Source organism: Peromyscus californicus, unplaced genomic scaffold, assembly GCF_007827085.1.
Source record: "Peromyscus californicus insignis strain IS unplaced genomic scaffold, ASM782708v3 Scaffold_18__1_contigs__length_77618521, whole genome shotgun sequence".
NCBI lineage: Eukaryota > Metazoa > Chordata > Mammalia > Rodentia > Cricetidae > Peromyscus > Peromyscus californicus.
The window spans coordinates 85,033-140,623 of NW_026294480.1; the positions used below are offsets into that span (position 1 = coordinate 85,033).

A 55,591-nucleotide genomic window follows, 5' to 3' on the forward strand; every position below is an offset into this window, starting at 1 on the left:
TAAACAGAAATAGAGAAAGGTAAAATCCCAGAGGCAAAAGGTAGAAACAAGCCAAGCTAAGGCTGGGCATTCATAAGAATGAATAAACCTCATGTGATTTATTTGAGAACTGGGTGGCAGGACCCCCAAAGAGCAAAGCATAAAGAGCAAAAAAGAACCAACAACAACCAAGACTGGGGACAGGGGTGTGGGGCGTTTACCCAACCACCCCCACAGTTCCCCAGAGTTTTCTTGAGTGCGAGCAGCAGGAAATATTAGATAGAAGGATTTATTGCGGAGAATATCGCAGAGATAAACAGATAGAAAATAAAGGATAGCCTCAAGAGGGCCTGGAACCTATTCCAACGGGCCCTGACTGTCTCTGCCCCAGGGTTTTTATAGAGATGCCAAGGGGTGGAGCAAAAGACCTCCTCCCCCAGCACAGCCAAGTGCAGACCATCCCAGACACCTGCACTTAGGCCCGTGGTCTAATCATCCTCTATGCGGACCTGCTGGGTAAAGCCACGAGGAACCCAAGAACGGGCTCCCACAGGTCCCCCTTTCTTAATATATAAAAAAAATAACTATTAATGGCTTACAGCAATCTCCATAGCTGTTACATCTCCCAGTATGGGAGTAGAGGATGATAAAGATGGCATTTCTCTTTTGAATTAGGTCCAAGGTGACTATAAACTTAAAGAATCCCTTAGCTTCATCATTACCATTAACAGGTTAACATAAATATTGCTATACATAGTCACAATTCTCTCAATCTTACAACTCAAAGTAAACTCTTAACAGAACCATTTGAATTAGCATATATGGTGCTAAATATAGTTAACAATTTTCTCCGTCTTACAACTTTAACTCAATCATTTGAATTTTCTTGCTAACAGAACATAGGAAAAACTTCAATGTATTCACATCAAACTTAAATATTTCCTTAACTCCCCAAAACCAGGGTGCATTAATATCAATAGGGTAAATATAATTTCTGCAAACATATAATTCAACCTCATAACTCCTCCTTTTCTTTATAATTTTTTAAGCAAAATCTCAAACCTAGTTAGAAGAACCCAAACTCATACAATTCCTACAAACCCATATTGAAAAGCAATCTTCTCAATCTAACCATTAACACTTTGAAAACTTAGCAAAACATCCAAAAGCAGTTTCTTAATAAAACTCTTTACACTTTAAAAGTAGTCTCTTAATATACCCCATTTGCATTTCTTACTAACAAAAACATGACATTAATCCACTCAAACAACTTTTGAAATTAGACTAAGGAATATTAACTCTCCCCCTTTTCTTTATAATTTTTTAAGCAAAATCTCAAACCTAGTTAGAAAACCCAAACTTTTCCATTTAAACAGTTCCATTTGTAACACAAAACCAGTTCTGTAAGTAATTTCATTTTTACATAAATAGTTCCATAAAACAATTCATGAATCACCAGTTAATAAAGCATATATGCATACACAAAACTGCATCTTGATTCTAGGTAGAAATAATGAATTTCTTCATTTAAACAGTTCCATTATTAACCCAATTCCAGAAAACAGTTCCTAGGTCATTACTATAAGTAAACTCAAAATTGTCCCATTGCAATGAAATCTCTACTGTTCATTTCATTTCTTAAGTCCCAAAATTCAAATGATAAATTCTGGTACAAGCCTTCCAAATATGAAGAAATCCATAACCAAAACCTTTTTGTAGTTTTATCTCATTTTAAGTTCAAAAGGTTCAAACAAGAGATAAATTCTGGTATTAGGCTTTCACTTCAAAATATGGAGAGACGTTTTACAACCAAAACTTTTTGCAGTTAATTTTTGTTCAAACAAGCGTCTCTGAACTTATTCTCAAGCCAGAGACCTTTTTAGGTACAGTAGTATTCTAAACCGCACTGTTTTTGATGTTAGCTCAGGTTTTTCTGTGTTGAGTGGATTTTCCACAGATCTCAGCTGCGGATGACTTGTTGTGCTGGTTCTGGCATTCGCCATTTTTAGCTTCTTAGCGGCTTCTGGAACTTTTGAAAACCACTCAGACTGCCTGCTTTGCAGTCTGCTAGGACACTACCTTCTGTATCTCAGGTTCTTTTCATCATATACATTAAGCATAGACTCACACTTAACATTTACACTTTTTCACAAACTCACATATAACATTTTTTGCCTTGCAAAGCATTTAGACTCACATTCAACATTTACATTTTACAAACGCATAACATTAACATCTACTTATTTATACTCCTTAAGGAAACTATAGAACTACTTTAGCAAATATATTTCTTATTACTTCTTATATATTTCTTATATTCATTCCATCTTATTCTTATTTAAACTTACATTTACAACTAGCATCTTTACTTCTTACAAGCTTATTACTACATGTCTTAAGACTACCTTAGATACTTCTTGCAAGCTTATATTCTTAAAGGAACTCTATAGATCTATTTTACAAACTTATATAGGGCTACCATTAGCGTATATTTAACTTAGCAAACACCTAAAGATTTCTTAACACAGAGATCTAACAAGAGAATTTTTACAAACCCACATATCTTATTTTCATCTTTTTCTATTTCTTACTCTTAATTATTATCACTATCTCTATTAGAAAGATTCTCTTAACTAGACAGGAAGTACTTACATCATTTCTAAAGTTTAGAGTTTATAGTCAGCTTTGTTATAAAGCACTGGGATTTAGTGAGTGTTGTTGTTATAGAATTGTGATAGTTGTTGCTAGGAGACTGTAACCTTCCCAGGATGGCGCCACACTCCAAAGTTGCCAGTTCTCTCAGCCGTTCCGGACTGGCAGAGATGCACTGTCAGCGGTAAACGGTTTTTAACTAGAGGCTGTCCCTTCACCCAAATTCATAATAGTCTCCTAAGTGCTTCAATTCAGACAAACGTTACTATTACAGTAGTACTTTTGGTTTGTTCTACCGAAAAACTTCACTTTATGCTGACGGTGAAATTACCATATTTAGCTGCTGTAAAGCTCTTTGCCAAATACTGCACAGCTATTAGGTGATATAAAGTATTTTTCTAAAGGAGCTAGTAAAGCCACAAGTGGCACAGCTCCGAACTGTATTTAGTATTTTCACCTCTTTAGCTTTAACTCCTGATGTTATTAGCAGCTGTAATATTTAGCATTGATTTCTTATAAGGAACTTTCAGGTGAAGCAACTCTTGTAAGACAGCTAGATTTTTTGAAGTTTGTTTCCCATCTATAAAGTAGTCATTTCTTTTTGAATGCCTGTTTCTTACCCCTTAATTAGATTTGTACAGGAATCATTCATTGCAGGCTGTTTGTTCAAGAGGTAAATAATTTTTTTAATTTCAACATAAGTTTCTTCATATCTAAGACAATGTTCAGTGTATAAACTGCTCTCTTGCTTTCTTAAGGGTTTTAAAGTGGCTTGTTTGCTCTTAAAGGTAGCTTTTTGTCATCCAACTACCGTAAACTTTGCACAGCTGGGTAAATAAGGCATTTTACCAACGGAGCCCCAAACCGCGAAGCACCCAGTTCCGTATCCTTTCAATTTTTCATTGGAACTGACACTTAAACTCTTAGATGATTTTCCTCCTTATTCTTTTAAAAGCTGTATTTTAAGTTTACCATGAACATATTTTCGAGCTGACAAACGTGTTTCAGGGCAATGTCGCCATCTTTAGCGGAAAAACTACCTTTCCCAGAATGCATTTCCCTTATATCAGTCCATAATAATATCAGTCCCTTAAATCAGTCCTTTATATCATTTCCCTTATATCAGTCATTTCCCATAGTTCTTTTTGGGTCTGAGAGTCAACTGGTTCTCTTTTACCAGACTTGCTTACAAATTCTTGCCCGGGAGGTTTGAACAAAGTTTTTTGCTTTTGCAATGGGAGATTTGAACAAGCATTTTACATTTTCAGCTTTGGCACGTTGGGAGATTTCTATTCTCTCCTCAACTGGCTTTAACAGGTGTTTCGCCTTCATCAGACACTGGCCCCCAAATTAGAACTGCACCTGCCTCGTTAGTGCGCATTGAGGCTGGCATTTCTGATAGCAACTTTCCTCGGGGCTTGTGTTTGCCTTAGCCAGTCAGTGAAAAACAAGATCATGTACAACAGCTTTTCCATAGCTCCTTCAGAGAGATTTTCTCCCACTAATTTTATTCTCATTTTGCTTGTTCCATCCCCCCCAGATTCAGAGCTTCAGGTATCTGTCTACGGATCTGTACCTCTGCTAGCTGCCTTTGGAAGTAGGGGCTTTCTTCCTCCCCCCCGAATCTGCCTCAAATTCTAGCAGCTTTTTCAGGTCACATATTTTCTGGGGAGGATTATGTCCCTTCTGTTTCTTCGGAGTCTTTTTCCCCAGACAGTTCCCAGTTTGGTCTCAGTTTGTCCCCTCTACCCCAGAAACAGTTTCCGACACTACAGTGGCGGCTTTCCCTGATACTGAAGGTAGGTGTTTTTTGTCCATTTGTTTTCTGGGTCTGTGTGGTTTGCATACAGACTGAAAATCTAACAAGGGAGGTTTTTGCCACTTCTAAACTCCCATTAGGACAGGCGTTTTGCCTCATCAGGCCTTCACCTGGCCCAGTGCCCCAGTGGGTTGTGTTTGCTTGAGGACAGAGCTTATGCCAGAGGCAATCACCCCTCAGGGCTACACTCCCTCATCTCACCGGGAGTCAGTTAAAAACAAAGCTTTTCTCAAAGAGATGCTTTTTCTGACAGAAAAAGCAAGCTTTACTCCTGGATAGTTCTGTTCTGTCCTGGCTGGGCTCTTTCCCCAGACAGCGTTCTGACTCAGCAGCACAACTGCTTCAGACACAGTTCAGCTTTACTGTTGTCCCAGAAAGGTCCTTACTCTGAAAGGAAACCTTTTTCTCAGTTTTTTTTTTTCAGCTGTGGACCTATCAAACCGGGACTTGTAGGAAAGTGGACAACTGTGACATTCCCACTGGCTTTAGCTTTGTTCATTGGCAATCTTCCCCTGGGTCCTGCACCTTCCTGCCTCAGCTCTGTGCTCCTGGAAGTTTACAACTGCAGGAATCCTAGTATCCATGAAATGCACTCCAACTCAGAGATGCTGGCCAGTCACCTCTGGGTTGTTGGTCAGAAGCGAGGATACAATGCTAACAGTTTGCATTGCTTCAGGGGATCTTTGCATTAGTACGATTAGGAACACCTTTTCATTCTGAAACGCTCAAACAAAACCCTTGTTGCCTCAGCTCGGCTGTAACTGAAAAGCTTGGCTTTTTTGCTTTTCCCAGTAGAGTTTCCCGCCCTTTTGGGCTCTCTGTAGCTCTTTACCCACACTCTCCCAAGCGTTTCCCTCAGGGTACTCTGACCCACTGTCTTTTACTAGTTTGAAGAGACATCTTAGAAGAGGTTTTTAGGAACTTGTCCCTGCCTCCTGCATTGCAGGGAGGATTTTTAAAGCTTGAAAGAACTTGGAGAGGTTTTGCTGTCTTAAGAGGTTTGTTGTTTTCCCTTTGAGCTAATCACAGGTGGTCCCCATACTGATATCTTCAGGTGATTCTAATTTTTGTCCTTCTGAAAGTTAAAGGCTTTAGTTTTTAAGTTTAAGAGCTTTTGAGAAAGATGAAGGCTTTAGAGTTTTTTCCCTCCAAATTTTCCAAGAAAAGCTTTATAGTTTAAGAGAAAGATTTTTCCCCCCAGGAGAAAGACCAACTTTTCCCAAAACTTCCCAACTTTAAACTTTGGCTTTTTACACCCCCATTTTTGCCTCAGGGAGAAATCACTTTCTCCTGCTGCTTGGACTTAGCATTTCAGCTGTCCCCAGGTCAAAAGCTTCCATAGGAGCCGGGCGGTGGTGGCGCACGCCTTTAATCCCAGCACTCGGGAGGCAGAGCCAGGCGGATCTCTGAGTTCGAGGCCAGCCTGGACTACCAAGTGAGTCCCAGGAAAGGCGCAAAGCTACACAGAGAAACCCTGTCTCGAAAAACCAAAAAAAAAAAAAAAAAAAAAAAAAAAAGCTTCCATAGGAAACTTTTTCTTCCCCATAAGCTCAAAGAAGAGCTTTTTTACTACCCGTAAAGCCCAAAGAAAGATTTTTTCCCCCAGTTTGCATTCATAGCCCCCAAAGTTAGAAAATTGAAGAGTTTTTCTGTCTAGTTGCCTTATTTTTTCCTACACAATCTTACACTTTTAAGTTTTTCCTACACTATTTTACTACCCTATGCCTTATACTTATTTTTCACAGATAGAAATTGAGAAAGGGATACAAGATAGAAAATTTTGACAGAAGAGAATTTCGCTGCAGCATCGGACATCCTTCCAGTCCGCTTCCTTTTCTCTCGAGGATAAAACCCCTGCCTGTAATAATACATATAAATATATATATATATATATTTTCCATAACACCGGCATGCCTTTCCACTGGCAGGGCTGACTCAGCACTTTCACCAAAAACTCTGTAATAAAACTATTATTTTCCTTTATCTTTAGTCCCTATTACTTTGTCTTTAGTCCCTGTTCATTTGTCTTTAGTCCCCCCTTTTTTTCAGTCCCCCCTTTTTTTTAGTCCTTTTTTTTTCTTTTTTCTTTAGTCCCTGTTCATGGCGCCATTCTGTGGGGCGTTTACCCAACCACCCCCACAGTTCCCCAGAGTTTTCTTGAGTGCGAGCAGCAGGAAATATTAGATAGAAGGATTTATTGCGGAGAATATCGCAGAGATAAACAGATAGAAAATAAAGGATAGCCTCGAGAGGGCCTGGAACCTATTCCAACGGGCCCTGACTGTCTCTGCCCCAGGGTTTTTATAGAGATGCCAAGGGGTGGAGCAAAAGACCTCCTCCCCCAGCACAGCCAAGTGCAGACCATCTCAGACACCTGCACTCAGGCCCGTGGTCTAATCATCCTCTATGTGGACCTGCTGGGTAAAGCCACGAGGAACCCGAGAACGGGCTCCCACACAGGGGCAAGTGATGAAATCAGGGCAAAGTCGTGTCAAGGATTACCTTCCATAGAAATCCTGCCCACCTGGCAGTGCCTGGTGCTCCACCATGATAGCATATTCCCATCTCTGTCCATGGCAAAGTCTTTGGGAGAGATAAAGCTCTAGATCAGGAGGAGGAAGTCAAAGATAACACAGTGAAATTGGGGTGCACCTGAGGTCAGCACTCTCACCTGGATTGGCCTCTGTCTGCCTCCTGTTCTCCCTCTCCCTCTCTTTCTCTACTATGACCCTCCTGCCACAGCTGGCACCATGGGAACCTATGAGCCAGGATGTGCTGCCCAACTGCAGATGATGGGGATGATGAGCAGGCAGATCTAATCATTTAACAGTTATTCAACACATACCTATGCTAGGGTTGAAAACCCACAGCCTACAGGTACCTGCATTTATTTTCTGCATCACCTGCTTCACTAGTCTGTATCTGTTCTGCAGGGAAACTATTTCTCCCTCTTGTGCAAAGAAGGACCTTGGGGATAAGAGATGGTGAAGCTTCATGGGCCAGTATTCTTAAAATTTGAAGAGTTGTCTGAGATATCCACCCCACAATCCTGGCCCTTGCACCTCTGACTCCTAGTTATAAGGAAAAGAAGGACTTTAACCAAAGACCACTGTCTCAACCACCCAAATGCAGCTCAGGATCTAGCTTCACTCAGATCTTTTGACTGGGATGGGCAGAGTATCCATCTGTATTGTAAGCCTTAGGCTATTTGCACAAGTACCTTGAGCTCAGCCTCTTATTGGCCCCACATTGGGCAACAAAGCCAAGCAGCTCACATTTCACCAGCAGGATGCCATGAAACAGACAGATACCTCCACAATCATGGCCAAACTAGTATCCAAGGACCAAAATAGCAGTCAGATGACCACAAGGGCCAGTTTACCACTTTCTGTCCAGAGCCCAGAAGCAGCAGCAGCAGCTAAAAATAGGCACAAAACCCACACGCTTTGGGAGGAACAGCAGGGACAGCACCATCCTGACCAGGGACACAATGAGGTCGCTCCGTTTTATTTCTGCCAAAGCCTTGGTGTCCCACCCCAAGCTGGCCGAGGAGAGCCTGGACCATATAGCCTACAACCTCTACCCACTCCTATTCAAGGCCAGTTACCTGCTAGAGCAGGCAGAAGTAACCCGTGCTGTGCTGAGTCACTGGCCCCTAGAGGAGTTCCGGCTGGCTGTGCTGCTGGGGCCAAACACTGACCACCCTGAAGACCTGCGTGATCGTGCCTGCAAGGCCTGCCTGGAGGCCTGTATGCAGGGCCTCGCTGACCATGTGCTGCAAAGTGGGAGCGACCGACTTCGGGTAGCTGATTTCACAGGCATTCAGGATGTACAGGTGCAGCAATGTCCTTGTGGGAGGGCACTAGGAAGGTGGGGCCGTACTAAGGTGCTGGCCAGGACCTGCTGCCAGCTCCAAGGACAGTCCTGTACAGCTAGGTACCCCATTGAAGTCTTTGCTGACCTCTTTGTCACAGAAGGTAACTTTGACATGGTGGTGCAGGCCCTGAAGCCAGCAGGCCCAGCCCCTCTGCAGGTCTGCTGCCCTTCACTCCGGGCAGATAGCCTGAGCCCTGGGCAGCTCCTACAAGTGCTTGGCCTAGCTGGGCCAAGCAAGCTAAGAAAGTTGGAGGTAGTACACAATGTACGGTTGCATGCTGGCCATGTACAGCAGTTACTGGCCCAGGTGGGCTTCCCTCAACTGACCTCACTCACCTTACCCACTAAGGCCTTCGATGCACCCCCCACCTATGCCCTAACTCCAGAGGGTGAGGATCCCCTCCTCACCTCTATTGCCTGGGAGCTCAGTCGGATGAACCAGCTCACCGAGCTAAGTGTAGCTTTCTCTACACTGACTGGGAAGATCCAAACATTGCTTAGGTAAGTCTCAGATAACTGGGCACAAGCTGGGTGGAGTAGGGCTGGAGTCAGTGAGATATAGGGATAGAGATGGGACCTGCTTACACAGTGTTCTCTGGGGATGTGTTGGCCAGAGCCACAGGAGTTAAGAGGAAAGAACCTGAGCACTGAGCCAACTTGGAAGACTCCTTTCAATTAACAAAAGCTAGGCATGGGGGCTTGCCCATTATCCCAGCACTCAGGAGGCATAGGCAGTAGCACTGTAAGTTTGAAGCCAACTACAAAGTGTAGCTAGGGTTTTCCTGCTTGGTCCACAGTCAGGACAAATCTCTGTCACCTGCCAGTCCCACAGCCACTCAGACCCGACCAAGTAAACACAGAGACTTATATATTGGTTACAAACTGTATGGCCGTGGCAGGCTTCTTGCTAACTGTTCTTATATCTTAAATTAATCCATTTCTATAAATCTATACCTTGCCACGTGGCTCGTGGCTTACCGGCATCTTCACATGCTGCTAGTCATGGCGGTGGCTGGCAGTGTCTCCCTCAGCCTTCCGCTTCCCAGAATTCTCCTCTCTCCTTGTCCCGCCTATACTTCCTGCCTGGCCACTGGCCAATCAGTGTTGTATTTATACAGAACGATATCCATAGCAACAAAGAGACGTCTTATCTCAACAAACAAAAACAAAAACAAGGGCTGAGCATATAGGGTAGTTTAGTAATAAAGCAGTAGCAGGATCCTAGTTTTAATTCCCAGCATCAGAGGAGGGAAGAGGAGGAAGGAAGGTATTAATTAGAAAGTAAACAATGCAGAAGGCACAACTAGATCTTCTACTGACTATTGTTGTATAACAAATTACCCAATATTTAGTGTCTTAAAGCATTTTCCCAGGTCAGGAATGGGAATTGTAGCTCAGCATAGTGAGAAAGTTGTGTGAGCTATCAGGTGAACTATTGTCTCATCTGAAATCCTGGCTCTCCTCCTCAGCAACTGCTATGAAGAAGGGCAGGAGGGCAGCTGCCAGGTAGTGATAAAGTCAGGGTGGCTTTATGTGGAGAGTATTGTCCTAGTAGTAGGTTGTCATGTGGGACCATGTGTGGGCAGGCCATGGGGAGGCAGCAAGAACAGGGTAGTAGGGACAGAGAACAAGACCCCAATACATACTGCCTTACTTAACAAGAGCAGTGATGGGGATATTCCCAGAAAATGTATATGAGATAGCCTGAAAATGTATTTTCTCATGAATCCTGGGTGGGGATGTTGTTCCAGAGACACACCGCCCCCAGCTGATATAGGATGCCTAGTGAATTCAGGATATGGAGCCCTTCCCAGCCCTGAAATTGTATTGGTTCTATTTCAGCGTGACAGTACCTTCTTTCAAGCTAATTCTGTCTTTTGCTGTCCCCAGTCAACATTCTGACTATTCTGAGATCACGTGCCTAACTTCCCTACCTAATTTGAAAGATGTGTTGGTCGATTTTAGGTTCAATTATTGACTGTTCAGCAGGACCAGCAGCCATACACTGTCAGAAGAAACATGTGACTTTCATGTCACAAATTATTTTGATTTTTTTTTCAATTGCTTAAAAATAGCAGTCATTCTTAACTCAGAAGCCATGTAAAATGAAGTGTCAGCTGGAGTTCCTGGCAGGCTGTAGTCTGTGGTCCCTAAGATAGAAAAGTGGATGGATTGTCTACCTGGTCCTCACCTGGGACCCTTATAACATTTGTGATGTTTTTGTCTACCTCACAGTCCCTTGAAGACCCCACTAAGAGTGCTGGACCTAGCCAACTGTGCCCTTAATCATGAAGACATATCCTTCTTAGCAGATTGTAAGCACACTGCCCACTTGGAGGTGCTGGACCTTAGTGGACACAACCTGGTACATCTGTACCCTTCTACCTTCTTCAGGCTGCTGAGCCAGGCTGCCCAAACACTGAGAGTACTCACCCTAGAGGAGTGCAATATCACAGACAACCATGTTGGAATGATGATTCTGGGCCTCAGCCCTTGCAACCAGCTCCAGGAGTTCAAGTTCTTTGGAAACCCACTGTCAGCCAGTGCTCTCCAGCGCCTTTTTGCTGCACTCTGTGAACTCCCTAGGCTGCATCACATTGAGTTCCCAGTGCCAAAGGACTGCTACCCTGAGGGTGCTACCTACCCCCAGGATGAGCTGTCAGTGTCCAAATTTGACCAACAGAAATATGACATGATTGCAGAGGACCTGCGAGCAGTACTGCTTCGAGCTAACCGGGAGGACATCCAGGCCTCCACCCCTCTTTTTGGAAGTTTTGACCCAGACATTCATGAAACCAGCAATGAACTTGGTACTTTTTTGCTGCAAGCTTTCAAAACTGCTTTGGAAAACTTTTCCAGAGCACTAGAACAAATGGAGTAGGTGCTAGAACCATGCTATAAGAGGCTGTGCATTTCAACTAGCATGGTGCCCTGAGGTCAGTCCTGGATCAGATCAGGCTCCGCCATTTGTCACCAGCAACATCACTGCCACAGAATTCCTTAGTGAAAACTACAGGCATACTAATCACATGCTCTAAGAGGAGCCCAGATATATAAATGTGTGTGTGTCAGCACGGCAGGATCCAAACCGCCTAGAGTGAAGGACCTACCACCAAGGTAGAAGGTGGAGGAGAATGTGGACACCAGGGAAGGTTGTAGTGGAAGTAGGGTCAACTTGGCTCTGATGCAGTGAGGGGGTGGAAATGAGAAAACTCATGACAGAAAATGTATAGAAGCAGCAGCCCATAAAAAATAACCAGAGAAAGACACTGAAAATAAATGAACCTAACCTCTGAGTCTAGCAGAAACTTAGCTATGTTCTATCTGCTGTACTATTTACCATATGACATCTGCCTACACAGAAAGGTGGGGGATGCGGATGGAGATCAATTTTCTGTCCGTAGCTATCTTTGTTTCTAATCTTGGCAGGGTTGCACCATCTTTTGGTGAATGAGAACATCTAGCTGCTGAAATATGCCCAGTATTTCTTGGAATATTCTGACCCTGTTTTCTGCTCTGTGTCCAACCTGAACAGTATATGCAGCCACAAGTGTCAGAGGATAGCTATGAACAAAATTATAAACTTACTTAAGACATGGATTATTTTTATGAATTTTTTTTTTTTCGAGACAGGGTTTCTCCATGCAGCTTTGTGCCTTTCCTAGAACTCAACTCACTCTGTAGCCCAGGTGGGCCTCGAACTCACAGAGATCCACCTGCCTCTGCCTCCCAAGTGCTGGGATTAAAGGCATGTGCCACCACCGCCCAGCTTATTTTTATGAAATTTGTTGTGACTCAATTATACAGTTTTCAAGCACAAACTTTATAGATGACAACAACATGCCTATAATGCCCTCAAATCACTGCTCCTCAGAATGGCTGAGGCCTGGCGCTTTGCAACTCCTTTAAGGAACAAATCACCACATGAGGAAGACCTGTTTGGACTTCATTTCCAGTATCTGCTTTGCAAAAGTATTAGTGTAATTAAATGCTAATAAAATAGTAGTGTGGCTTAACTTATGTACAGTTTATTTCATTAATATTCTGAATTTTAAAATATGACAATTTTCTTGTGACAGAAGTAAAAGCTTAGCTTCATAACCACCCATGTGCCAGCAAAGGGTCTACCATGCTATCTCCTCCCCCAAGTAAGTCCCCATACCTGGGTACTTCCATTTGACCCCTGAACAGCAATAAAAATATGCCACTAACAATTTCAGTTTAAAAAAACAGAAAGCAGACTTAGGAAAGTGGTCATGTCACAAACAGTTGATGTGATTCTCATGGAAAATGTGTCATTTTAAAAGATAAACCTTAGAGAAAGCCATGAAGTGGCCTGTCCAAGATCACATGACTGACCAGTGGTAACAGATACTAGAGCCTATGTGGCTTCCTTCAAGAATCTAATGTATTAGGAAACAATCTGAGAAAACTGTTTTAGATGTACTACAACTAATAACTTCTCAGAGATAGTGCTGGTAATACAGAAAAAAGGCATGGTAAGTATCCATTGAGAAGCTGGAATCAGCTGGCTTAAGCTGAGGGAGCCTGCTGCCAATTCTGCAAAGATGATTCTGAGAACTTAATGTGGAATAAAACATGAGCACCAGTGCTCCTCAATCATTCCATAACTGAAACGTTTTCTATATAAGTACTTTCAAGTTTGTCATATTTCTGTTGTTTTTTGAGATAGGGTTTCTCTGTGTAGCTTTAGAGCCTGTACTAGAACTCACTCTGTAGACCAGGCTGGCCTTGAACTCACAGAGGTCTACCTGCCTCTGCCTCCTGAGTGCTGGGATTAAAGGCGTGCGCCACCGCCGCCGCCGCCGCCGCCACCTGGCATGTTTGTCATATTTCTATTCAGAAAGATATGCACAGGGTAGACTATAGGATCTGAACACAAACTACCCACTTTATTCACTTCCTGCATGGCCACTGACAAATAACCACATATAGGTTCCTAGTTCTGGAAATCAAACACCCAGCTCAGACCCACTCCACAAAATACTACCCATGACCTAGGCAGATTACCGTCTCTTTATCCTGGCTCCAGATCCTGTCCTCCAGAAAGTAAGGCTATGTGGAAGAGCTCATTTAACAGACTTTATACTGCATCCTCTCACAAGGCTAGTACCTAACAGCCTTGTGTCTGGGAACCTGGATGCTGGGAGTTCCCAGCACTAGTAACTAGTGAGTAGCTCACCACACCTAAACTGCTTGCAGAGTATGAGTGATATCTACCCTTTTTCCTTCCTGTGGGAATGGAACTGATATATATCAGATAGAAAGGTTACATGAATAGTCCTCACCCCATCAAATCTTGATAGTCACCAGTGATCTTTCCTGGGAACCTGTCATACGTCACAGCTGCCCCTAAACTAAAAAAATGTTCCCTGTGATTCCATAGTGTGATCCTTGGGGGCTCCACCTGGTTCCCTCTACACTTCATCTATATGCCTTTCCTCTGCTGATTTTATCTTTCTTACTATAACAAATCCAAGCCCTGAGCAACCACAGGTATACTTTTAGAAAACTATGACAAGTCAAAAAACCTGGTTTCTTGGGAAATTACTATTTACAAGATAAATAATAGTACTTAGCTCATAAAACCAGAGTAAGGATTACATGAGTTATGTACAAAGGATCAATTCATATAAGATGTATGTAAGTTATAAATACTTTTAAAATAACGTTAAAAACTGAGACAATACATGTGAAATTATCAACCCAAGAATAGTGATACACATTTGTAATCCCAGCACTTGGGAACCTGAGGCAGGAGGATTGCATATATGAGGCTTACCTGGACTATGCAGCAACACTCAAAAGAACAGTAAAGAGTCACACAAATAAAAAGTGACACTATTGTTTTTAAATGACAAATATTATTGACTGCATATCATTGCTAATAAACATGCTTATTGAATACAAGTACAGCTCAATTCTAAGTATTCACTGGGGCACCAGCTGGGCATAAGTAACATTTGGTGTTTTTTCCTTTGTGAGGGAAAAAATGTTCCAAACAATATAAATCTTAGTAATATAACTACATTACCCAATAACCTCTAGATGGAATCAGGGAAGGGAGAACAGTAATTGGAGGAGAGGTAAAAAATTGACAGAACATTTCTTAGAGTAAAAATAGTGTATTTGAGTTTTAAATTTTTTCTTTATCCTAGAACTAAAATAAAAGGTTGCACTTGTTCTGCTAAATATTAGCAGCTCAAAAATGCTTCAGAAAAACTGAATCTCTAATAACTGCAGAGCATTATAGAAAAAACTTATCTGCTAAGACCCTACTGCACTGCTCAAAGGGTGGAAAGACTTGAGTTCTCACAAGGGTAGCTGTACTGGGTCACATGTGGTGGCAAAGGAAAAGTACGTATCAGAGAGCCCAGAATGCAGACTGCCATGGTGAATGACCCCATCTGGCCTTACATTTCATTTCGTTCTTATTATTTCATTTCATTTATTTTTATTTTATATGCATTGGTGTTTTACCTGCATGTATGTCTGTGTGAGGGTGTCAGATCTTGGAGTTACAGACAGTTGTGAGCTGCCATGTGGGTGCTTGGAATTAACCCAGGTCTCCTGGAAGAGCAGTAAGTGCGCTTAACCACTCAGCCATTTCTCCAGTCCCTCTTATTTTTCTAGTATGACTTTCTCTACTTTCTTAAACTTTTTAAGTTCAACAAGTAGCTCCCAATATTTGAGATACACCCACATGAGTCTCCCATTTTGGCGCTTGTTGGTGTTCCAGACATCTCCACAATGCTTATCATGCTTAAATATGTCAGATAAGCCAGCTGCCATGTCTAGGTCAGCAGCCACTGGATCAACAGACGAGCGCACCAGTAAGTTCTTCTCCAGGTCTAGCCTTTTACTACGGGGAAGGATCAGGCTGCAGTAGATATTTTGGCGTTCCACAAGAGCTTCTCCCACCTCCTTCAGCAGGAGCTGGGCTCTCCTCTGCCAGTTGTCCTCTTCTTCCAGGCACCTCAGATACACACTTCTCAGAGGCTGCAGCTGGCTTTTTTCTTGCATTATTTGAGCTCGTTCCTGTTCAAGAAGCTTCCTTTCTTCTGCCAACTTACGCCCCTGAGAGATAAGGGCTTCTCGAAAACTAGTTGTTCTATTTTGCTCCTTTTCCAGTTCCAAAGACAGTTGAGCAACAGCTCGCCGATGTTCTGAGATCACAGCATGGTATTTAGCTTCAAGATCCTGTTGGAAAGCAGTTGTTCTCTGATGATATGCTTCTCTTGCTTTTTCTATTTCTTTTTGGGATTCCCTAGACCAAATCCAACCTGACATGAGGAAGAGATGAAGAAAACACATGAAAAGACACAACTAAAATCCTATGACTACTTAGGGAAAATATATAAACAGTAATGATAGCATTTCAATAAAAGTTTAAGAATTCAAAAGTACCAAGCCATTGAAATTTTGCAGATAACAAAATAGGCAAAGCTCTTATCCTAAAGTCAGATCAGTGCTAGGCACGTAAAGCAGCACATTCAATGTCTGTGTTCTGGTGTCTAACTTCCATGGCTGGAAAAATTTATCACTGTTTTGTTTGTTTTTGAATCTATCATTTATGTGCTCTACCTCAGTGCTTCATGACTTATTGCCAATGTTTAAAAAATAAATATTGGTAGGCTTCAAATATTGTTGGAAGTCACACTTGGGTTTTCCTAGTTATCATCTGTTTAAGTCTGGTGGGTTTGCTATAATGCTTTACAAAAATAAGGTGGAAAAGTTCAACTTAGGTTGGACTTGGTAGCAAGAACTTGTAATCCTGGTACTTGGGAGGCTAAGAGAGAGGAAGATTCCAAGCTCAAGGCCAGCCTGCCAAAATGTGCAGGTTTCAAAGCAAAATAGTCATACCAAAGCCCAGGAAGATCAGATATTTTAGTGTTATCTGACAAAGACTTTAAGACAGCCACATAACTTCATACTTCTAGTTATATAATATTATAGATCAATTGGTTCCTAGATGAGTAGTTACTAGGTTTCACAGGAAACTGTGGCTATGAAACGACAGGTGTTCCTTCATAATGTGATGTTATCTTGCCTGTGCCAACCATAAGATCCTGAGTCCCACATGAGTCTGCATGAGGTAACCGCTAGGGGAAACTGATTAAAGGCTGATGTCTTTGTGTTACTTTTTACTACTGTATGTGGTCTACAATGGTCTCAAAACTGTCTCTTGACTAAACTGAGTTGTACTAAGTGATTAAGTTCAGTATACCAGACACTTCACTTTTTAGATCTAAGACAGTTTCTTTTCTACTCAAGAGAAGGTGGGGGAGGGAGGAGGCAAAGGAAGAAGGGGAGAATGAACAGAGAAATAGGGACTATGAAGGCAAAACAGAGATGAGGAGAGCTAAGCCTGGCAAAGAGTGACAGGCACTCTTCAAGGTAAGAATTGTATTAAAAATTACAAAATTTGAGGCTATGGATGTAACTCAATGGTAGTGTTCTTGCCTAGCATACACAAAGTCTGGGGTTTGATCATCAGAACCACAAAAGAAAGGAAGAAGAAAGAAGAAGGGAGGGTTGGCCATGAAATTTAAATCATCCGAATAAAAGTAGATTCTCATCCATCAGTGGTTGTTAGTCAAGTAAAGCATTCATTCATCTGCTGTTACTTTCAGATCATGATGAAGGCTAGTTAACGTCTGTATGTCGCAATACATCTTCTCAAGCATGTAGTAACACATTTTTAGAGAATCCTTATAAGAATGCAAAGTTAAAAATTACTTCTAGTCTAGGCTGTCCTGGCACACACCTAAGATTGTGAATTTAAGGCCAGCATAGTGAGACTCCGATTTAAAGTAACAAAAAAAAAAACAAAAAAACAAAAAACAAAAAACAGTTATCCCTGAATACATTATTTAACCAGGATAATTAATACAGAAACATAAAACATTCTTCAATCTTTCTCAGGACAAAAAATATCAACTTGAGCCGGGCGGTGGTGGCGCACGCCTTTAATCCCAGCACTTGGGAGGCAGAGCCAGGCGGATCTCTGTGAGTTCGAGGCCAGCCTGGGCTACCAAGTGAGTCCCAGGAAAGGCGCAAAGCTACACAGAGAAACCCTGTCTCGAAAAACGAAAAAAAAAAAAAAAAAAAAAAAAAAAAAAATATCAACTTGAACATCCAAAAAGGAAAAGCAAGAATTTGGGAGTTATGAGTTGGTATTAAAGCTACAAACAATTCTGAAAAATACAAGGAAAATGAAAGGGCCTCTCTCATTCTCAAAGCTAACTCACTCACTCAAAGTGACTAACGCCATTAATGAATGAGAATCTACTTATAATAAGTGTGATTTAAAGGCTTTCAAGTCACTCACAGAACCACAATGATAGATGCCTTTTATGTTGAACAGTTAACTGAAAGAGGATGAAAGGCAGAAGCCTTTAAACAGCACCCTCTGGGATGGATCCGGACTGGCACCAGTCAAATCCCTCCTCTTCCTCCATGGCAAACTTCTGAACTGAGAAATTCAGGCACATAAAAAGCTACTGTATAAAAATGATCACTATACATAGGGCACAGTATATGCTTTTCATTTATTGAATCATCAGTTTCTCATATTCTTAGATGACAACCAGAACCACAAAACATGAAGAAATATAAACCAGTTCTTCTACACCAGGGATCTTAGGTGGGGACATAGTTAAGCCAGGGCTTTCTCAAATTTTCTTTCACTACATCCACTACCACATATGCCCATACATACTGTAGTCTATGACTGGTAAGAGTCTCAATGGTGTTCAGTTAATTTAAACATGAGGATTTCTAGCCTGCAAAGTAGTTTTCATGGGCAAACTCACTCAAATACCTGACTTTTTTTTTTTTTTTTTTTGGTTTTTCAAGACAGGGTTTCTCTGTGTAGCTTTGCGCCTCTCCTGGAACTCACTTGGTAGCCCAGGCTGGCCTCGAACTCACAGAGATCCGCCTGGCTCTGCCTCCCGAGTACTGGGATTAAAGGCGTGCGCCACCACCACCCGGCCAAATACCTGACTTTTAAAATACTAAACATACATCCTAGCTGGTTTTCTTTCAGGTCAGGTTTTCTGTCCGTCCCAAGGAGAGCAACTAAGGCAAAGAAGTCCCCTTAAAACAGTGAAGCAATGACAGAAAGCTAAAGTTTATTAAAACTTAACCCACACCAAATGCTTTTATCTTATTTAATCCTCACAATGTATTGAGGCATGATAAGCTACCTTCTAGAAATAGGTAAACTGAGGATCAGAAAAGCTAACCTGTTTCGGGATATTTGTTCACACTGTGTGAAGATGTGTCATTGTGATTGGTTTAATAAAAAGCTGAATGGCCAATAACTAGGAAGGAAAGGTTAGACAGGAATTCTGGGCAGAGAGAGGAACTCAGGGTATAAATCTAGGTGCAAGGATTTCACCAGCAAGATGTGGAGCACGTTGGATCTACAGAATGGAGAATGAAAGAGCCACAAGGCAAAACACAGATTAACAGAAACAGGTTCATTTAAGTTATAAGAGATACTTGGAAACAAGCCTAAGCTAGGGCCAAGCTTTCATAAGTCTCTGTCATTATTTGGGGGCTGGCAGTCCAACGAAAGTCTGACAAGAAAGTCTAACTACACTAACACTGTCACAAAGTTGCTGTATAGGGTAAAACTGCACACTGTATTGGTCAAGTCCTAAAGCCAATCTTTAAGGTGTCCAGCCCCTACAGCAACCTACCCCTGGCATAATTTTGGATCAGGAAACAGAGATGTCAAAAAAATCGTTACTTACGAAATGCTGCCAATCCCAGCATTGGCACCAACAGGGCATAATTCCACTTGCTTCCATCACCCCCATCAGCCCTGGAATTGGGCCGGATGTTCCAATTTGGGGGGTCGTTTAAGTTATTCATGGAGCTATACCTTGAAGAAAATAGATATTAATTATATAAAAGGAACAGAGTACAGCTGTTATGATTATATCATCTATATAAACTTTTTTTTTTTTTTTTGGTTTTTCGAGACAGGGTTTCTCTGTGTAGCTTTGCGCCTTTCCTGGAACTCACTTGGTAGCCCAGGCTGGCCTCGAACTCACAGAGATCCGCCTGGCTCTGCCTCCCGAGTACTGGGATTAAAGGCGTGCGCCACCACCGCCCAGCTATATAAACTTTTTAGTCAAGAAAATATTTTTTTCAGCTCTAGGTGTTACACAATACTGCATTCTATGTGATTTCAAGAATTATGTCACACTGTAGTGTAAGAGATACGTCTCAAGTAAAGTACAAGCAAAATGTGATGAGTTCTCCATTTTTAGATGTATGGTTGTTGTAATGATAAATCTTATGTGTCAATATGACTGAGAGAAGGCACCTCAGCATGCCTAGCTAACTGGCTAAACATAATTCTAGATGTGCTTGAAAACTGTTTCTGTATCACTGGTAAGCATCCAAGTGCTTATACTGATTACTTATAATAAATCAAATGTTCACTTACTCTATACACACTATCATAAGCCCTAAAAAATTATGGTTGACCATGAACCACACAAAATGCCTATACTAGCCAGGCATGGTAATGCACGCCTTTAACCCCAGCATTCAAGAAGCAAAGAGACCCTGTCTCAAATAAATAAGAATAAAATCACAAAGTACCCATACTAGATGGGTGTTTTCATAATATAAAGTCGTAAGGACATTCAGCTTGCTTATATGTACCCTCACAAATGTAATAATCACAAAATTGTTAACAAGGATGCATGTAAGAAATAAGGAATTCAATACGATAAAATAAAAAAAATTTAATGTTTTAACAAACCTTGTTTAACATGTAAAGATATGAAGTATGGCCGGGCGGTGGTGGCATATGCCTTTAATGCCAGCACTCAGGAGGCAGAGGCAAGCGGATCTTTTTGAGTTCGAGGCCAGCCTGGTCTACAGAGCGAGATCCAGGAAAGGTGCAAGGCTACACAGAGAAACCCTGTCTCGAAAAACCAAAAAAAAAAAAAAAAAAAAAAAACCAAAGATATGAAGTATGATGAGCAATAAATATGACCATAAAATATGGCCCAGAACTTAATGGTTTACAGAAACCATAAAATTAAAAAGCTTGGCAGATGCCTAATTTAGAAAGATATACACTAACTTAAAAGCACATAAATTTCAAAAACTTCCTAGTAAGTATAGCCACAGCCCCACCAGACATCAAGACTTGAAGACAGCCAAGACTCTCATATAAAATGGTGTATTTGAATATAATCTGCTCAATACTTCACACACTATCTCTAAATCATCAATACTTAATAAGGTATTAAGGCACTTAAGCAGTTGATATGCTTTATTTCCCCCCTTGTTAAAAAAAAATGTCTGTACATACTCAGAACAGACACAATTTTTCCCAAATGTGTTTGGTTATTGGTTGAACCGACCAATGCAGAACTCCTGGAAGGTCACCTGTCTTATTTATTCCCTCTACACCAATAACAGCCATATCTGGGTTACAAGACTCAAGGAAATAATTCAAAATATAAAGTGTTGTGCACAAATATATTCCCTATTTCCTTATTTATTAGTAAAAAAACAAATAAGGAGAAATAAAATGAGAACAACTCATTGTAAACTTAATGAAATAATTCAAAATTATGTTAATAAAGATTGTGCACCAAGAGGAAGAATTTAATCTAATATTAAGTGAAAATTCAGGAAACAATTGTGATTTACTGTAAATTATTGGTTTACTTTTTATGCCATTTAATTCCACCAAAAACTTCAGCTATTTCACTAGAAAAATAGAAATACTGTCTGAATCTGACAAATCAGAGCAAGTTTAGATGAAGGGATGCTAGTCCTAGCTGTTTAGGTTGAAGCCCTACTGCCGTCTATATACCCTAAAAGAGCTGGGATGTTGGGAATCTCCAGCTAGGCACTCCCATTCCACGTTCTGGTCTCACTTCTCCCATTTCAAACCCCTCCCCTCAGAAAGCCGGCCATAGGAGGCTCCTTCCCCAGAGATGCCCCGGACCACGCCTACAGGCTATTTAAGACCTGGCCCATAGAGCTACCACGTGTGCTCTCGTGTTCTGTCTCCCGCCTTCCTGAGAGCCACCGGGGAGTGCTCTGCTTTGCATTGTCCTGTATATTAAATCTGGATTTATTAATTCGGTTTGATTTGGCTTATTGCATCGGGGCAAAGGAACCCAGCAACCAGGGATTTAAAATTTATCATGATCTAAGCAGCTATCAGGATGACAACAGGCCGGGACCTGAACTTCCCAGCAGCTGAAACGAAGAAGAAAGCTTTGGATATTGTTACCGGTTCAGTATCCTGTCTTCTGCGCTGCCCAGTGCCGCTGACCCTGGTCCAGCCACCAAGGGATCATCCCCACCCACTCCAAAAGTCCAGGGCGGTAGCTCCGGCCCATTCTGTGAGACCCAGAGCCCAACAAAATGGTCTCTTACGGGACTGAGGTCGCTGCCCCTAGGATCCCACTTCAATCTCTCCGCATCCTCCGACTCTCTCTGTTTTGGCAAACTCAAAGAACCACCCGAGAAGCACTTTAAAGACATTAGTACCCACTTACCGCTGGAGCAGAGCCCATCAGCAGAGAGGACACCTGACCTCAGAGGTACAGCCACCACTGCGTTTGCAGAGCGCAGGCGTGGTGCGCAGGCGCAGAATTTTCCAAGCCCGACGCCGGTGTGGCGTGGTGCGCAAGCGCAGTCTGTCGCTGAGGCTTGCAGGACTGCGGAGATATGGCCGGCGTTGGAGCAGTTTCGCGGCTTCTTCGCGGGCGGCGCTTGGCGCTAGCTGGGGCGGTGAGTCAGTGCCACGGGATGGCGGGCACCAGGGTGCGCCAGAGCCGAGCGTGCTCCTAATCCCGCCATCCCACCTCAGTTGGGCTGGGACTGGGAAGGTGCAGTGGGCCAGAGCCGACAGCTTTCCTGCGAAGGTCACGACCCCACCGTCGCGGGAGTGGAGTGCGGCCTTCCCTGTCTTGGCCCAGCTGAGTTCTCCAAGGTCAACGGGCGGGAACGGCCTGTGTCCCTCAGGTCTGCCAGTAACAGTTGGTAGCCTGGATGTTGACACTAAGACGTTGAAAGTGATGAGCTTATACGTTTTGTGTAGTGGCCTCAGCTACTGTTTTTAAATATCGGGTGACACTTCTGCACCGTGTATATCCGGTCTTGCGACTACTGTTTTGCATTGGAGTGGAATAGGGACACAGTGCTCCTGAGTTGCAAAGGACCGAGTTGGGTTTCCCAGATCGTCAGATTGTGTCTCAGTGTACTCTTTGACGATGACATAGTATGCGTCAGATTTCTAGGGTTTTATTAAAGCAAACTAAATGAACTGGCCCATCTACCTACTTAATAGTTTAATTACGAAATAAAAACCTCAAGACATTGAACAGTATCGACTTGCATTATGCCTATAATTATGGCTGCAATTGTCTCCTTTCTGAAATAGATATTAAACATTAGGTTCAATTAAATGTTTAAGGGTTAGTTGGCAGTTATCCTTGCAAGACCAGAAGGCATTTTCAAATATTGATAATTTCTGTGATTTGTATTTACTGCCATAGACTCCCACCTCCACCTCTATCCCTTGGGTTCTTAAAACACTACAAGGTGGGTGTTAGGTACTGATCACTGAAGCCTTTTACAGGAAATAGCAGATTAATAACCTGTAATTATAACAGAATTGTATCGGAAATGTGTGAATACACTCCACCCCCAGGATTCAGTCCACTCACTCAGGAAAAAAATATGGAGAAAGCTTTTTAATGATAGTCTGAGTCCAGTCTGGCTAATGCCCAAAAAGGAGCCAGTCAAGAACAGAAGATTTTACTAACTTGTATACACCTTAGGTTTATGCATTCCACATATGTTGACATCCTTAAATCCCTTTCAGGTCCCAGATCCAGTTTCCACTTTGACCAATTTAGACAGACAGGAGACTGCATAAGTCTGGCCACTTATGCAGGTGGGAGATTTACACAGCAAAGATATTCCACATTGTCTGAATTATTTTTAAGTACACTGTATTGTTCTTTTCCAAATAGTTGTTGCCTATTGCCATCTTGTCTAGCCAGTAGAATTAGGCTTTTCTTACTTAAAGATGGTTGTCACTCTGGGCTGCTTCCTAGAATTGCCTATTAGAGGAATGTTCTCTGATAGAGAAATGGGCCTAATGGTTGTAAGTTGGGTTGTCTCCTTTGTTATGGGAATGGAGTCTAGTGGTTGGTCAGTCCTGGTGAAGAAATATTTATATTCTAGAATCCTTAATTTTACTTATCTGTAACAGGACTGGCTAGTATACTCATATCTTTGGGGTATTTTGAAGGCAGCACTTCCTTAGCTAAATACTATTTTGTGTCTTAATGTCTCTTAAGCAAGTCTATTAATAGTCTATTAATAAATCCTTTATAACATCAATTCTACCACTTCAAGTTTCTTCTACATCAATATGTCCTCACCTTAGGCTATGACTTTTATTCAGACTAGAGTAGAATTACAGTTGAAAGTGAGAATAAAACTAAGCATGTGAGATCAAGCTGCATAACTCTTTCCTTTCATAGGGGCTTGATTGGAAGCCTTTTTTTTTTTTTGTCCCCCAAACTTTAATTGAATCATGTTAGCTGCGAGCATTTTACCTTCTTTGTCATGGCTCTCCCTAACTATTCTGTGGTTAAGTACTAGGAAACGGGATAATAAGATAGAAAAAACAGAATTGACCCTCAAGTGAAGCCTGTCAGAATATGGTTTTAAAAAAGTCTTCATGAGGATGGCTGTTCCTGTAGAAATTCTGCCCTCAAACTGAATATTTGTTGGCATTTAAAGTTGTTTTTTTCATGAAGAATTTGAGTTTACAAAAGAACAGAATCAGGTTAGCAGAAAAAGAAATTTGTGACCACCAACTGAGAAATGCTGAAGAAAGAATTGTTTTGTTCTGTCTATTAATAATAATAGCTATTAGCTATTCTGTATTGACAAATGCTTTCAAGTTGTCAGCTCATCAAATTTGTTTTGCCTTTGGTTGGCTGATATGACTTATAAACATTTGAAATTGTTCAGTTCATAGGCAAAGTAAGAACAGGAACAGCTCCCTTTTGTAAAGTTTTTTAAATTCTTAGGAAAAATATATGAAACATTATGGTAGAATAAATCTTTTCTTTAAATGAATTGTTTTGAATGTTTTAATGGTATATGTAGAATTACATGAGTTAGTTAGGCCTCTGTAATCACACCATTTTGTTTGGTGTCTCAGGATCATCATAGAACCAGTGACATTCAGTTCTGTATTTTGTTTGTTATTCCTGGCTCGTTTGTAGACTTGTGACTTAGCATTTATTCACGACCAGAATTTTAATCTCAATTTGGAGTTTCTCAGGAATTTTCCTCAAAGATCTTTAGATAGTAGAGTAAGTGTACAATATAGGTCCATAGTTCCCACTGGCCTTCAGTTTTTCTGTGTTGTTTGTGAGAATTTTGTGGGACAACCTCTGAAAGTTTGAACTGTAATCATCTAAGAGTCAGGGATACCTATCCCTACGAACTGTATTTTAAGCATCTCTACTTAAAAAATAATGAAAATTTAAAATCTTACTACATTTATTTGTGTGCGTTCACACACAGTGTATAGAAGACAACTTGGAGGTATGGCTTCTCTCCTACAGTGTGGATAGATCCTGGGGAATCAAGCTTAGGTCCTCAGACTCAACAAGAAGCATCTTTGCCCCACGGAAACATCTGACTGACCTTAAAAGCTGAAATTCTTAATGAAAATAATCTCACAATTTTTTTTAATCATTGAGATTTAAAAAGATTTAAGCTGGTAGCACACACCTTTAATCCCAGCACTCAGGAGGCAGAGCCAGGCAGATCTCTGTGAGTTCAAGGCCAGCCTGGTCTACAGAGTGAGATCTAGGACAGGCATCAGAACTACACAGAGAAACCCTGCTCGAAAAACCAAAAAAAAAAAAAAAAAAAAAAAAAAAAGAAAAAGATTTATAAATAAAAAGGAATAAACTTCTGTTTAGTAATGGAAATAATTTCTAAATTGTGTCATTTTGCACTAGTATTTACCTCCATTTCTATGTTTTCTGAATGATAAGAGAGACTTCAATTCACTTTTTACGTCCCCTCCTAGTACCAGCCATTTCTAGGTCTTCATTGGGTGATTTTATAATTGCAAGGGTTGTTCAGAAGATGATATGTAATCTTCAACTGATTAGACACTTAACTTATTGAGGTACTTTGCTTCTTGGGGATAATTGCTTCCCCAACTTCCTTCATGAGAACATCTGTCCTACTGGACAAAGTATAAGTGGACTTTTTGTTACTGTGTAGGTAAATTTCCTCATTCATGTTCATGTTTCCAAATTAGAAAATGTCTCAGTGAATAAGAACACTTGCTGTGAAAGCAAGAGGACCTGAGTTCTAATCTCCAGTACCCACATAAAAACCAGACATAGCCAGTTGTGTTTGTAACTCCCGTTCTGGGACATGGAGACAAGTGTATCTTGGGAGTTCACTGGCTGGCCAGCCTAGCTGAAATTGTGAGCTTCAGGTTAATTGAGACTGTCTCAAAAAATAAGATGGAAACCCAGCAAGATGGTTCTGTGGATAAAGGTGCTTGCTGCACAAGTCTGATGACCTAAAGTTTGATCCCTAGAACCCATGATAGACAGAAAGTAGAGAGTGATCAAGAAAGACACAGCACCTTCCTCTGGTTTTTGTGTGTACACACACACACACACACACACACACACACACAGACACAGGCCACCTCTTAACCAACTATGAAATAATTAAAAAAAAAAAAGGTTAAAAAATGTGTCTTCCCTAGTAGTGCATTCCTTTAATATCAGCACTCTTGAGACAGAAGCAGGTGGATCTCTGAGTTCAAGGCCAGCCAGGCTACACAGTAAGACCTTGTATCAAAAACTAAGTAAATAAGTGTAAATGTTAGGACCTACCATGACTTGAGGCCCTCCAACTTACAAAGAAGTTACTCATTTTATGTTGCCAGATTTTTCTCTGCTCCCCCCTTACTTGTCTTACATATTTTTTTTCAAGTCTCATAATAAGAGAGATTCAAAAACATGGAATTCTTAAGATCATTTGTGAGCTCCCCTTTTTTAATTGCTAAGTGTACCTAACTACCTAGAACTGTTCCTTAGGATATGTCCAAGTCTCTTCACTATATTTTGATCTATTAAAATAGAGCAAGTAGAATGGAAAATGTATTCCCTTAATGGCTGACTGGATTCACACTGGACTGATTTCACTGGCACTAGGTTTTCTGAGTATATGTTTATCTTAATATCGGGGAGTTAATAGAGGTTTTCAGAGAAGGCCAGGGACAACAAGTCAGGGAGAACAGGCCTGACCCATGAGAGGGGGTGTGGCTAAAGTCTTGGTATATAGGGTAAAGAAATCATTGATTCATTCCTAAGCTTAAAACTTACCTGTTTCCCCTGGAGGAGATGGGAAGGGGGGTGCTGGGGGGAAGGTGAGGGGGACGGGAGCGGGAAGAACAAAAAAAAAAAAAACTTACCTTGTTTCAATAAGCAGTAGTCTGTTCTAGAGTATAAGTCTCCCAGTACACCATCTAGTTCATTTTTTTAGAACCAAAATTCTTGAAGGACATTCAGAGAGCCAGTATGCAAAGGGTTAAGATGGAACCAGTAAAAATACTTCACTATTTGCAAAATATAGCAACACAGGTTTCTTTGCCATTCTTCGTTGAGTTACATAGATTAATATAGTGCAAAGCAAGTGTCAGTAGTAGCATTCTGTTAAGAAACAGGCTTTTTTGGAAAAGGCCTTTCCTAGAATGCCAAGTCAGAGTAGAGGGGACGAGACTCAAGTCCTTGCCCCCAGGTCTGTCTTTCAGGATTCCAGGTAAACTTTTAGAAGAATGAGAGCAACTGGGTACATAGGAAGTTTAGCAATTTAGAAAGAGAATTTTAATTCCTTCCCCTCTGTTTGTATTCCTTCAAGACCCTAACACCATTTATATCTCTGCAGCGGCCAGCAACATTCCAAACACAGACCTGTAGCTTTCACTTCACTGTTGGTGAGAGTAAGAAGGCATCTGCCAAAGTTTCAGATGCGGTAAGTTCATTGCTCAATTGTAAACAACTTTTCTCTTTCGTTTTTGTTTTTTCAAGACAGGGTCTCACTATGTAGCTCTGGCTGTCCTAGAACTCACTATGTAGACCAAGCTGGCCTTGAACTCACAGAGATCTGCCTGACTCTGCTAGGATTAAAGGTGTGTGCCATTATGTCCAGGTTGTAAACAATTTTTCTTTGCTTTGAACGATAGTAATCTATAATCATTTTAATATATTTGAATATTGCCCATATTTAAAAAAAGGTTTTCTTGGGTATTGATTGCATGAGCAAATGTGTGTAGTGCAATACTTACAAAAATACTTACGTAGATAGATACTGACATTTTTGCTGGCAAATCTTTATCTAAACTAAACTCTAAATGCAAGTAAAGTAACAATATAAGAAAATACAAGGGAACTGTATATGCTGTGATGGACAGTGGGATCCCTGCACAAAATAAGACTGTGTTAGCTACTGGAGTTGAAGTTCCTTTGTATTTAGCCTGTTCTGCTTTCTGTCTTAAAAAACCTGAACATTGTTTACAAGTTCTTATCATATGAGCTAGCAAGAGTTACAGAATATTCTTGATAATTTTTCAGTGATAAATCTACCCACACAGAACCTGCCCCTAAATATAGGCCTGAAATATAGTTGTGGTCTGCCCCCAGGAAAACTGAAATGTGTTGATTTAAACAAAAGCAACATTGTTTTCAAGAAAGACTTGTACACCACAGGTGGAGAAACATTATCTGTGCATGGTTAGTTTCCTGTAGATAAATGGATATGGTTGTGAACAGGAGTAAAAACACTGAGAAAAAGATATAATTAGAGCTCATTGTATTGATGTTTTCTTCTGCTTTTATTCTTCCTTGCTTTGGTAGCAGAATAGAAAGATGGGAATCTTAATAATTTTAAGTGCTCTCAAAATCTCTCTGGGTTTGTTTGTTTGTTTTGTTTTTAAAGCTAGGCGTTGGGGAGCAGAGGCAGGAAGATGGTGAATTTTGAGCCAGCCTGAGTAAGATGTCTGTCTTAGTTAGGGTTTCTTTGCTGCGACGAAACACCATGACCGAAGAGCAAGTTGGGGAGGAAAGGATTTATTAGGCTTACACTCCAGTATTGCTGTTCATCACTGAAGGAAGTCAGGACGAGAACTCAAAACAGGACAGGCTGTGAGTTCGAGGCCAGCCTGGTCTACAAATTGAGTTTCAGGAAAGGTGCAAAGCTACACAGAGAAACCCTGTCTCGAAACACCCCCTCCACCCACCCCCCAAAAAAAGAGAGATTATGGTAACTCCTTTGTCACTTTTGCCAGGCAGCGGTGCTGCACGCCTTTAATCCCAGCACCCGGGAGGCAGAGGCAGGTGGATCTCTGTGAGTTCAAGGCCAGCCTGGGCTACAGAGTGAATTCCAGGACAGGCTCCAAAGCTACACAGAGAAACCCTGTCTCGAAAAATAAAACAAACAAACAAAAAACAGGACAGGATCCTGGAAGCAGGAGCTGATGCAGAGGCCATGGAAGGGAGCTGCTGACTGGCTTGCTTCCCCTGGCTTGCTCTGGCCACCTTTTTATAGAACCCAGGACCACCAGCCCAGAGATGGCACCACTCACCCTCCCCCATTAATCACTAATTGAGAAAATGCCTTACTTATAGCTGGATCTCAAGACATTTCCTCAGCTGAGGCTCTTTCTTCTGATCACTCTAGCTTGTGTCAAGTTGACAGACAAAACCACCCAGTACAATGTCTCAAAAAAAAAAATTTAATTTTGTTGGGGTGGTGGGAACAGGCCTTCTTTTGTCCATAAAATCTGATTGCTGGTCCATTGTTCCTAACACACTTCAACACCAAGAATACATACTCATTCCAGAACAGGATTGAGGCTCTCTGTGTATAGCAGCTGTTTTTTCCTTTGATTATTTTGTAATTATAGTCTTAATATTTTATGAAGTTGAATGTGTAATGAACAGCTGAATTTCCTTTTCAGATTTCTACTCAATACCCAGTTGTGGATCATGAATTTGATGCTGTGGTGGTAGGCGCTGGAGGGGCAGGCTTGCGAGCTGCATTTGGCCTTTCTGAGGCAGGGTTTAATACTGCCTGCCTTACAAAGCTCTTTCCTACCCGATCACATACTGTTGCAGCACAGGTAAGAAAAAAGGCCTCTTTCAATGCCTACAGATCTTGCACAGCACCACTCCTCCTATAAGACGAATTCTTGCCTTCTCATCAAGCTCCAGCCACAGTTGTTGTCATCTAATCTATCATTCATTCTCACTTTACTGCTTGTAATCTCTTCCTCGGGACCATTCTGGGTCGGCACCTTATTGTTATTCTCACATGTGGGTCTTTTCTAGCTCTCCTGACTTCTGTTTGCTCCACAGTTCTTCCTGGTAGCAAATATGTTTGCACAGGCCAGATCTTAAGTTTAGTCAGCTTTTTTTTTTTTTTTTTTTTTTTTTTTTTTTATCACTGAGACAAATACCTGAGATATAAGCTTAAAAGAAGAGAGACTTATTTTGATTTATAGTTTCAGAGATTTCAGCCATGATCATTTGGCTGTGCTTTTTGGGCCTGTGGCAGCACATTATATCACTGAAGGGGCATGTGGCAGAAGATGCTGCTTGCTTCATCTCAAGGCAGCCAGGAAGTAAGAAGTGAGGAGAAGGCAGGGTGCTATATCCCCTTCATGGGCATGCCCAGTGGCTTAAATTCTTTTCATTAGGCCCTGCCTCGTAAAAGTTCTCCCATCTACTAATAGCACCATCGCTCCTTTAGCACATGAACCTTTTGGGAGACCTTCAAAATCCACACTATAGTACCTTGCTAAATGTGTATTACATTTGGCTTTGATGGAATGGATGTGAGGAATAGAAAAATATTGGCCTTTGATACTTTCAAGTTGAGAAAAATTACAGTAATTTTTATTCTAGGATCACTAAGTAACACTGATCTTTATATGGTTAGCAAATTCATGTTTGACTATCTTTCCTAGTACCTGGAGTGGTTTTTTCTAAGCCAACAGCAAAGTTAGATGGCTTACAGGAGCTGGGAAAAGCCACCTTAATCTCTGTTGTTGCTAACACAGCCTCTAGTACATGCTTTGTGCACTGAGTTGAATAGGTGGTTTGTAAGCTCAAGAATTAAGACACATTGAGAGAAATCATGATTCAGAAGGAAAAGGAGACCTGAACAGAAGTTGTAGTGTCGTGTTAAGGTAGTGTAGTAGTAACAGAATAGGAGAAAGGAGAAGTTTGGCTACTGGTTATTAAGGAGAATTAGCTAGGAGTAGAGTTCTGGAGATTTCAAAAGATTTGAGAGTTCTCAGAGGACCAGCATTTGTGGCCCTGGTTTTCAGGTAGCAGTAAAGTGATGACTACTATCAGTTATACATTTTTTTTTAAAGTAGTTGTTATATCCTGCTACAAATATGTAACTTAAAGTTTGTTATCAGGATATCTTGGCTTTACAACTGGAGGTGTTGGATAAAAAAGAAAAGAAAGTAACTGTAACCTTTATTCAGTTACCACAAGGTTCTTAGTTCTTCCTGTGACTCCTCCACACTGAAAGATACCATAACTGGGAATACCAAGGCACAGCAGTAGTGAGAAGGGAGGGAATTCAGCTTAGGTCAGCTGGCTCAAAACTTACTGAACAACAATTGGGAAGAAGAGAAGGAAGTAAGATACGTGTATTTATTTCCCCTTCCTATAAAACAGTGTCCAATGTTTTGTACCATATTAAAAAAAAGAAATTTTTAAGTCCCAAAATTGGGTAGCCCTATGCATTTGGTCTTCAGTGAGGGCTCCCTTGCCTACAACATAACATGGTAGATTGCATTATGATGAGTTCTTATGAGAGGAAGAAGTCATATGACCAGACAAGAAACCAAAAAATGGGAGGGGTTAGTCTTGCTTTTTTTTTTTTTTTTTTTTGCAGGAACACATATAGGAACTATCTAAAGTTCAGTAAAAACTACTTTAATTCCTCTCAAGGGTACAAATTCCCCAAAGCCTAACATATACTCAAAGGTTCCACCATCTTTTAATACCTTTACACTGTAGATTGTGTGTCCCTCCAATACATGAACCATTGAGAAACCATCAAGTCATACCAGGGTGCCTTTCCCTTGTAAAAAGAAGATTATCTAAAAAGGATGAATTGAAATATAAGTTGGAAGCTGGATGTAGTGGCACATGCCTTTAATCTCTGCACCAAAGGAGGCAGAAACAGGCAGGCAGAGCTCTGAGTTCAAGGCCAGCCTGGTCTACAAAGAAAATTCCAAGCTAGTAAGGGTTACACAGTGAGACTCTGTTTCCAAAAAAAGAAATATAAGGTGAAAGAAGGAAAGAGATTTGTCCCAGTGCTACCATATTTTGTGATTCTAAGGGGTAAGATAGAGTGATACTCACAAACAGCTAAAGAAACCTGTGGTGGTATTGTGTTCCCCAAAATATTGTGCACCCTAATAAATTTATCTGGGGTCAGAGAACAGACAGCTACTAGATACAAAGGCTAGAAAATGGTGGCACTCACACCTTTAATCCTAGCATTCCAGAGACAGAAATCCCTCTGGATCTCTGTGAATTCAAGGCCACATTGGAAACAGCCAGGCGTGGTGACACACGCCTTTAATCCCAAGAAGTGAGTCTTTAATCCCAGGGAGTGATGGCAAAAACAGAAAGATATATAAGGCGTGGAGACCAGAAACTAGAAGCATTTGGCTAGTTAAGCATTTGGCTGGTTAAGCTTTCAGGCTTCTAGCAGCAGTTCAGCTGAGAGCCATTGGGATGAGGACACAGAAGCTTCCAGTCTGAGGAAACAAGACCAGCTGAGGAATTGGCAAGGTGAGATAGCTGTGGCTTGTTCTGGCTCTGATCTTCCAGTGTTCACCCCAATAACTAGCCTCAGGTTTGACTTTATTAATAAGAACTTTTAAGATTCATGCTACAGAAACCAGAGTTCAGGATTATCTAACTGATTGAGAAGCATATTACTTGATAGGGGGTATTTTAATTCACATACAAGTGCTATTGAGAGCATTTTATCATAAAATTTCTAGACAGACTTGTTGAGTACCTGTATCTGTCAGTTAGATAAGCAATGGATAAGGTATAAGGACCTTTTCCAGTCTTTACAGGCATTGAGATCAAGCAACATCCCCATCACAGATATAAATTAAGCCACCTGTCTAGTCCATGTAGTCAAGAGAAGTTTCATGACTTGGGGCCTGTCTTATTATTCCTTAACCCTCATGAAGAGTCACCACATAAGAAGTCGACTTTCTCTGAATCAGATCTCAGTGAGGAGATGAGCTGCAGAGGCAGTTGCGGGCTCACAGTTAAAGCATGTAAGCAATTCGCATGGTATTTCCAGGGAGGCATCAATGCTGCTCTGGGGAACATGGAAGAGGACAACTGGAGGTGGCATTTCTACGACACCGTGAAAGGATCTGACTGGCTGGGGGATCAGGATGCCATCCATTACATGACAGAGCAAGCCCCTGCCTCTGTGGTCGAGGTAACTGAAGGGAAACTCTTGGTTCATTGTGCATGTATTCTACTTGTAGTAAAAAAGAACCAATGTAAAAATAAAAGAAGGGGCTGGGAATATGGCTGTTGGAGAGTTCATGCCTAGCACAATTGAGCTCTAGGGTCCCATCACTGGTAATAAGGAAGTTTTTCCTGTAACTATTCAGTTCCTTTAACAAGATTTTTTTTTTCCCTGAATGGTTAGTGTTTTCATAGAATATGCTAGTATGGAAGTTTTATATTTCAGGTTTGGTGCAAATTAATCATGAATATTTTGACTTGTTTAAGGTAACATATCTTTGCTTGTTTTGTGTTTCACAGCTAGAGAATTATGGCATGCCATTTAGCAGAACTGAAGATGGGAAGATTTATCAGCGTGCATTTGGTGGACAGAGCCTCAAGTTTGGGAAAGGCGGGCAGGCTCATCGGTGCTGCTGTGTGGCTGATCGAACAGGCCACTCACTCTTGCACACCTTGTATGGAAGGGTGAGGCTGACTTGGGGGTAAAGGAATGGAGCACATAGATGGTTAGGGTTAGGATTAACAGTGAGAATGTTATAGGACAGGAGGCAGTCACTTAAAACAAAAACCAAGACAATAAACAATGTTCTGCTTTGATTGCTGTGACAAAGAGCATAACCAAAAGCAACTTAAGGGAGGAAAGGGTTTATTTCACTTTATAGTTTTAGTCCATTGTGAAGGGATGTCAGGGCAAGAACTTGAGACAGGGACTTCTGGGGAACCCTTGGAGGAACACTGCCTAATGGCTTGTTCCCTATGGCTTGCCCAGCCTACTTTTTTATACACCCCTGGACCACTACACAGGCATGGCACCACACACAATGGGCTTGGCTCCTTTATATCAGTAAAGAAAAAAACCCACAGGCTTGCCTCCAGCCCATTCTGATGGGAATATTTTCTCAGTTGAGGTTCCCTCTTTAATGATTCTAGCCTGTGCCAAATTGACAAAAAGCTAACACAAATAGTAAGGTGTCCTAAGTAAATATTAATCTGAAGTATTGAATAGGTATTGTGAAAAGCTGTCTTTAAAACAGTATGTTATTCTCTGTGTCTGTTTTGGAAACTTGAATTGGTAGTCATTGCTTACCATCTTGCATTTGTGAACCATCACATGTGAAGAAGAGAGAAGTATTTTAATGTGCTTTTATCATCTCTCAGTTCCTGAACTGACTGGTATGTTTTAATACTTCCCTGTTAAACTGGATGAAGTCTTGAGAGACAGGAGTCACTAGATCAGTGGTTCTCAACCTGTGGGTCATGACCCACAAAAGACCATTGGAAAACACATATTTATATTATGATTCATAACAGTAACAAAATTATAGTTATGAAGTAGCAACAAAAATAACTCTATGTTTGGGGTGACCATAACATGAGGAACTGTATTAAAGGGTTGCAGCATTAGGAAGATTGAGAACCAGTATACTAGATAGTCAGCCTACTTTGGCATATCCAGAAAATCAACAGAAAGTAATGACAAGTGGTTAACATGAAAATATTAGAACACTTGTATCTGCCTTTAGGTTGAGTACACTGAAAAAATGTAACAGTATATGCTTGTTTTGTGGTGGTTTTGACCGTTTGCCTAAGCTCAAATCCACCCTTGGTGGCACTGTCCAGGCTGACTCCCCTATGTACAATGGAAATGGGCTTACCTGCACTGCTTACTACCAGCCCCATGTGGCCACTGCAGGTACAGATGTGGAGGAGCTGAATGTTTATATTTTATTAATCAAATAGCCACATGTAGCTAGCAGCTCTTCTGGGTCATGACTCTGTGATCCTTGGGCCTCATTGAGGGTACCAAATTCTTGAGAGTGTTCAGTATTAAATGGAGCCACCGGAGAGCCTAGAGTGCCACCTAAGATTTTGTAGGAATAAGAGTGGTGTTACTAAAATATGAGTAACCCAGAGCCTGTTACATTCTATTTTCTGCATTTTTTGTTGTGAATGTACTGCTAAACATAGGGTGACTTTTTGTGCTTGTATTGCTATCAGTATTGATGCTAATATAAGCTCGTGTAACTTCATTACAAACCCTAGAATTCTTTAAACTTCCTTCAATTTGTTAACAGGACTGGATCAAGTCCTTCACACTGTTTTCATGGTTTAACTATTCACATTTTGAGTGTTGTTGGTTTAATCTTAATCTTACACAGTTTGAAATATGGACTCTTTTTCTTATAGTCTCTGCGATATGACACCAGCTATTTTGTGGAGTATTTTGCCTTGGATCTTTTGATGGAAAGTGGGGAGTGCCGTGGTGTCATTGCACTGTGCATAGAAGATGGGTCCATACACCGAATAAGAGCAAAGAACACTGTTATTGCTACTGGGTAGGATCTGATTTTTCTTTTTTTCTTTTTTTTTTTTTTAACTGTATTTAATTTCTTACAGAAAAATTGAGTTTCAACATTTAGGAGGAGGGTTTATTTGCTTTTTTCTTAAATAAAACTGGTTCAGAAAAAAGGGTCAGACATAGATAGGCCTTTATATCACTTCATGTGGAAGGTAACCTTTCCCAGCCTTGGTACCTTCATCACAATATAGATGTTCTTTGAGCATTGTAGGACAAAATTGGGGGTTATAAAGCATACCCTGCCTGTTCTTACATAAAGAATAAGCCGGTAGAATCACATGGCCTTTTCAGATAAACTTTCCTGCTTCTTGTTTACTATGTATAAGGATTCTTAGAATCAAGAAATACTTTCTGCTTGCATGATGAAAATAAGTAACTTGCACTTGATATGACTTTATTTTAACCATTTTAAAAATTAAGAGCTGAGGGTATATCTCAGTTTTGGAGTATTTGCTTGTCTAGAATACATGTGGTCCTGGATTCAGTCTCTATTACCACCACCATCCTCCCAAAAAAAAGAAAAGAAAGTTTAAATAAATGTTTTTAAATGGATATAGAACCTGAATAGATGTTTTTCCCAGGGCATAGGGGATGCACATGGTCAGCAGGTTTATAAAAGGTGCTCAGCACCATTAAACATCTGGGGAGTTCAAGTAACAGCCACACTTGTGAGGATGGTTAATATAAAGATACAAATAATAGTAAGTGTAGATGAAGATGTAGTGAAAAGGGGGCCAACTGTCTTAGTTTTCTATTGTTTGATAAAACACCATGACCAAGGCAACTTATAAAAGAAAGTGTTAAATCTAGCCTCCAGTTTCAGAGGGCTAGGGTCCATGATGGTTGAATAAAGGAGTAGCTGGATGTTCAATCTTGATCCACTACCATGAGGCAGAGAGTCCAGAGTCTTTTGCAACATGAAAGCCTACCCCCAGTGATACACCTTCCAATCCTTCTCAAACAGTTCCACCAACTGGGGACCAAGCATTCAAATATATGAGCCTATAGAGGCCATTTTTATTTAAACCATCATACTAGGTCAAAGCAGTTACCACACAAATGTGACAATCTACCTGAGTTCGAGCTCTGGAACTTATAATAGAAGAACAGAACAGACTTCTTAAAGTTTTCATCTGACTCTCCACACATGTGCCATGGCAGTGCCTGTGCCCACGCTTACCATATACACTCAATAATAGTATATATTTTTTCTTTTTTTTAACCAAAACAATGGGCTGGAGAGATGGCTCAGAATTAAGAGCTGCTACTCTTGCAGAGGACCTGAGTTCTGGTCCCAGCACTTACTTCAGAAGGCTCATAACTACCTGTAACTCCAGCTCTGAAGTAGCTTCTTTGGGCATTGGCACACATGTTGTATAACTCATACAGACACATATACATAAATAAAATAGATATTTAAAAAAAAAGATATAGAGAAAAGTGGCCCAAAAGACTAAAGACTATTAGGAGTATAAATTGGTAGACATTGTGAAGGTTCCTCAGAAAACTAAAGAAGACTAAGGAGATGGCTTAGTAGACAAGGTACTTGCCACTCACATGAGAATCAGACCTTAGATGGCCAGAACCCACATAAAGCTGAGCAAGTGTTGCCCTGTCTGTAATCCCATGATTTAAGAGGCAGAGTTGGGATTTCCAAGCACAGACTGGCTAGCTAGACTAGCTAGTTGATGAGCTCTTGGCTTAGTTAAGAGACCTTGCTTCAATAAATTAGAGAGCAAACAAGAAAGAAATGTTGCTCAAATTTTAAATTGTCTTATAATTAAAAAACCCAGAGCCAGATATTGGGTTAAATGCTGAAAGATCAGAGAGACAAAGGAACAAACCACTAGAGAAACTTCTCACCACTACGGAATCCTCAGGCCAAATGGAAGGCAAGATCCTGTCTCCACGAATCCTCTGACTGAAAGCTTCTGAGTCCTCAGCTGAAAAAACCTCTAGTTCCCGTCTCCTCACTCCTTATATGCCTTTCTCCGTCCAGCCATAGCACTTGCTTCTTAGTGCTGGGATTAATGGCATGTGTGCTTCCAAAATACTGGTAGCAAAGGCATGAGATCTCAAGAACTGGGATTAAAGGTGTGTGCCACCAAACAGGCTCTGTTTCTCTCCTAGACTGAATCAATCTCATGTAGTCCAGAGTGGATTTGAACTCACAGAGATCCAGATGAATCTTTGCCTCCCAAGTGCTAGGATTAAAGGTGTGTGCCACCACTGCCTGGCCTCTGTGTTTAATCCAGTGGCTGGCTCTGTCCTCTGATCCTCAGGCAAGCTTTATTTGATACACAATGTATCAGCACAAAGATACCCAGTCTTAACATCAGGCGTACATACACACAAACACTTGTAGACATGCAAGCACATCACACTCATACCATTAAAAATAAAAATACCAAAGAGTAAAACTAACATGATGCATCAGTCCCACCATGGCCACATATGTTAAGGGAATAAAGTCAGCATAATAACATTATGAATATATCATCAATGCAAATGTTTGCTGCAGTATTATTCACAGTGGCCAAGATACAGGATTGAATTAGCCAGACTGTCATTGTTACCAGTTTATGCAAGGAAGGGTTTATTTTGACTTACGGTTTCAGCAGGCTCAGTGCATGGTAACATGGATTCATGCATTTAAGCAGGATATTTTAGTGACAAGTATGTGATTTGGCAAAGAGTGAAGACATTAATCCAGGATTGTATATAGAATAAGACATACCCCCCAGAGATCTACTTTCTCTAGTAAGGTTCCATGTCCTAAAGTTTTCACAGTCTCCCAAATAATGCAACTAGCTCTGGACCAAGCCTTTTCAATATATAAACCTATGAGGGACATCTGTATTTAAACAAGAATAGTTTGAGTCATGAGATGAGCAATTTCTGAAACCTGATAGGTAGCATGTTGGCTACAATAATTAATGATTCAGTTGCTAAGAGTCTTAAATGTCAATACCACAAAGAAAGGATAATTATGTAAGGTTATAGATGTGTTAATGAAATTGATTGTGGAAATCAGTTCCTAGTATACATTTATCAGATCATGTGGACATCTTATAAATGTACAATAAAGCTGGGGAAGAAATAATAAAAGAAAAAAACAAATCAAATATTTAAATTTTTTTCATTATAGAAGTAATATATCCTTATCAGGAAAATTCTTTGTAGATAAAGCACAGAGTACCAAATTAAAAAAAAAATACAAAATTCCCCTTCTCTGCCTTCCAACTTCCATCCATCCCATGATAGCAGCATCACAAATGTGGCCTCCCAGTATTGTGTGCTATGTACATACATGCATAGGTCAGAATACAAGCAAGGAGTTCTTAGAGGTTTGTGCCCTAGAGGCTACACTATATATTCTTCTATTTCATAAGAAGATGTTTGGTGTCAACTGATGCTCATAGTCACTGTTTTCTGTTTTCAGGGGTTATGGGCGAACCTACTTCAGCTGCACATCTGCCCATACCAGCACAGGGGATGGCACAGCCATGGTCACCAGGGCTGGCTTGCCTTGCCAGGACTTAGAGTTTGTTCAGTTCCACCCCACAGGTAGGATGGGGTACCTGTCTGGCTCTGGGTTCTTCTGTGTCTTATAAACATGCAATACCTATGCCCTTCTCCTGTCTTGAATCCTGGTTCCATAAAAGCAGTTCATATTTAGTTTTAGGCACCCATGGTTAGAGGGATATGAAATTAGAACAGACCAGACTCCACCTGATGCCAAAGTTTATGTTTGGATTTGGAAGAGGGAAAGAGCTCATTGTGGGAGAAATTAGCTCTTGCTGCCTATCAGAGCCTTGAGTCAGAGGAGAGAGATGGACGGAGATAGAGAATGAAAAAATAAATGTGTTTGTTTCCTTACTGCAATTTTGGTCCAGTGTCACTGGTCCTCTGGATTTCCTGTCATATACTATGTTTAGTACTCCCATTTTTAATGCTTCCTTCACAATATATAAGAAATAAACTACCCAAAGGATGTTACTGAAGCTATAAAAAGTAAAAAGCAAGTGAAATATAAGAACTTCTGTTCTTACTTTTAGAGCATGAGCCCTTTTGGCATAAGAAAAAAAATTCACTTTAAAAATAACACTTATTTTAGCCTCTCCTGTTAAAATTCAGTACTTGACATTCCTTGTTTTTCCTTACATTGAGGGACACAGAGTTATATTAAGAACTCAGACTATATCATGCTCCTCAGGTTTGATTTTGGGCTCTGTGACTTAGATGGGTTACTAAGCTTCAACTTTCTTGTCTCTGAGGATAGCTTCTTATTACCCAGGGCCATCATAGAACTTAAATGAGTGAATGTTTAGGATTAGTACAAGCATAAATATTAACCATTAAAATAATTTGTCAGTTTTGCTGTTTGTGTACTTCAGAAATTTTCCAAGCTTATTTATTCCTGCCTAAACTTTTTACCACATTTCTTGGTATAAAGGTATATTTTGAAAGTCTACTAGCCCAGCAGTGGTGGTGCACGCCTTTAATCCCAGCACTCTGGAGGCAGAGGCAGGTGGATCTCTGAGTTCAAGGATAGCCTGGTCTACAGAGCGAGTTCCAGGACAGGCTGCAAAGCTACACAGAGAAACCCTGTCTCGAGAAAAAAAAAATTAAGTCTACTAAACACATATGATATGTATTAAGATATGGGTTAGAGCCTTATGGGTGAGCTACCCTTCCTGGGTCTGTTGTGCTTTCTGATTCATCACTGCTCCTGTCACACATACCTCCTACTTGACTTTTCTTACTGAGTTTAATGCTCTTTGTGTCTCTTTTCCCCAAAAAATGGTTTCTAAAAAAGGATTTAGCCATTTGAAATAGCTACCTATTTATTTATTTATACGCATTTAATCACCTGAATTTTGACAGGTATATATGGTGCTGGCTGTCTCATCACAGAAGGATGCCGTGGAGAGGGAGGTATTCTCATCAACAGTCAAGGTGAAAGGTTCATGGAGAGATATGCCCCTGTTGCCAAGGACCTGGCATCTAGAGATGTTGTATCTCGATCCATGACTATGGAGATCCGTGAAGGAAGGTTTGTGATTCCCCTCCAGGGATGCATGAGTGTAGGCAGGCGGACGAATATGTGTCCTCTTCTTTTCTCTTTGGTAGCCGTTAGGTAACATCTATGTATTTTAGCACTTTACCTTTGCAGACAGGCACCCCTGCACCTACCTACAAGGATAAAGCTACCCCATTATTTTCTGGCTAACATCTGTTAGTTGGTGATATTTCCCTAAAGACCTACGTTTTGAGAATCATCTTCACATCAATATGTGTAAAAGTAAGCATATCATGTGCTCACGGTCTGAGAGTGAGACTCACACACCCAGCTAATACTCATAAGCCTCATGAGTTAGGTTGTCGGTCACTATCTCCAGGTGTCTTGGCAGGTAACCTTCAGGGCTTGTGTGTTGCTTGTCCTTTGGTGAAATTACTTTAGACTCTCAGGGCCCAACCCTGTTACTTAATGCAGGGACTTATGTGGGTTTGACACTTTGATTTAAAATAGAGGAGTCTGATGGGAGACTTTGTAACACATTTACCAAGGAAAACATAGGAAATCATGATACCCAAGATGAGAATGTGACTTTGGTGAGTACAGGTTTCTATTCTTGCTTGTGTCCCTGTACAGAATTGTTCCTGACACACTGTAGATGATTAAAAAAATACTTGAAAGGGAAAAAAATAATGAGATGCCGACCATAGATGAAGGTGAAATTTTCCTCAAGATCAAGGATTGTTGAGGCCCACATACTTCAGTGATTTTAGTTGGCTCTTACTGGTCTTTGCCTCACGGTACAGTGTTGTATTTGCAGAGGCTGTGGCCCGGAGAAAGATCACGTCTACCTGCAGTTGCACCATCTGCCCCCTGAGCAGCTGGCTACACGTCTGCCTGGAATTTCAGAGACGGCTATGATCTTCGCTGGCGTGGATGTCACTAAGGAGCCTATCCCTGTCCTCCCCACTGTGCATTACAACATGGGTGGGATTCCCACTAACTACAAGGGACAGGTGATGGTGACAAGCCCACCTCACAGAAATCCTTTCAGGGCTTAAAGGCATAGAAGCAAAACCAGGCTTTTTTCCCTCCAAAGTGCAGTGTGTTTAGTAGTTTAAATTATAAAATGCCATTCCTGCTAGGCAGTGAGAGGCTAGGTTATGTTCCTGGGTTTACTTCTACTTGGTAACAACCAATAGCATGTTAATTCCCCTATAGCTATAATACTATACACTTTTCCATTTTACAATTGCTTTTCTAAATAATCTGATACTTTTATGGTGACCTTATAAATAGGTGATCTATATATACAATTGATACTTGGGTTATGAGCAATTCACAAATGCTTATCAGCTGGTCCTTCTGCTTCGAACTCCTGTCAGGACAAAGGGTAGGGATTACTACCCCAGTTCATAGATGATCCTCAGTTTTTTCTCTTCCCTTTAATGTTCCATCACCTGCCACAATCCTTAGTCAGATCAGGTGGTGACTGAGACTCTGAGGAACCCCAACCATCTTTGACCTGCTTGTAACAAACACCAAGAGTTCAGGAGCAAAAGGAGAACTGGGGATATACTAAAAAGAGTGAACTAGAGAAGATGCAGTCTTTACTTTTTCTATGTCAGGTGTGGGAAGTATGCTAGGGAAGCAGGCACATGGAACCATAGGCGTTTTTGAAGCCTCATCTGAAATATTCCTGCAGGTGCTGAAGCATGTGAATGGACAGGATCAGATTGTGCCTGGCCTGTATGCCTGTGGGGAAGCTGCCTGTGCTTCAGTGCATGGTGCCAACCGACTTGGAGCAAATTCCCTATTGGACCTCGTAGTCTTTGGCCGAGCCTGTGCCCTGAGCATTGAAGAATCTTGCAGACCTGGTATGTGTTCTCTTCCAGCCTTCAAGCTATTTTAGAAGATTCCATAGTTTTTGTTGCTGGAAATTTGCTTAGTGCTCAAAGAGGAACTCTGTTTTTTCTCATAGAAACAGATTGTGTAGGTATTAATGTTGAGACTAGACTCTCGGGAATCTTAATAGTCAAGAAGGTAAGGGATTTGGGTCACTTTTTTTTTCTTTTTTTTTAAGACATGGTTTCACTATATAGCTCTGGTTGGTCCAGAACTCAACTTATCAGCCAAGCTGGCCTTGAACTCATATCCAGCTACCTCTGCTTCCTGAGTGCTGTGTACACCCTCATTTATGGCTTGGTTTTTTTTTTTTTTTTTAGTCATTGTGTCCTTAAAAGACACTATTAAGAAATTGGTATTTTGAGGGGAAGTTGATTACATATTATTTACCTGTTATAAATTTCTTTTGCATTGAAATATTTTTAATAGTAAAAATAAATCTGTGACTTCTTGATAATTATAGAAAAGTGTTTGTCTGTTTTCAAAACAAGATATAATGGAATTTCATTAATAAAGGGATGACATAAGCCTCTGCCCCTCAGGGATAGAATGAATTTCAGTTGATGTCTTCTTATGGTAGCTTAAAACAATGTGTAAAAGGAAAGCGTGCCTTGTGTTGGAGTATAGTTCTGCTTGCCGAGACCAGAACCACGAGTTTACTAGACTCTAACCCCCAAGAAGCCTTCATTGTAGCTGTTTTGTCTATTTGCTCAGAAGAGCAGTGTGAGAGGACATCTCAGGAGGAGGAGGATAGAGACTCTCCCTGTTACATCCATTACTCTTTCCTCTTGTTAATTGTAGGTGTAAATTGTACAGTTTATATAGTGGATGTTTTATGAAGAACAGTAGTGATAACATAGAAACTAGCACTTTCTTGCCTCACTGGTAAATAGAAAGATGTGGGTCATCAGTTTTATATCTTGCATCTTCACAGTTCTAGTCATGCCACAGTACAAGCTAGGATGTAAAGACAATTTCTGGTCCTTAGTGCTGGCCAGCTGCACAGACAAGGTTCAGAGTATCTTCTCTGACACCAAAAGTAGGTTTTTGTTAGCCTTGTACTTAGCATTGAGGATCAAAATCACTTCTCCTAGAGCAATGTAGAGATTCAGGTGCCCTGCTTTGAGAATGAGAAAAAGAAAGTTTTATAAGAATATCATATGTATTTATATGCAGAGGTTCTGCAAATACATGTTAAGATTTGTTTTAAACTCAGTGATAAAAAGAACAAAAGTCAATACTCAACAACATCTCAGACAGGGCACTTAGAGTAAGACTCAAAAGGCTGCACATGTGATTTTAATTCTGGAAATAGCAAACTGTAAGAAAGAAACAGACTTTGGCTGCTAGGCTGTCCTAGTGCTGGTTGTACTTAAATACAATTCTGTTTGCCCAAACCTGAAAAACTCTACTGAGAAAACAAGAACAACAAAAGGCAGCAAATTCACTATGTCTTTAATTCTTTAATTTTAAAAATGAAAAGGTTTGTAATATTTTACCCCAGAGGGTAACAGCCTAATATTTTTAAAGTATAAGCTGGGCTATCCTGTTTATGGTAGTGTTGAAAGTTATAAACATGTACACCACAAGAAAAGTCAGTTTTACTGAGTGATTGTTTTTTTAAACACTAAAAAGGAGCCAGGCGCACACACACCTGTAATTTGAATACTCAGAAGGCTGAGGTAAGAAGATTGTTAGTTCAAGGCTGATCTGGACTGTATAGTTCAGATTATAGTTCCTGATTATCTCAAGACAAAAAAGGGAAATGAACTAGTTACATGCCTGGGAGGACACATAAGAACCAGTTCCCTAGTTTCCTTGGAGAAGAGGTGGCCGAAAGCAGCTGTTGCCTGCTTTTCTTGAATAGAAAATGCCTATGCCACCTAAAACACTTTTTAAATACCTCAGAACTTTTTTTGGGGGGGAAGGACTGTTTGATTTTTGCAGGGGGCCAGTGTAGTACAGGGTATCAAACCTGGGGCCTTACCAGTGCTAGCCAGTACTCTACTTCTAAGTTGTACCCCTGCCTAAAAGTCATGATCTAGTTAAAAGGGCACAAGAGTTAAGACCAGCAGGCAGCTTTTTGAGTCACACAGGATAGCCACCTGTTTATCCTTTCATGGGAAAAAGTGGGAAGCTGACCCCTCACTATCTCAAGGGTATCCAGTTTACTTACTAGAGTAACAACAATTCTGATTACATAGAAGTCTCTTAGTTTCAAAAATGGTTACCTACTATGTTGGAATATTTTTGTTTATATGTTCTTAAAAATTGACTCTTGGAATAACACACACCTTTAATCCTAGCACTCGGGAGGCAGGGGTAGGCACAGCTCTGTAATTTTGAGGCCAGCCTGGTCTACAGGTGGACAGCCAGGGTTATTACACGGAGACTCCCTGTCTGAAGAACAACAAAGACAACAAAATTGACTCTGGGTCAGTATCTTATACCTTAGCTTGGTGCCAAGACAATGTTGACTCAGATTACTTCTATGCTTTCCAGACTCCTGGAATGGCTATGATGTAATTTGAGTGGTATTTTAGTCTTTCCTTTTTCCCTAAGTGATTTTGAAAGTTAAATTCTGGCTTTCTTTTAAGGAGATAAAGTTCCTCCAATTAAAGCAAATGCTGGAGAAGAGTCAGTTATGAATCTTGACAAGTTAAGATTTGCTGATGGAAGCATAAGAACATCAGAACTACGCCTCAGCATGCAGAAGGTAGGAGTAGACACAGCCACAGCCATCCTGTGTGGGTGCTTGGGGGTTGACAGCAGGAGGACCTGTTCCTCATTTTCCAAGTCAGTACGAAAGTGATCAGGAGCCTCAAATGTGTTTCTTTTCACATAGAACATTGGAGTTCTTAGTTCATGGCAGAGATAAGCAACAGCTTTAGCACCAGGGACTTGGCTTTCTCTGGCACTCCTGTATTTGAGTTTGGTATTCATCCTCAGACTAGTACTACCTGTCATGTGCCTTGCAGCCAATAGGAAGAACATCAGAAACTTGAGTCCCAGGTCACTGGGAAGCTAGCATGGCACCCCTGCTCACCTTTCATTGCCCAGAACTAGTTGTGTCATGTTATGTAGCTTCTCTCAGCTTTGAGAGAGAGAGCATCCTCAGACTGATTCTTGTTGTACCATAACAAAATCAGAAAGTAGGGAGAGTGAAGTGGGCAGGAGCTAACCTCTAGTCCCTTAGACAGTGGAGCAGTGCCTGGCCACCAGGGTTCTCAGTCCCTGGTCTCCTCCTTTTAACTGCATGATCTCCCACTGCACCCACCACTATTAGCCCACTTGGACTCGGGGATATTTGTGTTCCAGAAATGCTACCAGAGAAGTAAAATAAATCATAAGTGATATGTGCAGATTTGTTGTGAGATACATACATAATGGAGCACATAGAAACATTTTTTAAGTTTAATCAAAATTTTATTTTATTTTATTTATTTTTTTTTTTTTTTGGTTTTTCGAGACAGGGTTTCTCTGTGTAACTTTGCGCCTTTCCTGGAACTCACTTGGTAGTCCAGGCTGGCCTCGAACTCACAGAGATTCGCCTGGCTCTGCCTCCCGAGTGCTGGGTCAAAATTTTATTTTTTCCAAGGTAAAGTGGCATACTTGGGAGACTATGGTAGGAGGATCATATGCATCTGAGACCCTTTCTCCAGGAAAAAAATTACCTTAAGTTTAATTTAATTCATAGTCTGAATTTCCTAGTTTATTTAAATTGTGTAAATATATAAAATTCCAAAAAACTAAAGATCAGAATTTTTGCATGTCTTCTTCTGTGCGTTAAAAATTTATAATGGTATCTCATGATAGTCGATGCAGAGTCATGCTGCAGTGTTCCGTGAGGGAAGTGTATTGCAAGAAGGCTGTGAAAAAATCAGCAAATTATATGGAGACTTGAAGCATCTAAAGACGTTTGACAGAGGTGAGTCAGCAGTATTCTGAGGGGACACTGCTTTCTTTGGGGTAGGCTGTTATCTATCCCATTTACCATTACCTTGTTCCATGCCTGCTGTCCAGCTGTCTCTTCCCCACAGCTGTATGTTGCTAGTAAGTCCAGAGTATCTACATGACTGGATGCCATCTGTCTCTCATGGGTTTTTGTGTATCCCCAGGAATGGTCTGGAACACAGACCTGGTGGAGACCCTGGAGCTGCAGAACCTGATGCTGTGCGCACTTCAGACCATATATAGTGCAGAGGCACGGAAGGAGTCACGGGGAGCTCATGCCAGAGAAGATTATAAAGTATGACTTCAAGATATATCACATTGACCTGAAATTTTCCCATCTGGTTCTACTCATCCCTACTCACTTTCTCTGTTTCATTTTATTTTTCCTAAAAGTAAATCAAGGAAAACACCTTTACCTCCAATATTTTTATTCTTATTCTCACTCTCAGAACCTTGCACCTTTTTCTTGCTTTGAGTCAGCCCATGCAGCATCTGTAAGCAGAACAGGCCTGGTTCTTAGCAGGGCTAAGGGTAAAAATCCATCCAGTGACCATAACCAATTAAACTATTCATGAGTCGTTACCTCAGACACATCCTGAGGCTTGCAAAAGGAATTAGAGATCTGCCCTAACCATGGTTTTTATGCAGACTATTGTCTATACAGAGCACACATGTTGGATTCTACATGTAATGGTAGAAAACACAAGGAGAAGCTTGGGTATAGCTCTAAGTTCAGTATGACTATATCAACCAATGACTTCCCATGATGGGTACACAGGTTCTGGACAGTGTAGGGTTGTGAGTAAACAGGAAAGTGAGCTCAGCAGAAGTTTTCATTTGCTTTGAGCCTGTATTGATTTAACCTGCAGAAATCAAGTAGATGAAAAGAAATATGAGCAAGCATATCCCCAGTATGTACCAAAGGCTAGAAGCTTTTTCAGAGTTAACTGTTAGGAGCTGAGATAAATAAAGATTTGAAGATGTGAAGCAGATTCTGCTTATTCTCAGCAGGCTTATGCTATAGTTAGAAATGTATAGCTAGGGCTCTGCTTTAACCCATTGGCTCAGGTAAGGAATATCCTATCTGCCACTTTTCCAGTACTTAGTTTTAGTAGAAACAGCAAGGTATCTGATCTTAGTTTTTTTTTTTAAGAGCCTCTTGCTCATCTAACCTATTCCCACATGCAAAGTTTTCTTTGTTAACAGTCAGTATACTGACAAACTTTCATCAGTATAAATGCTAAACTTAGAAAACAGCTAAATTAAGACAGGTATGGTAGTGCATGTCTAATTCTAGCACTTGGGAAGCAGAGGCAGGCGGATCTCTGTGAGTTCGAGGCCAGCCTGGTCTACATAGTAACTTTCAAGATATCCAGGGCTATGTAGAGAGACCTTGTCTCAAAACAAAACAAAAGCCCATTTAAATTAAAAATGCTAAAGCAGCCGGGCAGTGGTGGCGCACGCCTTTAATCCCAGCACTCAGGAGGCAGAGCCAGGCGGATCTCTGTGAGTTCGAGGCCAGCCTGGTCTACATAGTAAGTTTCAAGATATCCAGGGCTATGTAGAGAGACCTTGTCTCAAAACAAAACAAAAGCCCATTTAAATTAAAAATGCTAAAGCAGCCGGACGGTGGTGGCGCACGCCTTTAATCCCAGCACTCGGGAGGCAGAGCCAGGCGGATCTCTGTGAGTTCAAGGCCAGCCTGAACTACCAAGTGAGTTCCAGGAAAGGCGCAAAGCTACACAGAGAAACCCTGTCTCGAAAAACCAAAAAAAAAAATGCTAAAGCAAAAAGTTGAAGAAATCTCAGTGCATGGAGCAAAAAGAAAAACTACATAAATGATAGTTATTTATAAAGTTGTAAGAGAAAAATGCAGAAATAGATGTTCTATACTTGTACGCCTGGCTCCAAAAGCCCTTTCTTTGCCAAGGCGCCCACCTCCTGGGCTGGTCCCTGTGCATCTGTTAATATTTTCTGTGTTTTTTGATGTTGCTCTGGTGAGAGAGGAGGTTTGTGTTTTACCTCAGGTTCGGGTTGATGAGTATGATTACTCCAAGCCCATCCAAGGGCAGCAGAAGAGGCCATTTGAGGAACACTGGAGGAAGCACACCCTCTCGTATGTGGACATCGAGACTGGGAAGGTATGTGGGCATGTTTTAGCCCAGGGATACACTGAGCCACTCTATGTGGTCTTTGATGGTTGGCCAGTTTAGGAAGCAACCTAGTTTTAAACCAGCTTTTAACAGATCTGACTTATCACCAGTAGAATAATGTGAGTCATGCTTCTTGCTAGAAACAGAATCCAGTGCCAAGGTGGTTCAGGGGGACCTTAGTATAGGGTCAGTTGTCATCTTCTGTACCAGATAAAGAGTACCAAACAATGACTAGATGTCTGAGGCTTATGGTAGGGAAGAAGTGGTGACTGATTATTAATACGTTTATATTACTGTGATGAAATACCTGATATCAGTAACAAAGGATTAAAGATTTATTTTTTTTCTCCCAGTTTCAGAAAGTTCATAGTTGCTTAGACTCATTCACTTAAGCAGAATGTTATGACAGAGGCAGCTGTTCACCTCGTAGCAGGAGGCTAAGACAGGAGGAGCTTGAGTTGGAGGTCAGCATAGGCTGTAGAGGAAATGGGGAAGGAAGAGTTACCATAATTTACCAACTTGTGACTCCTTTGTCTTAAAGTTCTCATGCCTGTAAATCTGCTTCGATGGCTTAATTTTACAGAAGCACAGAAGAAATGACTAAATATTCATGCTTTGATTCACTCTGACCCTTTTCTCCAAGGTTACTTTGGAGTATAGACCTGTCATTGACAAGACCTTGAATGAAGCTGACTGTGCCACCGTACCCCCTGCTATCCGTTCCTACTGATGAAACCTGGCAGCTACAAGACCAGCTTATGTGATTATATATAATAGCTTACATAGGTTTTCCTGTCATACTTGTCTTGTTAAAATTCTACTCATGAACAAGGAGTCGCTTCATAGATTATTAGCCAACAGCTTGCTAGTACTTGATGTGAGGGACAACTGCACTAGACTTTGTCCCTTTATTTTTGTGCAGTAATAAAACTGGCATAATTCTTAAATAAAATACAAATGTCTTTTATTTCCAAATAAAGTCATGTATTTGATTTTAGGCCTATCTGTCTAAAATAGCAAATGTAATTGTCTTCCATGTCTAGCCCCAGCAGTTGTGTTTTTCAACTATAAAGTTTCTTGTGTTATATACTAAACTAGATTTTGTAGAATGTTAAGATGTACTGGTAAATAAAATTGAGAAGTAGGACGGGCCCTTAATAATTAAAAAGAAAGTTTTGAATGTGATAAGTATAGAGCCAGTGCCTTGTTTAGGTTCCTGGTGGGGAGAGGTATATGCATACATTCATGTATATGTGAAGGGGGGGGGGTATGTGCAGGTAGCTTTGTCAACTTGACACGATCTAGCATTACCTAGGAAGAGAGTCTCAATGAAGGACTGCTTCAATTTAATTGGCCCGTGGGCATGTCTTTGAGGGATTGTCTTGATTATGCTAATTGATAGGGGAAGGTAGCCCACTATGGGCACCACCATTCCTAGGATCTAATGGATCCTGGATTGTATAAGAGCAAGCTGAGCACTCACCATGCATGCATTCATTCATTGCTCTACTTTTCACTGTGTATGTAACTAGTTGCTTCAAGTTCCTGCCCTGACTTCCTCAAAATGAAGGACTTTAACCAGAAATTGTAAGCCAAATAAATCCTTTCTCAAAGATGCTTTTGGTCAGGGTGTTTTATCACAGCAAAAGAAATGAAACTAGCATAGTGCATTCTTATGTGGAGACTAGAGCTTGATGTCAGGGTTGTCAGACCAGAAATAAAGGAAAAGTGATAGAATTCTAGCCACTGAAAATGACCTAGAAGTTTTGTAGAAAGTAGCCACAGAAAATTTGCTTTGACTTGCAGGAAAGGATGATTGTATTGTGTCCACATAGTGCTCATCACTATTAGAAAGGGATGGGCTGTTGGTGTACATAGCAGCATGGATGAATCCCAGTGTTATTGACAATGGTAAGTCAAGAAGGTGCACTGATTCCACTTGAAGTCTAGAAACTGCAAACTAACATGTAGCAACAGCAGATCAGTAATTCTGTGTAGACTTGGAGAAGAGGAGGAAAGTTTTGTGTGCTGATTGTATTTATATTCTTCTAATTATACCTCAAAACTTAAAAAAGAAAATAGCCAAAAATATAGAAAAGCTACACTAAGAGTTTCTCAAAGCTGGACACGGTGCTGCTTGCCTATTATCCCAGCACTTGAGAAGCTGAGGCAGAAGGATTGCCACATGTTGGTGGCCAGCCAGGTCTATATAACAAGACCCTGTTTCTAGAAAACAGTAATGAGAAGAAAATTCCTCACCTATAAAATTGTTACACACCCTGAAGTGTGTTGTCCTACATACCATGCAAAGTAATGTTATATGTAGCTGAAGTTTTCCTGTGTCCCACCTGGCCCTCGGTCAGGACAAATCTCTCACCCACCAGTCCTGCAGCCACTTGGACCCAAGTAAACACACAGAGGCTTATATTAATTAAAACTGCTCGACCATTAGCTCAGACTTAACTATTGACTAGCTCTTACACTTAAACTCAGCCCATTTCTGTTAATCTGTTATGTTGCCACGTTTTCCATGGCTTTACCTGTGTGCCATTACATGCTGTTCCCTGGACGATGGGCTGGCATCTCCTGACTGAGCCTTTCTCTTCCCAGAATTCTCCTTGTCTGCTTATCCCGCCTATACTTCCTGCCTGGCTATTGGTCAATTAGCATTTTATTAAACCAGTGTACAAAAGCATTATCCCACAGCAGTTATATAAGAACTCTTATTAATGACTGATGGGAATGCCAAGCATTACATCTATGGTAGAAGAGAATTTGGCAATATCCAACAAAACTACTTAGGCATTTGCTCTTTGACTCAACAGCTCTAGGACTCTAAAGAAATGAAATGAGCTTTAAAATCGAGTCTTCAGAATAATGGAAGTAGAGCTCATATTTGTCATAATCCAATTAGAGGGCAGAATGAAACTTCAGATAGGATAAGCAGGGCATGGTGGTGCATACCTATAATCTTAGAACTCAAGCTAAGGCAGGAGAATCTTAGTTTGAGGCCCTGTCTTAAATGACTACAAAGTTGAAAACTTTATTGTCTTTTTAATATTAAAAACAATAGTTCATTGCCAGGGGATAGGTGCATTCATCTAAGGTGGAAGTACTGTATAGCTGAGAAGGAATGAAGAGGATCTTCTTACAAAGACCCTGAGTTCAGTCTCCAACACCCACATTGGGTAGCTCCTAACTACTTTTACCAGGGGTGTCTGATTCTCTGTTTTCCTTGGGCACCTGCTCTCAGGTGCACACTTACACAGACACACACATAATTAAAAAAAATGGAAATGCAAAAAATGTTTGAACCCAGCCTGTGCTATATAGGAAGACACACACACACACACACACACACACACACACACACACACACACACACGCATGAGCACACGGCTAACGTAGACAATAATAGGTCCAGCCTATATTGTTTATTCCCAGGGTCTGTGGAAGAGTCTAACAACCAGCTGAGGATTCTAATCTGAGGGATATTCAATGAATCTAAGCACACTGAATTCATTAGTCCATTCACTTTATTCTGCTAAGTAAATCCTATCTACACAGTTTCTTTTCTGTTCTCATACTTAGCTCCTCTCAGTCCCTCCTGCTCTCAGTCCCTTCTGCTGTTCTCTCATCTCTATCTAGTTCTTTCTATCTCTGTCCTCATCTTTGTTCTCAATCCCAGTGCTCTCAGAGAACCAGTATATACACACACACACATGCTCTCAGAGAGCCAGTATATATACACACGTGCTCTCAGAGAGCCAGTATATATATATACACGTGCTCTCAGAGAGCCAGTATATATACACACGTGCTCTCAGAGAGCCAGTATATATACACACGTGCTCTCAGAGAGCCAGTATATACACACACATGCTCTCAGAGGGCCAGTATATATACACACGTGCTCTCAGAGAACCAGTATATATAACCAAATAGTAATTATTTGGCAAAGCAATGCAAGGCTTGAAGTTTTCAGGGTGGCAGAGGGAGGTGATAAGGATCCACACATAAAGCAATAATTGTCAGCTTCCAATTACAACCCAAAAGGGGAGTGACTAAAGGGGAGTTCTCTGGTAAGGTCACTAAAGGCTAAGCTCAATTAGGGAATCTAGGAATAGCACCTGGTTGAGGAGGAATTAAAACTTAATTTGAACAAAAAAGAAGCTTGGCACCTATTGCCTTCCTGGCCTTGATGGCAATCTACTTGGGTCAGTGGGAAGTAACTACCTTAACTTAGTAATTAGCAAGTGGCTAAAACATCATCCCAGGAATGTGAGCAGTAAATCTCTTAAGTTAGGGTCTTGTATAAATATTCCAGGGTAAAGGTAAGGAGTTGAGGATTTAATTGCTAGTGGTTATTTTCTCTTATCTGTAGGTAAGATGAGCTATTGTTTATGGGCAGTTTTGTCCTTGGTAAAAGGTATCTTTGCTGAAATAATTTTTTTTCCGGAGAATGGCCCTGGCCAGATACGTGTTAATGAAAAATAAACACAGCTGGGGACAGCTATCCAATTACCCTAAATGTATAAGGTGAGTTTTGCCCCTAAGATTGAGATGCAATCATGAGATTACATGTACACATAACATGGAAATGCACGGTAAATGGGGAGATTCATAGCTGTTATTGCACGAGAAGTTTACAACAACAAGAAACGGTTCATTCAAAAGGCAGTAATTCCATAATGCCTTGTGTGATGGTTTCCTCTAACAGAACCCTTAGTTCTGATAGGTTGATCTTCTGAACTCTAGTCGCTGTAGCCAGCTACATGTGGCTATGATGAAGCATTGATTCTTTTTGTTTCCTTCAAGGTGACATCACATCTGATACCCAACTTCCTTTACTTACATGGTTTGTTGCTTTCTACAAAATGTTTCATTTTGAAATTCTGAGACCTGTATTTTGAAAGATTCTGGTTCATTGTTCATTAGTGAAGTATAGACATTTACATTTGTGACTATGAGAAAACCATCACCCTATTATGCTGCAGGTGTCTCTTATGTTTTTAATTCAAGTGCTAATCTTGAATATTCACTCTAGCACTCTCATATAGCTTTGCATACTCATTAAACCTTCTGAATGGGGCCAAGTTACTCAGTAGTCACAACTTTCCACCTGCTATCCTGCCTTTTGGTTGGACCCTGTCATTCTAGTTTTCAAATTCCCTGGTCATTCTAGAAATGCAAATTCTTGGTTGCAACCAGAACCTTTGGAATTACAGGTCCTGGTTGGAATACTGCAGGCCAATCTTCCATTTCTCATTTTCCTTTTTGTTTGTTTTTCAAAGCAACAAACAAGCATACATTCATATTGTATGAAATATAATGCTATGCATTGAGAGCCACTAGTAGCAAAAGTCCATGAGAGCATACAGTTTTAATTAATTAAATTAACTTGAAATTTAAAACTACTTCAGTTACACTGATCCATCTCAGTGCTCTGTAGCTCATGTGGTAAGTGGCTATCACGTCAGAGCAAGCAGATCAGAACAAGTCCATCCTTGGCCAGTAGTGGTGTGTGGACATTTGCTGCTGTCCTCACACCAACTAGCACACATTTGATAGACTCAACAATACTCACTAAGAAGCCTGAGTTACATAAAAAGTGATAGGTTGTTCTTTTTCAAACTAAATTCAAAGACTAATGTTGGAGCCAAGGGACAACGTTTCATCATTAATCCGAGAAAGAAAGGGGTATGCTGAGCACATTTGGCTCTGTCCCAGAGGCCATTTAAGGAAATGTTACAGTAAAAGGATTTGTCTTTCCTGTGCAAATGCCCAGTGCTGCAATCAACCTGGGAAAGTAAGCACAGGAACCAGTGTGGCTTAGAGGTAAACTGCTAAGTTAGATATATATAAAACCATGCATGCATCAGTGAATACACAAAAATATCTTTATGCAAAGAATAGGACAATGACTCACCCATTTCAAGGGTGAACATTGTAGGATGCATCAAGCACCCCAGCTCCCAGAAAAGGCCAATGTTTAGAAAAGTTCTAAAGGAAAACAAGAACTTTCAAAGTAGCTCAGAGAAATTAGGCTAAAGGAAAGACTGGCCCAATATGCAGACACATGATATGATTAACATTACAGTAGGGAGGACAATGTTATCTCATTTATTTCTCAACTCCTGGAAAGCTTAGAACAGACCTGGTTAGGAGGAAACTGAACCTGAGATAGGGTAAGGAGATAGATGGTGGTGCCTGGAAGACAGCTGCCTGTAAGCTGTTGGAGAAGGTAGTCTCCTTGGGACTGAACCTTTATAGCATTCCAAGCTGGAGACTTGTCAGTAAACAGCTAGTAGAGTCCCAGGTTCTGTAGGTATGGGTCTCAGGTCTGCAGAAGTAACTGTTTCCAGCTGAAGTTTGTACTAAAAATTTCCAGATCAGGTAGCAAAATTATGGTTGTTAATATTATTTCTGAAAAAGAGAAAAGGAGCCAGAGATAGGACAGGATAAAAATGGATTTCAGAATCTAAATAAAAGAACTGGAAAAGTCTGAAAGATTATTCAACAAGTGAGATGTACAGTTTATGAGAGATTTTAAAAATGAATTCACTAAATCATGGGAGAAAATCCACCTTAAAGAACTTTGTAGATTTCTAGGTAAATGCCAAAGCTATGAGATAGTTTCTTTGAATAATTTGAAAATCTCATGGACAAGAACAAGAAAAATGGGACAGAAAATGATACAGTTGGGATTGATCAGATCTATAGCTGTGCTAAATAATGGATGATTGTCCACATGGAAGAAAGTTTCAGGTGTACAAGGCCATTCTCTTGGTCCTTGGACTGTTCAGCCTTAGCAAGTAAACTAAAAACCCACAAAGATAGCATAGCAGTTATGATGATAAATCGGTCTTCACTGAATGAGGAATAGGAAAGCAGGAATAATCCTGTGGCAGAACTGGAATAACTGTAGTATCTTGAACTGTACACAGCACACAGATCTTGGTGGAAGGATAGCCTGATGCATGTGAATGTGAACACAACAGGTTGGTAGTTGCCCCAATACTGTGCATTCCTCAATTCAGGAGCATTCCAATTATAAAAGCATCATGGAATTAGTATCCAGAATGAAGGAAGGCAAGTTTATAATTATAGGACTAAGCACCAAAAGTGTTAATTAAGTACAGGAGTCCAAGTAGAGGTCACAGACCAAGGACCTTATCACTTTGGGACCAAACCTTACTGGGGCCATTCACAAACGAACTT

The 55,591-nt window shown here is 40.8% G+C and overlaps 3 protein-coding genes across 3 annotated transcripts; 2 read left to right on the forward strand and 1 right to left on the reverse strand.

Moving 5' to 3' along the window:
• Positions 1–5,969: 5,969 nt before the first annotated feature.
• On the forward strand, positions 5,970–14,595 carry Lrrc14b (leucine rich repeat containing 14B). The gene is made up of 2 exons (XM_052742874.1): positions 5,970–8,827; positions 10,562–14,595. Exons 1-2 carry the CDS (start codon positions 7,941–7,943, stop codon positions 11,205–11,207), a joined length of 1,533 nt encoding a protein of 510 aa, XP_052598834.1. The 5' UTR covers positions 5,970–7,940; the 3' UTR covers positions 11,208–14,595.
• Positions 14,192–22,001, reverse strand: Ccdc127 (coiled-coil domain containing 127). The gene is made up of 3 exons (XM_052742873.1): positions 21,892–22,001; positions 19,108–19,238; positions 14,192–15,630 (listed from the first exon to the last, which is right to left on the reverse strand). The coding sequence occupies exons 2-3, from the start codon at positions 19,226–19,228 to the stop codon at positions 14,969–14,971; spliced, it is 783 nt and encodes a 260-aa protein (XP_052598833.1). The 5' UTR covers positions 19,229–19,238; positions 21,892–22,001; the 3' UTR covers positions 14,192–14,968.
• On the forward strand, positions 21,994–49,985 carry Sdha (succinate dehydrogenase complex flavoprotein subunit A). Its single transcript, XM_052742871.1, has 15 exons — positions 21,994–22,126; positions 27,344–27,430; positions 29,415–29,576; positions 32,804–32,947; positions 33,280–33,444; positions 35,167–35,315; positions 38,781–38,905; positions 40,226–40,394; positions 41,179–41,374; positions 42,064–42,235; positions 44,861–44,979; positions 46,080–46,191; positions 46,382–46,512; positions 48,245–48,358; positions 49,014–49,985. The coding sequence occupies exons 1-15, from the start codon at positions 22,064–22,066 to the stop codon at positions 49,098–49,100; spliced, it is 1,995 nt and encodes a 664-aa protein (XP_052598831.1). The 5' UTR covers positions 21,994–22,063; the 3' UTR covers positions 49,101–49,985.
• The last annotated feature ends 5,606 nt before the right edge of the window (positions 49,986–55,591 follow it).

Excerpts from the sequence above, each read along its gene's own strand:
- Sdha (XM_052742871.1), top strand. The coding sequence starts at position 22,064 with ATGGCCGGCGTTGGAGCAGTTTCGCGGCTTCTTCGCGGGCGGCGCTTG. Across the intron at positions 29,577-32,803 it reads CACATACTGTTGCAGCACAG|GGAGGCATCAATGCTGCTCT; the intron begins GTAAGAAAAAAG and ends TGGTATTTCCAG. Across the intron at positions 41,375-42,063 it reads CCACTAACTACAAGGGACAG|GTGCTGAAGCATGTGAATGG; the intron begins GTGATGGTGACA and ends ATATTCCTGCAG.
- Ccdc127 (XM_052742873.1), bottom strand. The coding sequence starts at position 19,228 with ATGAATAACTTAAACGACCCCCCAAATTGGAACATCCGGCCCAATTCC. Across the intron at positions 15,631-19,107 it reads GCTGGGATTGGCAGCATTTC|GTTGGATTTGGTCTAGGGAA; the intron begins GTAAGTAACGAT and ends TCCTCATGTCAG.
- Lrrc14b (XM_052742874.1), top strand. The coding sequence starts at position 7,941 with ATGAGGTCGCTCCGTTTTATTTCTGCCAAAGCCTTGGTGTCCCACCCC. Across the intron at positions 8,828-10,561 it reads AAGATCCAAACATTGCTTAG|TCCCTTGAAGACCCCACTAA; the intron begins GTAAGTCTCAGA and ends TCTACCTCACAG.